Genomic DNA, 72,089 nt, shown 5'->3' with positions numbered 1-72,089 from the left:
TGAATCCTTTGAAGGATAGGTTTTCATTTGCTTGGGTGAAGGTCATTCCTATGTCGGAGAATTCTCAGCGAGCTTTCTTTGGAGAGGCTAGTGTTTGTTGAGGTATGATGGCACTCATATTTATAGGATTGGGTGCTTTGGTGGTGGTTGCTCCACCTCCATATATTTTCTTGGTTAGAGGCTTACTCTCACCTTTCTCCAAATGTCTCCCCCACACCTTGTTTAGTAGTCTCCAAATCCCTTAAAGGCACATCAATCATGGTATTGAAGATAAATGGGTCCACAAACAACTCCACTAGTTCATTTCACACCTTAGTTTTACTTGGATTAAGGCTATAGTACCACCTTGATGCACCTCACATGAGTGAGAGCGGAAATGCTTGCAAAGTTTGCTTCTCATCTAACCCTTTGATTTTAGCAATGCTTAGGTATCTTCTTATGTGTTGCTTCGGATCTCCAATTCCATCAAATTTTTCCACATTAGAGATCTTAAACTTAGGAGGCAATGCAATAGGAGCCCTTGAACTTGCTCCCCCCATGTTATAGAGGTAATCATCCATTCCTTGCGCCTTATGGAAGGCAAGTTACATTTTTTCCATCTTTTCCCTCATAGCTATGGTTTCCTCAATGAGCTTCTCAAATTGCTTGTTCCTTTCATATTCCACTTTGTCTTTTTCATCCCATTTTTCCACTTCCTCCTCATCATCATGGACTTCCACATGTGTGGATTTCTTGAGCTTAGATTCCTCCAACCTAGTGAGATGCCCTCCCATTTTCTTAAGGGCCTCCCCATGTTCATTCAAGGCCTTAAGGATCTTTTGTGCCATTGAGTCTACCATAGAAGTAGTCATTGTTTCTCAAAACATGGGCTTTTGATCCATTTACAATAAGGCTCTCATCTTACTCTCATAGGCTTTTATTAGAATGCACTTAGAAATTTTCAACCATTTGTCTCAAACATGGGCTTACAATATATTCATCACTTTTGGGCTTTTCCTTTTTATTTATCATTTCATTTCGTCATCATTTTTTTTTGAAAAAGCCTTTTAGCTAAAATATATTGTATCCTTCCTCTCAAAGTCCATAAAGTTCTCATCATTTTGGGCCTAAGCATGCAACAAAGAGGCCCAAGATTAGGGAGTTTCATTTTGGGTTTTAAAGGATGTTGGAAGCTAAGTCCATAGCATACTTGATAATTGCTTAATTTTGCATATTTATATCATTATTAGAAAGTATTATCATACTTATTTTGAGTTAATTCATGCATTTTATAGTTGGTTTTGGAATAATGCTGAATAATCAATTTTGTGCTTAATTGAATTTTAAATGCATGAATTTGTTTTTTGTAGGATAATGAAATTAAATAAGTGCGTTAGGACATATGTGAGATTGTTAGAGATATATGTAAAGTAAATTAGCTAATCATTTGACAAAATGCACTTTACTTGTAATTAGGTAGATTTAGGATGGGTTTAGTACTTCAAGAAACAAGTATTCAAGTTTAGTATTGAAGCCATGCAAATCTAACCAAGAAACAAGTGAAGAAGCGTTGTTCATTATAGCTCGATAGATGTCTCGACAGAAGCCTTTCTATCAAGGTTTAATGTTGAAGCTCGATAGAAGCTAAATCTGTCGAGAATTACGAAATTAGAATTTTCATATCTGATTTCACTCATATCCATGATTATTTGTGTAGAGTTTCTTTTCTCACAACCCTAAACATAGATAATGATTATTTTAAGGGCCGTCACATATGATGCAACTTGATGCAAAGTGATTATACATGCATATCGTGACCAGAGACAATTTGCCCTTGTTCATCATATTCTCTCTAGAAGCTACTGTGTCTTTGCGTCAAAGGTTTTGTAACCAATGAGATTCTTGATCTTCATTGTTGGATGAACTAACGAACTTTGCAGCCAACATCTTCCTCAAGTTAGTGTGTTAGTCACGTACTGGAATCCGTGCATTATTGGTTAGTCATGTACTAGGAGTCATGCATTGAACAGAGAGATTGCCGCTACATCACAAGTCTAATTGGGTATTGGGGTAAGGGTTCAATTATAGCTTGGTATTAGGTACTAAGATTCCTTTTACTTGTAACCGCCTGTTTTGATAATAGTGGATTCTTGGAAGTGGTGACCTTAAATTTACCTGACGGAGTTTCGCCTCAATGGTTTTCCCATTTGTAAACAAATCACTTGTGTCAAATTTATTTTCAGCTACATTTAACTTAGTTGGTGATTTGTTTGTGCTACCATGCTTATTGCATGTAATTGAATCTAATTAATTCACTTGGATAATTAATTGATTAATTTACCAAAGGGGTTAATACATTTTTGGCCTATCAAAGTGGATTTGTGCAAAGAATAAATCTAATGGACTTTAATTTTACAAGGGCCATGATGAACTCAAATAAGGCCAACCCAATTAAATTCAAGTCCAATTGGAGTAAGGAATCAAAGGAATTTTCACCAAATCCAAGTCTAATTCGGATTAGGATTCTAGCTTGCACATTAGTCAGTATTTGGAGCATAAATTTCAGCTCAGATGTCCAATCAAGATGATTCAAGTTGGGCTAGAAAGCTAACATAAAGGGATAAAACTTTGTAGCTTACTAAAAGTCCGAATTATGAAGTTAAATGAGCCAAAAATATCAGTTAAATGAAGCCTAAGAACCTTAGATTTTCTCCAAATAGGAATTCAACTTGTAATAAGATTCCTTGACCTATTTAAAGGCTCTTTAGGGAAAAGTTCAGAGGGGAGTTGCCGTAGAACATAATTTAGGTTTTCTTAAAGTTTCTTTAGAGTTTTATTTGTGTCATGGCTTGCTAGAATCCTTGCTAAGGTAAGGGGAGAAACTCAACCATTTATTAGTATGTTCTTAACAATTATTTATTGGTTTAATGCTTATTTTTTTGATTGTTTTACTCATCTAGAAAAGTGTTTAGTTCTGTATAATTTTTTAATTTATTGTAGACTCCGAGCACGTTAAATGCTTAGTATTTCCTGCAAACTAATTCACTAGTTTTGTTTTGCCTAAAATCAATCAATTTCATGAAACTACCTTAGACAATTAATTCTTGAGTACTCCAGGCACGTTAAATGCTTAGTATTCCCTGCAAACTAATTCACTAGTTTTGTTTTGCCTAAAATCAATCAATTTCATGAAACTACCTTAGACAATTAATTCTTGAGTTTTTATTGTTAAATCATCCGACTAAGATCATCCTTCGTATGAATTTTAGTTGAGTTTTAAAATATATATTGTTAAGATTACCAATAGATGTGTTGTGTGTGGATCCATAAACCTTAGTGCCTTTATATATTGTTATTTTCTCTCAATTTAAATTACCTTTACTAAACTATCAAAAATCTCTTCAATTAAACTTTATTATTTTAGTTTTATTCCCATGTGGTTTGCTAATCAATTCTCTTTTCCCTGTGGATTCGACCTCAGACTTTCCAAGTTATTATTTCGCAACAATCCTGCACTTGGGAACAACAATCCTGCACTTGGGAACATTATTTAAGTCTCAGTAAGTTTTTGGGGCCGTTGCCGGGGAATTAGGTGATTAGAGAAGCGTTCCACTTTGTTTGGAGAGGTTTTCAGCATTAAATTTCTTCACATATTTGGTAATATCTCTCCAGCTCTTTTCTCTTTAAGTATTTTATTTTTCTTTTATTTTTACTTCTTTTTATTGTTAAAGGTTTTTGTTTTCTTTTTTCTTTTTCTTTCTTGCTTTACTATTGCATGCATGTTTACATTCTCATACACTTGATATCATGGTGGACTTAGAGAGTAATCATGGTGATGAGAATAATTTAAATAATGAAAAACTTCCATGCTCACCAACCCATTAGAACTCTCAGGGATTATTTTCAACCTACTAGGAGTAGTGCACCATCATGCATCATTTTTCCAACTAATGCAAATAATTTTAATTTTAAACCCGGTATGATTTCATTACTTCCTAAATTTCATGGCTTAGATTTTGAAAATCCTTACCTACACTTTAAGGAATTTAGGAGGTATGTTCTACCTTCTATAACCAATCATGTAATGAAGAGACCATTAGGTTGAAGTTGTTTCCTTCTTCTCTTAAAGACAGGGCAAAAACTTGGCTTAATTCTTTGAGACCTAGGTCAATTGGTACTTGGCAAGAGATGCAAACTGAGTTTTTAAAGAAATTTTTTCCAATTCATAGGACTAATGCACTTAAAAGACAAATAATAAATTTTTCACAAAAAGATAATGAGACATTTTATCAATGTTGGGAAAGATTTAAAGATTTGCTTAACGCTTGTCTACATCATGGCTATGAAACTTGGCGTATAATTAGTTTTTTCTATGAAAGTTTAACTCCAAAGATGCACCAATTTGTAGAGATGATGTGCAATGGAGAGTTTTTGAATAAAAATCTTGATGAGGTTTTTGATTATTTTGATTTCTTAGCTGAGAATGCCCAATCTTGGGATACCACTAATACCTCAGATAGGTCTAGAGCATCCACCAACCCCTCTGGGGGTGGTAAGTACCAACTTGGGGAAGATGATGACGCTAGGTGGCTAGTCTAACTAGGAAGCTTGAAGCCATAGAATTAAGGAAGGTCAATGAAATCAATATTGTGCCTAACATTGATGAATTTTGTAGAATTTGTGAGACCATGGAACACCCTACCAATGAATGCCATTCAATTCCAACTTTTAAAGAGTTGTTGCATGATCAAGCAAATGCTATGAACATGGTGAAAAATCATACATGTCCCCCTATTCAGAGACATACAATTTAGGGTGGAGGAATCACCCAAATTTTAGTTGGAAGAATGATAATATGATTGCACCTCCTACACATGGTTCTTCAAATTTTGTTCCCTATTATCCCCCTCCAAAGAAAAGTCTTGAGGGCACTTTGCAACAATTCATGCAGACTCAATCCACCATTAATAATCAGACCTCACAAGCCATAAATGACATTAGGAGCACTCTAACTAAATTGACCATATCCATGAGCACAATAGAAAAGGGTAAGTTTCCATCTCAACCACAACCAAACCCCCAAGGTCAATTTTGTTTTGATAATTGTAGTTCCTCTTAAAATAAAGTGAGTCAAGCTAAATCTATAACTACTCTTCGTAGTAGAAAAATCATTGAAAAAGATATTCCTAAAAGCAATACACAAGATGAATCTTCCAAAATAAAGAGTAGTGATGAGGTCCATGAGCCTAAATCTAAAGAAATTGAAAGGTGTCCTATCCCTACTCCCTTTCCCCAAAGGTTGATTCCACCTCAAAAAATGAATCAAAATTTTGAAATCCTTGAAGTGCTTAAGCAAGTTAAAGTGAACATTCCTCTTTTGGATGCAATAAAGCAAATTCCATCATATGCTAAATTTTTGAAAAATTTGTGTACTGTTAAGCATAAGCTTAATGTACATAAGAAGGCATTTTTCACTGAACAAGTTAGTGCAATCATTTAAAACAATAGACCTCCAAAGTTTAAAGATCCAGGTTGTCCCACCATTTCATGTGTGATTAGTAATTCAAAAATAGAGAAAGCTTTGCTTGATCTTAGGGCAAGTGTGAATTTTTTGCCATATTTTGTGTACGAGCAATTAGGTCTAGGCGAGTTAAAACCCACTTCCATAATTTTACAACTTGCGATCGATCTGTGATTGTTCCTAAGGGTGTTGTTGAGGATGTTTTGGTTCAAGTGGAAAATTTTTATTTTCCTGTGGACTTTATTATTTTGGACATGCATCCTGTTTCTAATGCTAATTCTCAAATATCTATGATTTTAGGACACCCATTTCTTGCAACTTCTAATGCATTGTAAATTGTAGAAGTGGGGTCTTAAAATTATCTTTTGGCAATATGACCCTTAAGCTTAATATTTTTAATACTTGTAAGCAAACTAGGGAGGAGGAGGATGAAGTTAACTTGATTGAAACAACTGTTCAAGACCAAGCATTAGAAACTTGTTAGTCAATTCATGTGATTTTAACTTTGATGAGAATTTCGAAATTGCATGCATTCATTGTCTCTTGGAATCTGCACAAGAATTGGAAGTGAGCAATTTGAAATTAAAATATGAGGAGTTGCCACCTTGTGAGATAAAGTTGTTGCCATCTAGCAAGCAAGTACCTAAATGGGAGTTGAAGCTCTGGCTAAATGATCTCAAGTATGCTTTTCTAGGAACTGATGAGACTATTCCTATGGTAATATCTTATGAACTTGACTCCTTGCAAGAATGTAAGTTATTAAATGTTTTGAGTAAACATAAGGGTGTCATGGGAAGCAACATGGCTAACATAAACGGACTTAGTCCATTGATTTGTACTCATATGATTTATTTAAAGGACAATGACAAACCATCTAGGGAAACTAAACAAATTTTGGAAAAGATGGTTAACCCAAATCGTAAAAATTGGTCTTTGAGGTTGAATGATGCACTTTGGGCATACCGCAATGCCTATAAAAATATTCTTAATGTGTCTCCCTGTAGACTTGTTTATAGTAAAGCTTGTCACTTGCGTGTGAAATTGGAACATAAATCATATTGGGCAATAAATATGTTTAACTTTTACTTAGACAAGGCTAGTTCATTAAGAAGATTGCAGTTGCATGAGTTAGAGGAAATTTGGTGTGATGCATATAAGAATTCTAGGATTTCTAAAGAAAGAATGAAGGTTTTTTATGACAAACAAATTTTAAGGAAATCTTTTGAACCATCTCAAAAAGTTCTTTTGTATAATTTTAGGTTACATTTATTCCCCGGGAAAATTGAGATCTAGATGGATTGGACCTTTCATTGTTAAAAATGTTTCCCTCATGGTGCCATAGAAATTGAAAATCTTAAGAATGGTAACATATTTAAGGTGAATGGACAACGTCTTAAGCCATTTCTTGAGAATTTTTCACAAGAAGAGGAATCCATTAATTTGGAGAATCCCATTTATCAAAACTTTCCAAGCAATTAGTATTAGTATTTGTGTCGTAGTTTTGTATTATTTCTGTTGTTTTGTTTTCTAACCCCTTTTGCAGGTGTTAAAGTTTTTTTTTGGTTCATTTATGTTCATCTCTTCAAGGTACTCTCCGTAATCTCTACTCTTTATTGTTTTTCCTTGTTAACATTGAGGACAATGTAAGTTTTAGGTTCTGGGGAGGAACTTAAGATGATTTGCATTTGGTTTTATTTTACGTTAATTTTTTTTGGTGATTTTTTTTAGTCCAATTTTCAAAAAAAGAAAGAAAAAAGAAAAAAAAAGTGTTGTTTTAGCAAGAGTTTTAAATCAAAGTTCTTTATGCTACTTCTATCTAAAGAATTCTATTGTTTTTCATGCTCAAATATTATGCACATGCACTTTAGCCACATGAACATGTATCTTGGTTGAGAGATAGAGATGATTTTGAAAATCTTGAAAATAAAATGTAGAGACTATAACCAAAGTGAGTTCTTGAGCCATTCATTTTTTTAGAGGGTTATTTTCTTTTATCTCATTTTTTTTCATTTGGAAGCACATTACTATGTTGTTGCTTAGTCTCATTATTCTTTGATTTGGTCGAATGCTAAGAATTCATCAATTTATGCCCCACTTGAATATGTTAAAGTCATGGATTTTGAAGAACTATCCCAATCCTTAAGAGATGATTTTAGGCCATCTTTATTAATTTTGAGCCTTTATTATTTTCTTTCTTGATACATTACCGCTAGTTGCCCATTTGAGCCTATTATTTTAGTCATTATTTCTCAAACTCTTTCCTGAAGTGTTCCAAGAATGAATGCAATTAAATTGTCTTATTGCGGTAAATTTGAGGTGAAATAGTTGGAAGAAAAGGAGTCACTAAAAAAAAAAGAGTCATAAACAAAAAAAAAATTGTTGAAAAAAAAAAAAAAAAAAAAAGGAATGTGAAAGAGGAAGAAATAGAGAATGAATTTGTTGATGAAATTTTGCAGAAAAAAGAGAGAAAGTGAAAGTGCAATATTTAAGAAACTTGAAAGGATAAATCAATTGTCATATACTCAAAAGAAGTTGTCTCTCTAATTATTCTTGGGAACACTTTTTACTTTTACTTATACCCTTTGTTCTAAATTCATCCTAATGAAACCCCTATTTGATCCTAAGGAAGGTATGGTTTGGATCTTGACGTGACTAATCAATGTGTGTGGTATAATATTCTTAGTGTTTGGCATTCTTTCATGAGATTATGAATGTCCTTTATTTTGCTTCACCATTCTTCATCTTATTTATATGTGAGATATTAGTCTTTGTTCTACATTATTCTACTCACATATGTTTGAGAGTGTTACACCATTTTTGGAGTGATTTTATTTGTTGAGTGTTAACAACTGAGATTTGAGCTGAAGCATAACTTTGGATAGAAATTCAAGCCATATTTTATCTTAAGACTAAGGTTGTTTTGTGTTGGCTAAACTATTCACACATTGAGTATCGATGGCATGTGGAATATCTTTGGTGGTTGTTAGTGTTTTGACCTTTGATTAACTATTTCTACTCAAGTAATAATTTTTTGTCATTTTGTATTTTTGTCTCGAGTCGCTTAAATTGCTAGTGACTAGCAATGAGCTGGTTCCTTTGAGTAAATGACAATTGATAAGTAGGTCACTCACAACTAGATGGGTTATGATTCCAACCGAGGGCCTAAGTGGACCCCATAGTGGTTGGTAGCAAACCTTTAGCGTACTTAAAGCCCATTATAAGTGATGGTACCGATTATGAGTTGGTGGGATGAACTTCGGAAGATTTGGCCTAAATGGAGCCTTCCATCTTCCAACTCATCACCAACCAAGGTTAAGGGACAAAAGAGAATAAGTGATGTGTGTGCAAACAAGTATTGAAATAGTTTTTTTTTATTAAAGTTAAGAATCAAGACACATAGGAATTAAACTCATTATCCCCAGTAGAGTCGCCATTGTGGACAAAAGGGGGAGTCGCTACCTTGTTTTTGCAATAGTCTAGAAACCATATATATAACATCCTTTCGAGAAAAGACCTTTGATCTTACTACTAGAGTATGGGTTCGGAGTTTAGGTACGTTCTTGGGAAGGTGTTAGGCACTCAAAATCGCCTCCCATCATTGTGCCTTATGTCTTAACCTTATTAAAAACAAATTCAACACTTGTATTCTAACTCACACATATACTAGCATGTATCTAGCATACAACATGGCATCATTCATCCCAAAATACATATCTATCCATAAAGCAATAAAGAGCCAAACACATATGAGAAACCCTAGCATGTGAAACCCTATCATACATCTCAAGGCAAGATAGCAACCTAAACATGGCAACAAAGAAAGTCATATCATGAATAAAAAACAAGGCATCAACTTCATACACATATACCAAGAGAGGATTAAACAAACAACATGCATGTACATGTGAATGAATGACCTACCTTACTTACCTTGCAGCATCTCAGCACCTATAGCATTGTGCATGGACATGTGAATGAATGATCATGGTATTTAAATGAGACATAAACATGAAACCCTAATCTAAACACATTAGATATAAGCAAGCATACAAGACAGAGACTCAGGTGTGTATAAACATTTTAAAAAAAGGGCTTAAACGGAGACAAAACATATGGAACAAGCAAACCAAACAACATAAGAAATCTAAATTAGGGTTTTTGGTCAAGTACCTGCGTGCGCAACTAAAGGCGTGCGTACGCAGGGTTTAATCTACGTACGCATGCTTATGGCATGTGTGCATTGGACTTGTTCAAAACCCTAACCCAAAAAAACGAAACAAAAAAATAGAGCATAAAAGAAACCCTAATTCTAACCACCTATCATGCTTATAAACATCAAACAAGCATAAAACTAAACTAAATAGGCATAAATAAAAAAACATAAACTAAGCCAAGAAACGAGATTAAAACCGAAAGAAAAGGCAAAAAATAAAAAGGAAGAGTTGAAACTTGATACCTCAAAAAAGAGTCCCCCAACTTTGATTTTAAACGTTTTTCTTAGTCAAATCTATCACAAGTCATTAAACAAGCGATTAACAATGTTGAACTAAAAGGATTGGGGCTAGAAAAGGTCTCAATCAAATAAAATTGACTCAATGGTGTTTTTTGAAAGACTCCCTTTTGATTCAACTTTAGGTTTTTCTCGTGAGACTTCTGTGTGTTTTGAAAATGTACCATGTAAGGCTTTATATAGTGAAAAAAGGGGGTTTGGAACGGCTCCTAGACAGTGTGATATTCATTCCAAACCTCAGTCATTATTGTAAAAAACTTGTCTTTTCCATTCTTCTGAAATCCTAGCTGTGTATGCAAAAGTGTGCTTGTGTACATGCTTTGGCCCACGTATGCAGGCTACTGCCCACATACGTGGGTCGAAGACCACTTTGGTCTTTTATTTTTTAAAAATGTTTTTGCTCATTTAAAAAGTTATATTTTCCATTTTAACACTCTTCAAGTCAATTTGATATCTAATTGGGCTCTAAATTGGCCTTAGGCCTTAGAGTTCGAGCATCATTGGGGAGCGGGGGCCCTAGTCATAAGGGGCACAAAATGCGGTGTCTACTACTACACCCCTTCCATAAGAAAAACCTAGGGAGTCTTGTATTTATGCCCAACAAACCACTTCTCTTCACAGTAAAAACACAACCCTTTCTTCCTTCTTTCTTCAATCTGAGCAACTGGAATCTTCTGAGATGGTGGCTTGGAAGGTCCATATTCATTCTTGGTAGGTAGTGGACCAAGAATTGAAGGCTTTGGCACCTGTGCTTCACCCCATGGCTTAGTGCCTCTCTTGCTAGCACTGAGGTATTCCTCTTGAATCTTGGCTAATCCAAATGCAACATTGAGATTTTGAGGGTTAAACATCTTCACAGGAAACCTAATCTCCTCCTTCAAGCCACTTAAGAAACAAGAAAGCTTATGCTTATTTGAAAATCCCTTGATGCAATTGGATAAAGCCTTAAACTACCCTTTATACTGAGCCACTGAACTAACTTGCCTTAACTTTGTCAAGTTTTCCATAGGATCATCATAGGCAGAAGTGCCAAATCTGACATGCAATGACCTAATAAAGGCTTCCCAGCTAGTGAACTGCCCTACATCTTCAGCATCCTGAAACCAAACCAAAACTTCATCTTCCATGTGGTAAGAAGACAACAATATCCTCTGATTGAAAGGTATTCTATACAATTGAAAAAATTGTAGAGCTTTATACACCCATCCTGAGGGATTCTCAGCCCTAAACTTAGGAAATTCTAGCTTCACAATTTTAGTTGTGAAAATTGATTCTTGGTGACCATGTACCCATAGAGATGAAGACCTTGCTAGAGAATTGGGCCTAGTTTACCATCTCTTACCAGCTTCAGTAAGTTCTTGAACTGTTTCAGAAAAGGTCTGCAACACTGATGTCATGGCAACCATCTTCTGATGCAAAATCTAAAATTTAGTGTCATGTTGCTTTGTAGTCCTCAAAAGAGCATTCTATTTCTCTGTGAGAGCAGCTACGAATCGAGTTTTTGTCATGGTTACAAAAATGAGCTCTGATAGCCATTGATAGGAACCAACAATTTCAATAGGAATTGGAAGAAGAATCCAAGAAAATTAAGAAGAAGGAAAGGAGCAAAGGATAAGAAGATAATGAGGGAGAGAGAGTAACAAGAATGGAGTTGTCTTATTCCTTATATGAATTGTACAATTGATATTCCCCTCAATATAAGCAGCCATGCACTAGTTAACTAACTGACAGCCTGGCATAATTAACTGAACTGGCAGCTAGCCAATCCAACTCAGCGCTAACTGTTAACTACTACTATAACTCCCTCAGCTAGTAACTAACAACTAACTAACTCACTCACCATCTCACTCTCAGCAACACCACAACACACTTCTCAACAATCACTCACTCACTACAAGCACAAGCACTCTCAACAGCAGCAATTGCCTTCCAAGCAATAGCAATGCCTATCACAATTTGCCATATAGTTTCTCTGCGAAACAATAATGCTAGTATTACAAATTTTCACACACTTTACCACAATTGTCTTATGTGGCAATCTATAATTAGCTGTCTATTACTATCACATAAATCTATCATTTTTTTGTCATTATTCATAATTTACTACATAGGACAATTGTGACAAAGTGTTTGATATTAGCATTATTGGTATCAAAAATATTGTAAAGGTAGCTTTATTCTCTAATCATCCAATAATCTAAGATATCCACATGGAGCATTGAGATTGGACTTTCAAAATCTCTCTGGACCCTGAGGTCTTCCTAACAGTTTCCCTCCTAAAAAGCACCTTAAATGATTGCCTTAATTGATGTCGACGCATCTTTTGTAGTTGAGAGACAAAAATGGATGCTCGAAGGGTAATGCTTCCCCCACTCAGCCAGGCATGAACGTCCACTCTACTTTGGCTTAGATTATAAAGTGCAATAGAGCCAAGTGAAAGTGAAAGGAAAAGGGAGACATCGATTCTTATTCTCCTTTCAAATAATAATTAAGCAAAAAAAGATAAATGAAGATCCAGAAAAAGTTCCTTTTGTGTGGATTTATGGCCACAAATCGTGTTACATATAGTATCTGTTATAAAGATATGTCACTGAAAACAAGAGTAGTGGAGAAAGTATCTCCAGTGTCCATCTACGGAGAAAGCATCTCTTGCCTATAACATAATTCTCAAGTGCCTGCTGGTAAAGACCCACCAAAATGTGAGATATCAAAAGATTGGTAATATCTCATTTCAAAAGTATCAGCAGATTGGCATGTATCATGAGTATAATCAAAATGGGGAATAAAAACTGGGATATTTACAAGCATGGGTTGTATTTTTAGAGGTTGAATTCTGATTCTTTACAAGCTTAGGTTGTAAACAGTCAACTGTGACATTTACAGACATATATAGTTATTTTTCAAACCAATCCAATTGTACATAGACATATTACATCCACTCCATCCATTCTTTAACAACAAATCTAATCCACCTTTTCAAATTACATCCACATCATTCAATTATAAACCATATAATATCAACCCAAATTTATTTATAATTTTTTAAGAAAAAAGACGACAAAAATGTTGGGTTATAAATTGACCCTAGTTAATTAAATTAATTATCCAAGTTGATTAATTATTCAAATTTTATGCAAACAATATAAAGGCACCAACAAATCACAAATCTAATTTAGAATGCAAGGAAAATTAAATTTGACATAGTAATTTGTTGACTAAGGGGGGAAACCTTTACAGGCAAATATCTCACCGGGTAAATTTTAGGTCACCACTCCAAAAAATCCACTAATCAAAAACAAGTAGTTAAAAGTATAAGGAATCTTACCACTATCCTTCCTATCCCAAAATGCCAACCTATAGTTGAATCTTTACACTAATCTCCAATTAGACTTGATCTTGTTGAGACTTCTTCAATGCATAAATCTCCAATCTGTAACTAACTCCGAACAACTTGAAGTTTGTTGTTGGATGCAAAGTTCTTCACTACACACTTGTAGACTTGAAGGTAACTTGGTTACAAAACTTAAGATGCTTAAGTACACAGTAGCTCCACAAAAAGTATGTAGATTTTTTGTATGTCTTTGTGTATGATGACGACTATAAAATAAAGCTTTTATACCATCTAGTAGGTTAGAGAACGAAACCCTAGAAAAGCCTTGTCATCATGGATCTTAAATCAGATTTGCAATTTTAGAATCTGTGAATCTCAATAGATCGAGAGGTGTAGAGATTCATTAATTCTCAATAGATCGAAGGTATTGACCTAGGTGTCGAGATCCCAATTTTTCAACTTGTCACCACTTGTTTCTTTGTACAGCCTTCATGTCTTCTATACTACTACTTGTTATACTTCTTCAAAGTACTTCATGATACTCTTGAATCCACCTAGATCTACCTAAATACAATTAAAGTGCATTTTGTCATAGAATATGTAAATTACATTACATAAAAATATGACCCTAACAAAAACGAAAAGAAAAAATATTAAGGATTCACAAATAAAATATCCAATTTAAACAATGTAATTAACAACATAAGACGGTACGAGATGAGCATTGTGATCTTTTTTGGGTGGTGGTAATTAATAATAGGGTTTTTGGTGGATTTTATTTTGTAAGTGTAATTACCTAGGTTAAGGAATAGTTATTAACACACCTCTTGGCAAGAAATATTTATTCCCCATTAAAAAAAAAAGAAGAAGAAGTTATTACTAAAGAATAGCTATACACCGTAATAAAAATACAACAAAACACCCTATGAGCACACCAAACCGTCATGTGGCCCTTGGATACCATTAAGTGCTCACCATGTGATTGACCTAGCTTGGGTGTTGCATGGTGTGGCTCCATCCTAGACATGGAATTGGAAATATATCACTGACCTTCATTAGGCCAGAGAATGGGAGCCACCACTTGGTTTAAGTCTATAATTCACTTTGGACCCTTATACAAGGTTTAACGAACCAGACTGATTTAAGGTACGGGCTTGGAAAGATAGGCATCCAAGCTTGTTTAATTAAATGGATCAACCTACAACTAGAGTTCATATACATCATAGCCCATTTTTAAATAAAGAAAATGAAAGTTCAATTATGTGTATAAAAGACCCTTGAACGTTTAGACCCCCAATAACAAAATTACCAATTCAAGCTTTATGACAAACAATAAGTGTGCGGAAAATGAACACAAGCTATAAACAGAATTGGTAAACAATCTAAGCCAATTAAAATCACATCCACAGCAGAAAATAAAAGGCAAAGATTAAGGGAAGAGAAATGCAAACACAAGGACAACACAATGATGTGTTATCGAAGAGAAAACCGAAGCTCTCGGCATAAAACCTCTCTGCCGCCCTCCAAGCGGTAAGTAATCCACTAGAAAATGTAGTTGGGATACATGAACAGCAATAGACCCTTCAAGCCTAATCTATCCAATATACCTAAGCCATCCAAGCTTCTTGCTCCAACGAGTTTGCGCCGAACCTATTTTTTTTCTAACTTCCCGGATTCCGCTACTTGACCATAGTATCAACCAATATGAAATTAGTTCCTTCCTAACTGCTTCTCAAAAACACCAAACAGCCCTTTCACAGTAATGGATATGGTGAGAAAAGATTTCAGTAAAAAGCCTCTCAAGGATTTAACAATGGAGAGAAAAAGAGTCGAGGAATTTGAAGAGTTTCTTATGTGAAGATTGTGGATGAATTAATCTTGTCTTTCTCTAGGGTTTCTCTCTCAAAATTCTCTCTGGAAGCTCTCTTTCTTTCATGGGTATAAGGGGTATTTATACTGGGGTGAGAATGGAATGTGAAGAGTCAGGTTTTTCAAAACAGGGCTAGCTTGCAGCTTGACTGAGTCGCAAGTTCTAACTGCAAGGTAACTGAACGACCAGTTGTCCTATTTTGTCCTGTAGTGCTCTAGCTAGCATGACGCTTCAACTTCTGGCATGCCTGGAACGTGTGCAGCTTCTAGCGGCTCGCAGCCGTGTGTCACCTGCAAGATCCAGTCGCAAGTCCCTATTTTTCTTGCACACTCTTGAGCATTTATTCACATTATCTCACTCACTACCCTTACAAGAATCCCACCTAAATATAGGGTTACTAATTGCTAAAATACAAGCAAATTTGGTACGGAATAAAGCCAACAAGATGATTGATTAAATTCAGCCTTACAATCTCCCATTTTGGCTACTTCGTGACAAAACCCTAAAACAGACTTTAGACTTAACATGTGAGTTGGGAACAATTGAACATAACTCACTCACACCTAACTCTAGAAACTGTGAAAATCTTGAATCATATGAATATGAATCTCTTGAAACACAACAATACACTATGATCATTGTATGCAGAAAAGCATGAAATGCATATGAAGCAGGCATGATGTGATCAAGCAAAGATGGAGTTAAGAAACAAATCATGGCTTGATCAAACAAGCAATCACTACAAGGTAGTGACCACAATGTTTATTCACACTTGGAATGAATACTTGGACATACAATCTAATAAGATTAATGCAAATCACTTGCATGCCCAACACTCAACCAATGCATAATACACTAAGTATATGCATCTAGGAACAATCCTACAAGGGCACAAGAGTGACAGTACTCAAAAGAAAATGCATGACATTTAGTTAGAAGTACTGATTTGACAAAGCATAAAGGCTGCATAAAGCATGATACAAACCGTAAAGCCTACAAACTATGAAAACAAACCCTAAAAGCTTACAAAAGCAACATAGGTACAAACCACATTATATACTGAAAAACATCATCAATATATAAAAAGTATCAAAGTTTCAAAACCATCCATGAGTTATGAGTTTAAACCAAACATTAACCATAACCACAGTGTATCAAACCCATAATAACAACAATTATCCAAAACATAATACTATAAGTTAATAAGTAAGGCACAAATCAAAAGTATGTGTGGTGTAACTCCCCCTATTACTATGGACACTTCTCTTTGAGCTTCCTCCCCCTTACTGTATGCTCTCCCTCTTTTTGGCACGAATAGCTAAAAGCTGTCTTCTAACTTTCGTTGAATAGCATGTAGCTGATTCTCCATGGTCTCGAGACGCATTTGAACTTGGTTGTTGGTGGAGTAGAGAAGTGTCACCATTCCCTCAATGCGCTTATGAAGACTTTCAAGCAAACTACCAAACCTATCGGTTTGAGGATCAGACTGTACTTGTAGAGTGCTAGTTTGTTATAATTCAGGGATGACATGCGAAGTGGGTGTGGTATGTACATGTGTCTCTGACTAAGGAGCAAACAGAGTAGCAGGAGAGATGTGTGCACTCTTTGGTGTTTTAAAGGAATGACTTTTGCTGGCTTGTAGATTGAACATGGAAATTGGACGCGGACGGGTCAACATTTTTCATTTGAGGGAGGATTAATGCCTTCTTGAAGAATGAATTTCATGATGAGACTACAAAATGGAATACATCCTCGTGTTGCTGATCGAGCCGCTGTCTTCCTTATGGTTTGAAAGATGTGGGCACAGATATCAATGGGGGCTCCTGTAATAAGATCACATAGGAATTGAGCTCTTCCGAGATTGATGAAAGTCGTGTTGGACAGCGGGTAAAGATTGGAGAACATGATCAGCTTTAGTGTGGTCAACTCAGGTGCAAACTTGGTAGTGCTTATGGATGTGCCTTTACCAGAGACTTCATGGTCAGGTCCAAGAACTCGTAGAATGTCTTAAGTCTCTGGAGTTCGATCATCATAAGGAGTTAGATCCACATTCTTAGGTCTAGTGATGTGGAGAATTTCTGCTATGGAGTTCGGGTTAATGATAAATTCCTTTCCTCTTACCCAGCAAATTAACTCAACTCCAAGGTCACTTGTATTAAAGTAGCATTCCTTAATCAGTTCATCCATTGGGTTTTCAAAGTTCTCGAATAAGTCTGCCCAATCTCTTGACTTAAAGATCCGAGGGACAAAAGTGGTCCCCAAGGTGTCAAACTCAACCACACGTTCCACTATAGGAGATGCCAAGTCAAAGATGCTTAAGTAGATGTGTGAGTTAAAAGGAGTTCTAAACTTCTCACAATTGGAGTCTTTAGATGACTGAGATGAGAATCGAATCCGTTTAGCAACCGGAGTTAATGGATCATTAGTCACCATGTCTTTGCCTTTAGAGGATCGACGAGACATCTGTAAGAAAACAGGTACACAGCAAAGAACCAAAAGCAACACCACAAAGTACAAATATCAACTTGATTAGATACAGAGAAAAATGTGAACCAAAATGGTGATTGTTCAGTAACAATCCAATGTCAAGTGAACACAGAATAACACAAAGTTTCAAATAACTGTCATTGTGACAATCTACCATGAGCATGATATGCACAGATCAAGCACAGTTGAGAACTAAGGAAGGAAAGCTCAAATTAGACCATAGTAAGACAGGAACAAGTATAAAGCAGCAATATGTATAAACAGTGGAAACCACATACATGCAAAATAAAGCATATGTCAATGAGGCATGTCTTACTGAAAATGGAATGTTTAAAAAAATACCCTCAAGACAGAAGCACACACACGATATGGTAACATAAAAACATAGTATTATAAGATAAACAATCCAAAGCCTCAGACATTCTTAAACACTCAAACTCACATACGGAGTAAAACACAGAAAACTCCAAACCCATATACCAAATAAGTATGTAAACCAACAAAAGCCAAAGCTTAGAACAAAGATTAGCACAATAAGACTAAAATATGATAGCAAATAAAATCAGCAACAAAAACACCCAACCTTAAACAACCAAACCTAGTAATCTAAGTAAAAACGTGTTCGAACATAGTACATATCAAATCACAGTGACAACTCATAAAGAAAGAAAATAATACTCAAAACATGAAATATGAAGTGAGGAAGAGAAGACCCATACCTTTTTCTTGAAGATTTGAGAAGAAATGAATCAAAAATGGAGTTTGTAGAGAGTGACACGGAGTGTTTGGGGTAGTTTCAGTTGAGAGAGAAAGTGAATAGTCATAAAAAGTTCGAGGGAAAACTGAAAAAGGTTTTAAAAACTGCCCTTACAGTGCAAAACACGCGTTTTTCGCGACTGAGGTAAGTCGCCAGAAAGTCGCCAGTTTCACCTGCCAAAACACTTCAATCCAAAAGTTTTGAAAAAAATTTGCTAAGTGTTTTTCGCTACTGGAAGTTCACTCACGAGGGAGTTGCAAGCTGAGCAGCGAAAATCTCTGTGTACCCCTTGCGACTAGACCTTCCACTCGCACACAAGTCGCCAAAACCGACCCACAAGCTCGCGATTGAGGCATGCGACTTGTCTGACCCGCGACTGAGTCGCCAAAATAGAACAACACTGTTTTTGAAATTTTCAGTTTTTGTAAGAACAAAATACTTTCCAAAAACAACTAAAACACTCAAAAATCTTTTTGTGTTTGAATCAACAAAGATTGAGCATGTGAAAACACATTTTATCAAGTACAATCACACAAATGAATATGGCATTCATTGAACATAAACATGTGTGTTGTGTGTGGATATCAACAATGAGATAGCCCTTAGTATAATGTGAAGTTTCAATGATTAATTCAATCAAGGCATACACAGTTTGCACTAGATCATGTGACCAATCTCAATTATAGAAGTATGCATATATGACCTCCCATAAGACTTGATTACATAACTTGGAGCTTTACATTTGGCTCTACTTTCAATCATAACATTTGATCTTTTTTATCCTTTTGAAACAATCACATCTCATTGTAAGAATGATGTTTGATATTTCACCTTGATGAGATAGTCTTTGGCTTTTTGAAAGATTATACATTTTATTTTTGATCGCTTTCCCTTTTTTCTAGTCGAATACTAGTATGTGCAACAGGCTTTTGCAACTCAACATCTCTTTACATTTGGTGAGCTCTTTTTAGCAAAAAAAATAAAGAGTAGAAAGATATATAGGCACAAGTCTATGCATATCTCAAAATCAACATAACCACTCACTAATCATTCATGACAAGTTTGAAAATCTATTTACAACAGTCACATAGATTTCAAGATTTCTTCCACAGTGATAAGAATGCAAAGGAACAAGCTACGCTCATAAATGCACAAAGCCATTAGCATAAAGGTACAAGGCAAAACAAGTTTTGAGACAAAACTCAACAATGTCGATCAAACTTTTTAATTTTCTACTTTTTATGTGGTTTTTGGATTTTTGACACATAAGAAGGAAAAGATTGATCAAAAGCAACATTAAAAAATTTTGAATCAAAGAATGCAAAAACAAACAAACAAATTTCAACCTACACAATCAATAAGCAAACAACCAAACAAAGTCACAAAGCATAGGAAGTATTGATGCATGGACATGTTGTAATGCTTATGCATGAGTACCCTTTTTCACCCACACATCACTTGCGTTTAGGGTGATTTCCTTATAAGATTGGGTACGAGAGTCAGGGCTTTCAAACCTTCATGTGAAGCTTTCCAAGCAGTTGGTGAAAGCACCAATCATCTTCATCACGTCCATCATTCCGGGATCACCACTTTGATCTCTTGATGGTTCACCAACCCAATTTCTCTTATCATTTCTAGGTTTTCGTGACCTTGGAGCAGTTGCACTATTCATCGCTCTCAGTTTTTAACAATTTGGTCAAGTATGCCTTTGAAGTCTGTAGTGATGACACACATAGTCCAATCTAGGACCTCTTTGTGGTCGTAGACGAGACTTGGCTCAGGATTTAGACCTGCTCACAGATTGATTACGAGGGTTGTTCAATAGTTGTTGGTTCTCCACATTCCTCTTCTCCTCCATCTTGGGCTTCTCAACAGTATGGCCAACTTCAAATGGCTCTTTGGCCTTTATAAACTTCATTTCTTTGGTGATATTACTCGATGAGCTACTCCCTCCGGTATATCCCAACCCAGATTTGTCTGAAAAATACTTTTGAGATGAAATAACATCATCTAGCTCGGAGACCCTCTCTATCTTGGCATTTGCTTGCACAACCTCTTGCCCAAGAAATCTCACTTTTGTGTAGGCTTTTGATAGCTCACCATTCAGTGTCTCTATCTCACATTTGGCCTCCTTATAGCGAATTAGGAGACTTTTATAGTCCTCCTCTACCTTTTTCATTTTTCTCATAGCTGCCTTGGCCACCCTTATGTACTCATCCGACTTCTCTAGGAGTGAGTTATAATTCTCTTGAAGATTGGCTGTGCTTTCATCTCCTTCTGTATATGATTCTTCAACAATTTCTAATGATTCTTCATCACTATGTTCTCCAAGCTCTTGTACAAGCAAATTCAACTCATCTGAAGACTTAACATGGGCAATAGTCATAAAAGCAGAGTAATTCGCTTCGTCGTCACAACTTTCCTCAGAGTCTGAGTTGGATGAATCCGAGTCACTCAGTGTTGTGGCATACACCTTGTCTTTCGATTTCAAATAATTCGGACATTCTTTCTTAAAGTGTCTATGCCCGTTGTATTTAAAACAAGTGACACCTTGTGTAGATTGGGATTTTTTTCATCTTTCTTTTTGAATTCCCTTTTCTCCCTTTCTGAACTTTGGAATTTCCCTTTATCACCAAATTTACCATTATTCTTGAATTTCAAGAATTTCCAGAAATTTTTCACAATGTATGCAACATCTTTATCAACCACATCCTCATCTGATGAGTCATGGACTTCCACCCTTTCATTAATGGTCTTAAGAGCAAGAGATTTGCTCTTCCGTTGAGTAGGCAGTGACATTTCATAAGTCTGAAGAGAACCAATCAGCTCTTGGACTTTGATGTCATCAAGGTCCTTACTCTCTTCAATCGCTGTCACTTTGGCACAAAAGTTTTGCGGCAATGACCGAAGGATCTTCCTTACTATTTTAGAATCCTCCGTTTTCTCCCCCAAATTGAACTTGTTGACAACCACCTTATTTAGCTTGCTATAGAAAGAGTCAAAGGACTCATCCTCACTCATTTTTAGCTCCTCAAACCGAGTGGTTAGCATCTGCAACTTGGTGTCTTTCACTTTCTTCGTGCCTTCGTAGGTGGTCTCCAATATTTCACATGCTTCTTTGGCAACGGTAATGTGAGAAATCCTATGAAACTCATCTAGAGACACACCACAGAAAATCGCGTTAAGTGCTTTACTGTTAGTATTAGATGCGGTGAATGCTGCCTTATCCCATGTGAATTTGGCTACCTCAAGCCTAGTCCAACCTATATCAATAGCATCCCAAACAGATTCATTAATGGAACATAAAAAAGCTCTCATGCGAACCTTCTAAATTGCATAATTATTACCATCAAATTATAGAGCTGCATTTAGGAATTGAGACCGGTTCATCTCAAAATGGGGTCAAGGATCACACTATGGTAATGAAACCAATAAAAGTGTACCCGCTCTGATACCAATTGAAAGTTCAATTATGTGTATAAAACACCCTTGAACATTTAGACCCCCAATAACAAAATTACCAATTCAAGCTTTATGACAAACAATAAGTGTGCGAAAAATGAACACAAGCTATAAACAGAATTGGTAAACAATCTAAGCCAATTAAAATCACATCCACAGTAGAAAATAAAAAGCAAAGATTAAGGGAAGAGAGATGCAAATATAAGGACAACACAACAATGTGTTATCGAAGAGAAAACCGAAGCCCTCGACGTAAAACCTCTCCACCGCCCTCCAAGCGGTAAGTAATCCACTAGAAAATGTAGTTGGGATACATGAACAGTAATAGATCCTTCAAGCCTAATCTACCCAGTATACCTAAGCCCTCCAAGCTTCTTACTCCGGCGTAATCTACTCCAACGAGATTACGCCGAACCTATTTCTTTTCTAACTTCCCAGATTCTGCTACTTAACCATAGCATCAACCAATGTGAAATTAGTTCCTTCCTAACTGCTTCCCAAAAACACCAAACAGCCATCTTACAGTAATGGATATGGTGAGAAAAGGTTTTGGTAAAAAGCCTCTCAAGAATTTAAAAATGGAGAGTAGAGGAATTTGAAGAGTCTCTTATGTGAAGATTGTGGATGAATCAATCTTGTTTTTCTCTAGGGTTTCTCTCTCAAAATTCTCTCTAGAAACTCTCTTTCTTTCGTGGGTATAAGGGATATTTATACTGGGGTGAGCATAGAATGTGAAGAGTCAGGTTTTTCAAAATAAGGCTAGTTCGCGGCTTGACTTAGTCGCGAGTTCCAACCGCGAGGTAACTGAACGGCCAACTGTCCTATTTTGTCCTGTAGTGCTCCAACTAGCATGACGCTTCAACTTCTGGCATGCCTGGCACGTGTGTAGCTTCTGGCGGCTTGCAGCAGCGAGTCACCCGCGAAATCCAGTCGCGAGTCCCTATTTTTCTTGCACACTCTTGAGCATTTCTTCACACTATCTCACTCACTACCCTTACAAGAATCCCACCTAAATATAGGATTACTAATTGCTGAAATACAAGCAAATTTGGCACGGAATAAAGCCAACAAGATGGTTGATTAAATTCAACCTTACAGAAAATATTAAGGTGGATCCCTATCCTAAAAAGAAAAACTCCTTAACTTTGCAAAAATTCAAAGTAAAAGAGATATCAACAAAAACACATTCCAATATATTAATAAAAAAATTAACATTAAGAAGCAAAGCAAAGACAAATGTGGTTTTTTTTTTTTCCATGGTTTATTAGTAACCAAACATTTGAAATTAAGAGAAAGAAACGCTAAACTTAAAAAACATCATCAACTGGTGGATGAAACTGTATAAACAAAAAGAAAATTCAAAATGCAAAAAACATAATCCATAAATCAAACCCACCAATAAATAATGCAACAAAACAACTAATGAACAAAAGAGCATGTACCTTTTGGATTGGGCAAGTGAAGAAAAAATCGATAATACCCAATTAAGAGATTAACATTCAAACATATAGTACTTACTAAATGAATCTGTTGAAAACAAAAAGGTTAAATCTAAGTGGAATCAAACCAAAGACTGCTATGCAACCCTAGATCTTCCCTGATGAGATTTCATGGTTGTTGATATCCATTTTTGCAACACATTTTCTACAAACCCGATTCAACCAAGCTTGACTTTCTTGTGGGCTTAATTCATGTATTACATTATATTTTATTTTTTTAAGCATGACCCAAACCTGTGCAGCATATTGGAGGAAATTGAGGAAGTGTGGTTTGGAGGGTATGGGTTGGTTTCTTTTGGACCTTTTGCATGAGCTAGCCCATGCGTACTACCAAGTGGGCAAGGGACACTGGTAGCACCTCAAGCTCATGGAGAAGGTCTTGTATCTAAAATTTCCACCTCAAAACAGCTTTTATGCTCTAGCTGACTGTGACCCAAAGTTTCTGTCCGAACCCTTTTTACCTTTAAAAATGGTTGGCTCTCATTGGCTAACTTTAGCTGCTAGCCCTCATTCAGGTGAGCCTCCCAATGGTCTGAAACAACTGAAAAGGGGGATCCAATGAGGGTTTAGTCAAGCATTTCCCTTAATGATGATAAAAGTAAGCCAAACCTTTTATCCAAACTAAACCAAACATCAATTTAGCAACTTAGAGGCCAATAGCCTTATCTTTTAGCCTAAAAACCAATCAGAACACACAAAACTCAATATAAAAGCCAACAATCAGATTCAAAACAAAGAAACCATCTTTTACTCTGGGAGTAACACTCCAAACTCAATACAACAATCTCTCTTCAGCTAAAAAACCAATGAACCACGTTTTACTCACATAGCTAAAACTTTAGAGTAAGAGCCCATTCAGCCAATCTACATTTTCACAATTCTGAAGTTTAGGGGTGAAAATATGGGTACAAGGAAACCTTCCCTCTCTTCCTCACTCCCTCTCTTCCTTATAACCTCTCTCAATTTTCTCTTCACGTTGATTGTGGGTCGAAGTTTCGGATCTGTCTACCTTTTCTGCATTTTCTTGTATTTCAATTATGACATTTTAATTTCTCTCTTATTAAAGCACCATTAGCCTTTTGTTTATTATACATTTGGAAGTTTGGACTTGATTCTTCACAAATAAACATTTCTAAAGAACCCAAGAGGAGATTTGGGCTAATCTTGCATTTTTGGCCATTGTCACAAAAACGTCCCTAACAATGGTAACCCCACTATTTGATTTTTTACTTCATTTGCAACATTTAATCTTTAAAAAAAAAATTGGAAAATTTAATTGAATAATATGTAGTAGTAATAATTATCTCCTTTTGCAAGTTTTTTTTAATAAAAATTATATTATATTGCACACTGCTAAAAAAATAATTTTGACATTTTTTTTTTATAGAAATTATTAGCCATTTTGAATTTAATAATAATTATAGTGTTGGATTATTAATAATGCTAAAGCGTTGTGATGCCACTAAATAATTTTTGTTTTTTTTTTTTTAATTATTGGTTTAATTAGCCATTCTCCTTTTGGAAGATTTTGTTTTTTTTTTTTTTTTTTGGTAACTATCAGGTTGGTCATTGTCAAGAATTTTAGTATTTATTTTTTGATTCTACTGATGTTATTATCAAATGCTAAGGTTATTATTATTTTAATTATTTTTATATTGAAAAAACGTTGGATGATCACCATTTTTCCTAAGAAAGAAGGAAAAAAATCATTGTAATCCGCTTTCAAGAGAGAGCCACGTGGTGCAGAAGCTCAAAATCTAAAAGTGAGGGAATATCATATATCATTAAACTTTGTATTATATTAGTAATAATGCATTAATGCTCACAAATAATAATATATATCAATGAATTTATTTCTCTACGTATTAATTTCTCTAGCTATGTCATTGCCATATGTATCGACAAATGTCAAATGTGTTAAGTTATGCACAAATTGCTATTTTTCATGTGGCACTATTTGTCCTTATCACTCTAAATAGATAGAATATTGCGCCATTTGTCATAATTGTGTGCATCCACTAATTTTTAAATCCAACTTTTATAATATACTAAACAATGTCCTGCACAATGCGTGAACTACTTTACAATTTCATTTGAAATCATTTTTATGTATATTAAGACCTACATATAATACTTATTTTGTTGTATAATATTTATATTTTACCACAATATTAATACTTTGAAACTTGTATATTTATTTTTTAAACTAATTAAATGATTTTGAAATCTTTAAATAAGAATTTTAAGCATAAAATACTTTTATATCTTAAATTTACATAAATTTAAGGAACCTCTCAAACACTTCCTTAACCACTCTATTTTCACTACCAAATATGGAAACCTAAATTGCAAATACCCAATTCATTATCTCAATGAAATCATTTGTAAGTATCAACATAAAGAAAACATGATTAAACAAAAAGAAATTGTCTAAAAACACATCCAATTTTAAAATTTAATTGTCTTTAGTTAGGCTTTCATATCCTTTTAAAAGAAAAAAAAAATAGAGAGAAAAAACAAAGAGAGGAAATTACTTTGAAATCATCATTGATTCTTATTTTTTATCACTATGGCTCATATCACACAAAATAGCTATAAAAAAAAAACCTGCAAAGAAACCTACAAATTATGAGTTCTAACAACAAAAAAGCTAACTTCATAAATAATCAATTAGAATGTTTCTTTTTCTTTTTATTTAGTTCTAAAACAAAATACATTTATGACTTTCCCAAACCAAAATCCCAAACACCCAAAGACTCAAAGCAAATCACAACTTTCACAAAATCCACAACGTCCGACTTCAACATCAAAACTGTGAGCTACCATCATTGAATAAAAAATGCAAGCCCTCTTCCTTAGTCATAGCCTACTCATACAGGTTGATCAAATGGTACTGCAATGTTGGAGTTATGTAGGTATTGTTAAAATGTTTAAAGCAAATGACATCGTTTTTTTCAATCTGAGTGTATTTGAAATGGGATGGCATGAAAAACTGTGGACATGCATATATAAAAGAGTAGAAGTTAAAAAGGTGAATGGATATGCAATGATTTTTTTGTGTGAGAGAGGAAAAGTCTTGAAATATTGAACTAAATGAAACAAATAGTAGTCTTAAAACATTACACAAAAAATGTAACAAAAAATAGTCTTGAAACATTGAACCAAAGGAAATCAAGAGTCTCTATTTTTAAATTTGTTTTTAATTCTGATGTGGCTTAAGAGTATTTCAATTCTATCCATAGAATGAGCCACATGGTAGAACCTCATACTCTCCTGCATGAGGTCTCTGCTTATATATATATATATATATATATATATATTGAATATTGATGATTAGTAAGTAAGGCCGGCTCAATAGGTGATGCAATTGATGCAATCGACTAAGGCCCCCAAATAAAAGAAAGCCCCACTTGTATATATAAAATATATTTATCTATAAATTCTAATTAAAAAAATTAAGTACTTTTATTGGTCAATAAAATGCATTAAAAATGCCCCATAGTATCCTAAAATGTAGAAGATTAAAAAGAGAAAAAAAAAATAGTCAAACTTCAGCTAACAAAATTAAATTTTAGGAGACAAATTTATTAACTCATTCTTGAAATATGCTAAAATCAAAATTAATACCAAACAAATTCATTAATAATACAACGTAATTGTCTTGAAATATGCTAAAATAAAGATTATAAATTTCAAAAACAAAAGAAAAATCTCTCATCTCTCTATCTCTCTGCTCATCTATATTCTTACCTTTCTTTTCTTCATCTTCATCTTGATTCTTGATCTTTTTCCATAAACTCAGTCTAGGTTAAAAATTTTCTTTGTTGATTCCCTTCAATTCACAACGAATTCAAAATTGGAAAGGGGAAGTGTACCAAAGGTAATCTTCTTCCCTTCTCTATCTTTTCGAAAATAAAGATGATGAGTCTACTATTTATTTAACTTAAATTATATATATTTTTTAGTTTATTTTACTGCACAATTGATTGATGAGACACATTTTTAGTCACAGGACAGGCTGGGAAAATATTGATGCAAAATTCTACTATGATAGGACCCTTTTTTGCCCCTCTCTTAATTGGACCCTTTTTCACTACGATAGGACACATTTTTTGCTTTCACCCTTAGCCATAGGAGTATAGGCTGGACATCTCACATCTGCACTGCACAAGCGCACAATAGCACAGGCTACACTGCACAGTGCAGCCCATAGTTATAAGACAACACGTTTTCTCACTTAATCAATTGGTATAAACTATTATACCAATTAATAATTTGATATGTATCATATCAAAAACTTAATTAGTAATTTTGCATCTCAAAAAGTAAGAAAAATAAATTTTAAATTAAAAAAATTCAATATATATTATTTGATTAATATCTAAATATAAAAAGGTCTCGCTTAAAATTTTCGCCTAAGGCCCCCAAAGTTGTTGAGCTGACCCTGTTAGTAAGCTGCCTGTGCGATGCACAAATAATGTTGTAATATTTTATGTAAGATGGTTTTGGATAATGTTGTTATAGAACTTTGTTATGGTTTTGGATAATGTTGTTATAGAACTTTGTTAGTAATGAGCTTATCTTAAGAAGTGACAATTATAAATTGCACATACACATCCATTATAATTCTTTAGTTCAAGTAACGAGGAAAAAAAAAAACTTTGGATGAATATTGTAGAATAAAATTTGATATAGAATGTGTCTTTCTCCTTAATTCTAAAACAAAATAGACATCTCAAACATCTACAATCAATTACATCATTTACAAAACCCACAAGTTCATAACGATCGACCTTAATATCAAAATCGTAATTGCGCTGTAACTCAATATAAAATGCAAGCACCCTTCCTTGGTTTTAGCTAACTCATACGTCTTAAGATTAGATGGAACAACAATATTTGATCACCTTGAAATTTTGCAAGCATGGAGAATATACGAAGATAATGTAATCGGTAGATTTGTCAAAATTTGCATCCAATTAAAAAATATTGAATGGTGTAATATTGCTTAAAGTTACACTATGTACAACTTGAACCCAACCCATATATATATATATATATATATATACAAGTACTTTTGTCAGAAGGAGCAAGAGAGAAAGGAAAAAAAAAAAAAAAAAACAATCAATTGAAATATGGATTGCTAATGGCCTTATAACTGAATTGACACCTCTCCATGCACAAAGTGCTTGAGGGTTTAGGGGAAGAAAGAATTCGAGCAGCGGAATTTGCAGCATATTGTAATTTATCTCTATAAAAAAATGAAATATGGATCATACATAGATCATATGTGAGATTGAATGTGGTAAGACAAGCAATAATTTGAAGAAATCATGAAAGTGTTAAGCAACTATGGTAGTTGCTAGGGTTTTGAGGTGGGAAGAGAGGAGTCCTAACTCCTAAAGTGACTCTCCCTCTCTCTCTCTCTCACGCACAATTCTTTCTCGAGTCTCTTTAATATCGCAATCTAATTAAAGAAATTATTTTTTTGAATCCTAATCCTAACATGAGTCTCTCTAATAAATCCTACTACTAATGCAAGTCTTTCTAATATTTTAGTCTAATTAAAGAAATAAAAAAATAAAAAAAATTATAATGAGGTATAAATTTGTGAGGCTTGTAAAGTTAATATGTCAATTTTTAAAAAGTTAACAAAAAGTCAAGGATTTTGGTTTTATACCATATATAGATTATAGATAGATAAACATAGAAGCAAAAAGAAGACGTCCAAACTGGTGGTCTTTCAAATGGAGTCAGTTAATTATTGGACCCAAATACCTACTAAGTCCAACCATTTAATAATTAGTGTTTATTTTTGTGTTTTGTTATTTTTTTATTTAAGCACAATTTGAAGTTTTAATGTTTCAAGAATGATTATAAAACTTTCTTTAATTTTACAATTGATGCAGACTTTGATCACGCTTGGTGTTGACTTTAAGCAACCCTAGGTTCTGATACTTATTTTTGCATACTAAGTCCAACCATTTAATAATTAGTGTTTATTTTTGTGTTTTGTTATTTTTTTATTTAAGCACAATTTAAAGTTTTACCGTTTCAAGAATGATTATAAAACTTTCTTTAATTTTACAATTGATGTAGACTTTGATCACGTTTGGTGTTGACTTTAAGCAACCTTAGGTTCTGACGCCTATTTTCGCATTCTTTTTGTCCTGTCTCAATTTATCTTGGGTATGTTTGAATCTTTCCTTAGCTTGAGAGTAGCATGGCTGCATTCTTACAAAAGTAAGGATTGGATCCAATGTGTAATTGTACTAAATTCATATCGATGATAATATGTCCAATGTGTAGTTGATTAGATTTATCCTGATGATAACACATGTCTAACAGTATACATTGTTTGAATAAGTCCAATACATCATGATACGGACCCAATCAGAGTTTTTGTATTTGTACGACAATTAACAATATCGTATTACTTAGCAACCACCTCCCTCCATCTTTTCATGCTGCTAGAAAGTGACGTAGATACATTCAACAAAAAAAAAATTCCCTCCTTCAAGTAGATTTTTTATTAATATTTTTAGAGTAGTGCCGTGCACATAGGTGGAGGAAGTATTTTAAAACAGTATATATCAATATAACAAGTTGCGTTGTCGGTGGCTCGTCAAATATTTTTATGGCGTTATGGTGAGCACACAAATCAGAATGGGGGATTTTTGTCTTAAGACGGGTTTTCCAAACCGATCTCACATATAAAAAAAGGAAGTCGATGTAGGACATAGCCAAAGTTCGCACTTTAAAAAAGAGTTTCATCATTTCAAGTCACTTTCGCATGATTTCCCAATCGAACAAACGCGACAAAAGCAAGCATGCTTCATATCGCTTCTAATTGTACTACAACTGTCGAATAAAAAACACACCAAATCCCCACCAAAAAAAATCAAAAAAACCCCACCACCTTAATAAACCAACCATCAAACCCGACACATGAATCAAATTGGTTTTACTTTCAGCCTTTCCAGCCATTGTTCATCTCACAACCTCACATCACATCCAATCACCAAAAAAAAATTTAGAGCTCAAAAAAAAAAAAAAAAAAGAAGAAGAAAGAAAATGAATGCCATTGATAAAACTTCCTAAATAAATTGGTAACGCCAAACCCCTAAAAACTCGCTTCTTCTTCTTAGTTCTTATTGTTCTTATTGTTGTGTCTGACACACTTTGTTGTTTCTCGTCTGACAAAAATGGTAGAGACTGTTTGGAAAGCGACATCAAAGCCTTCACCCTTATGTACCTTCCTGCTACTCATTATTCTCTGCATTCTTGGTTTCTATAGTTTGCACTACCCAGACTCTACGGTAATAAATCCGAATGCCCAAAATGCCCTCCGCTTCCGCCAGATATTCCTCTCCTCTGCCTCCAACCACACCATAGCTTCCTACCTCCGCGCCCTCACGCAGCGCCCTCACCTCGCCGGAACCGCGCCCTCTTTAGCCACCGTAAACTACGTCGTTTCCCACTTCAAAAACCTCAACCTCCAAACCCACACCACTCAATACAAAACCCTACTCTCCTATCCTACGCACTCCTCTCTCTCCGCGCATTTTAGCAACGGGACGGTCCACGACCTGTCGTTATCGGATTCCTCGGACGACGACGCTGTAGTGCGACCTTATCACGCGTACTCGCCGTCGGGGACGGCGTTCGCTAAGGCGGTGTTCGTGAATTACGGGAGGGACGTGGACTTTCAGGCGATTAAGGCGTTGAATGTGAGTGTCAAAGGGTGCGTAGTGGTTGCGAGAAGAGGAGATTTGCCTAGAGGGATTGTGGTTCAGAAGGCGGAGGAGAATGGAGCCGTGGCGGTGCTGTTGTACACCGAGGGCGAGGAGGTGAAAGGGTTCGAGAGAGGGACTGTGATGAGTGGCGTTGGGGACCCACTGAGTCCTGGCTGGGCTGCAGTCGATGATGGTGAGAGTTTGGAGATGGAAGACGCTCGAGTCTTGAAAAGATTTCCCAAAATTCCATCCATGCCCTTGTCGGTTCGGGCAGCTCGGCTCATATTGGACTCACTCGGTGGCGCTCCGCCGCCGGAAAAATGGCGGGTTGACCTCCGGGGGGTCGGACCGGGCCCGACAACCTTGAACTTCACTTACCAGGTTGGTGATGTGTTTCAGCTTTGCTTTTATTTGACGCATGAATAGTGGATGGTTTTATCCATCGCTACTGGTTGGAGGGACTTGAGACTTTTTTGTTTGCTTTATGTTTAAAGTCAAATGTTGTTAAGAAAGAAAAGAGTTTTGTGGTGGGATAGAACAGTGTTTGACTTTTATGCTATGTTTTCTGTTATTTTTTGTTTTGTTAGTTAGACTGGTGGTTGAGTAAAGTTTGGTCAAACTTTGGATGTGGGCAATCGTCTTGCTTTGGTTAATTTGATTGTGCATTTGGAAGTTGGGAAAGTTGGCCTTTTTGGGGTTCTTTATTTATTGAGCTAACATTTTATTCAAATATGGATGGGGGGGGTTCAGTTTTTGGAAATTTTGGAAGCCTTGTGCTCTGGCTCATGATTGCTAGTTTTTGGAAAAGTTTGGACTCACCCGCAAAATAAATTGTCATACATGAATTTAAATTGAGTTTCTTGGACTTTACTTGGGGGAGGTAACGTTATGACAATACAAAGGAAATAGTTCAAGTTGTATGGAGGTAGGTAGGTTTATCTTGGCCTGGTGCGAGCATGCATATTGGCTGCATGCTTTTTGTGTGCAGCCTCATAATGGGATTTGAGGGGGTTGACTTCTTTGCACTTGTGTTCTTCAATTGAAAGCTGAACATCTTCACATGTCAGTTTATTGCTAAAGGGTTGAGACCACTGATATAATGTACTTATGAATCTTCTTTTTTCCTCACATTTTTTAGGGGGAGAAAAAGGTAGCGACTATTCATAATGTTTTTGCTGTCATAAGGGGTTCGGAAGAGCCTGATCGCTATGTGCTGCTTGGAAATCATAGAGATGCATGGACGTATGGTGCTGTTGACCCCAACAGTGGAACTGCAGCGCTGCTTGACATTGCTCGCCGATATGCTCTTATGATTCGCTTGGGGTGGCAGCCTCGAAGGACAATAATTCTCTGCAGTTGGGATGCGGAAGAGTTTGGGATGGTAGGTAATGTTTAATTTTCTCTTGGACTATGTTCATGTATAAGACTTAAATTTAGTATGTATTGGTTTGTCCTTTCAGATAGGATCAACTGAGTGGGTTGAACAGAACCTTGTGAATCTGGGCTCCAAAGCAGTAGCCTACCTTAATGTAGATTGTGCGGTTCAAGGTCCGGGTTTCTTTGTTGGTGCTACACCTCAGTTGGACAGTCTACTTCTTGAGGTCACAAAGAAGGTAAAGTGTTTAATAAATAAACAATAACCCATGATCATCTTATTAGAATTATGATTAAATGATTAAATTCACAATTTCCTAATAACTTAAGCATTTGGGATAATCAGTACTTTAACACATCTCATTGGATATGACTTGGTCTTAACTCTGTATTTGAGAAATGTGACTTAACTAATATTCAAGCTGATTTCAGGTAAAGGATCCTGATTCAGAGGGTTTGACAGTCTATGAGAAGTGGGCTGCCACAAATGCAGGCACGAATGTAAGTTTGCCTATTTTTTTAGCTTTCCGATGTTTCATTTGGAATGTGTCTAGGATACAAAGGGGCAATCCTGTTACCCTTTTATTATGATTGCATCATTTTCATACTTGTGCCAATAAAAGATAACATCATAGGAAATGAAAAACACTTACATGGCTTAAATTGTTCTCATCCTTGCTGTCTCTATAGTGTAAATAAGATTTTCTTCAACTGGTTTATTTTGGTGTATTTTCTAGGATGCACATTGCTGCTGAACTGATTCATTTCGGTGGACTTTCAAAGATATGATGTAGCTATAGAAACACAACTGACTCATGCCTGATGCTGCTCATGATTTTTTATCTGTTCCAGGCTTCCAGCTTGGGTTTGGCCTCATTAGATTTCTAAATGAGATTAAATGGAGCTTGGTAAAGTATACCCAGCTCCGGTGGTTCTCAAGTTTATTGTCAGATTATTGCCCCTACAAATTAGAGAACTTGAGTTGGTTTGACTGAGGTTTATCTGAGATTCCCTAAACATGGTAGATGGCCACCAATATTAAATCCTAGGCATATATGAAGAATCAGCTAGGGTAATCTACTTTTTCGTGGTTATGTGCTTGGCCTAAATGACTATTAGACAATTCTACTAGGCCTTGTTTAAGCAACTTTTGAAATATTTGTTTGAGTGTTTCATGAAAAAGCTTGAAGAATGTTCTAGAAGTTAAAAATCATAACCAGATAGTATTTTACTATTTTACGCATTTATAACCTTATATCCAAGCCCCCCCCCCCCCAGGCGATGCAGATTGGTTAAGAAAGAATAAAATATTTTAATATTTTATGTTGTTTTCTTTTTTCTAATTGAATTAGGATTTTAATTGTTTTTATTTTCCTAGTTAAATTGTTTTTCCTTTTTCAAGTAGAAGTAGGTTTATTATTTTTTTTCCTAAAAGAAGTAGGAGAAATTTTATTTCTATAAATACTCTTTATAGAGAGGTTGATTATTATTATTATGCGTTGATTAATAAAAGTTTGTTAGAAATGTTTTCTCTATTATTTTGCCTACTAGCCTAGTGTTCTTATAGAACTTAGGTTTCGTGGAAGAGTTGTAGTAATTGTGTGTTACAGATTCTGCTTCTACACGCCCATGCTGCATCAGTTGGTATCAGAGCCAGGCTAGGTTCCTACGATGGCACAAAAAAGAGTACGTGGGGGAAAACCTGTTGCCATAAATGACGTGTATGAATGCGATGAGGTTGCACGCGATGCGCAATTAGAGGTGTTCTTTCAACGAATAGAGGAGTGGTTTGATGTGCTTTCAAAGCAGCTCACCGCCTTAGCCGTTGGAAGTCAACCTCAAAACTACCATCCAAATCCATGTTTTGTGGAGGAGGAGGAGGATCTTGATATTGAGCAGGAGGGCTGTGATATCAAAGAGGATGATGAATACATTGAAAGAGTTTGTCTAGTAGATTGGGATTCTCCACCAATTTATGATGACTATCCTGAAGATTTTAGTCAAGGAGAAAAGATTGAGCTTGATAAAAATAAAGTCATATACATACGAGATGAGCCCATAACTCACATCGTTGATGAGACTTTCGACATTAAAAAAAAAAAGGTTATTGATCCCTTTTGGGAGGATTTTATTGAACAAGAATTAATAGAGGTCAACAAAAGGCGTGAACGAGTGATTTTAAGTAATCTTTGTCGAAGAGGAAATATGAAGTTTTTGGATGTGTGCATGGATTTTTTTTTAGTACTTGCTTCATATATCCCACCGTGGCAAAAGAAATCAAGAATAAAAATCCGTACATCAAGATTTATTATAAGTGAAAAAAGATTGATAAGTAGCATACTGATTCGTCTTGTCTTGCACAGAAGAATAGGATGGAGAGGATTATTCGGGGTTCCAATTGATCGTGGAAGATTGCCACAAAACTCGAGGACGAGTTTTCCCCAACCCCAAGAGAATGATGCAAATTGGTTAAGGAATAAAATATTTTAATATTTTATGTTGTTTTCTTTTTTCTAGTTGAATTAGGATTTTAACTGTTTTTCCTTTCTCAAGTAGAAGTAAGTTCATTATTTATTTTCCTAAAAGGAGTAAGAGAAATTATATTTCTATAAATACTCTTTATAGAGGGGTTGATTATTATTATTATACATTGATTAATAAAAGTTTGTTAGAGATGTTTTCTCTATTATTTTGCCTACTAGTCTAGTGTTATTGTGGAACTTAGGTTTCGTGGAAGAGTTGTAGTAATTGTGTGTTACAGATTCTGCTTCTACACGCCTACGCTGCATCACCCCCCCTCTCTTTTTTCGGTCCTATTATATGCTTGCTACCAAATTATGTTGCTGTAGTATTTCTGAAAGATAAAAGTGGCCAAGGCACTGTGATTCGCTTCTTGATAGTAGTTTCTTGTTTGGGATGCAAAGGAATTGAAATTAAATTGCTTTTCTTGGTTGGCGCGTTCATTTTTAACAATGCAAGGCTTATGCTAGTTTTTTAACCACAATTGTCTTGGCTGGCTGTAGATCCAAAGACTTGGTGGAGTGGATTCTGATTTTGCTCCATTTGTGCAACATGCAGGGGTTCCTTCTATTGATATATACTATGGAAGAGGTAAATCTCTCATACGTGTACATAAAAAGTTTTACATGAAGAAATTGAAAGTTTTGCAAATAATGCATATCACATCTAGTTGTAGGTGCAGGTACACTCGTGTATGTCTGTGTGCAACACTATGAGTTCCATATTTCTTTTCTTTTTCTTCTTTGACTCTTATACTATTTTTGGGAGTTTTTAAAAAGAATGAATGGCTTAGAGTTTATGAAATGTTAAATCAGATTCTTGCTCCTATATATACTGAAGCCATTACAAAGGTTGTGTCTGTGTTTTCTGTGGGAATCAGAATTGCATTTATCAACTTCTGTAGGCTGTTTAAACAATAACCTTACTATCTGGAGAAAATGAATTTTATTATTTCTTGAAATTGCTTATCCCTAATGAGTTATAATGTAAACATACTTGTTGTAATAATCTGAACCTCAGTTAAATATAATATTAGCAAATTGAATTTTGATGCTAAACAGTTTGGTGAAGTAATAAATCTTCATTCCTATTCAGGTTTTCCAGTCTATCACACTGCTTTTGACTCCTATGTGTGGATGACAAATAATGGAGATCCATTGTTTCATCGGCATGTGGCTGGTTAGCTCTCTTTTTTATTAGCATTTGTCCATAAATGGATTGGCACTTCAATTTGTCTTAACAAATATTAAGCCTCTTCAAGATGATGCCATTTCTGTTTTGTGTTGTTTCAGTTGCAGGAATTTGGGGTCTTCTAGCCCTTCACCTGGCTGATGATTCCATTCTACCATTCAATTACCTATCTTATGCTGAACAATTGCAGGTACTCATCTAATCTTTTTTTGGTTATTTTAGGAATTCTTTGCTGCTTGTGTATCTCTAGTGTGTGTGGTTTGGGAAATACTGATTAATTAATCTTGTAGTTGGAATTACTTGTGAAAAAAAAAAAAAACATGTTTTGTTTAGGATTAGGGCTATGCTGTGTTGTGTTGTGTTGAGAAATTGCCATTTGATCAAGGTGGCTGCAATCTAGCTTCTAGCTGGTTGATGTGACCATGTGATGTTAATTTAATCTTTTCCATGACCTGCTTTAAGGTTAATAATGCAATGCTTGGCGTCAAACCTCCCAGACAGTTCCCTTCTATACACATGGAATCAATGGGAAAAGAGTTTGTATGTATGGACAACCAAATTAATATTATATGGTTGAACAAGAGTAGTTGTAACTTTTTTCTATACTAAATATGGAGAAAACTAATATGAAGATATTAAAAAATCCCAATGAACTTTGAGGAAGATGCTTATCAGACATTGATGTTGCATCAACATTACTAACAAAGCTTCTTCTTCTTCTTTTTTTTTTTTTTTTTTTTAAGTAAAAAATCATTGTTAATAATTAAAATTGTTTGAACCTTCAAATATAGCATTGGTGTTCTTATTTTTGTTGATACTACATATTGAAATTGTATTTTTCCCCCTATGGCCAGAGGTATAAAGGTATCTTGAGCAACTTGTTGCATGAGAATGTATCCCTGCATCCTCTAACAACATCAATTCAAGAACTTGTCTCTGCAGCTAAAGAAGCTGAGGATGAAGCAAAGGTAATTTCAATACACAATTTTTGGCATGCATGTATTAGCGACGATAAATAAATCCCCTACGTAAATTTCCTTCTTTCTTTATCTTTTGAATTTTTTTCCTTTTTAATTTTGGTGTTTTTAATTAACCGTGGGCCATTTCTTGTTCTGAAGAGCAGATACTGAGACAGCAAGAAACTACTGGTGATTCTGTAGTGTTGAAAAAGCGAGCACTGAATGATCGGTTGATGCTTGCTGAAAGAGGGTTTTTGGATGTGGATGGGCTTCAAGGAAGGCAGTGGTTTAAGCATCTCGTAAGTTCTTTCCTTTAATTCATTGAAAATTTTGAGTGATAACTGTGTAAATGAGAAAAAAAGTTAGGTTCTGTTTCGAAATAAGCGTGAAGAAAATTTCCAATTATACTATTATTTTGAATTTAGGAGACTTATTATTCTTCTTTTCTTAAAAACTTGTTATGGAGAAGAGCAGGCTAAGCACCAATGTGCCACTTCTGTTCTGACCCATAAAAATGACCTTTTTAGAGATTTTTGCAAAGCCGATGGTCCTCCATGGCAGGAAAAATGAGGAAGGAAAAAGACCATTGTATAATGCTTATAAAATCAGATTAAGCAATTTACTGATTATTCATCTCTTTCCCTGATTCAATCTCACTTTTGAGATTCCTAAAGAAGGGTTCATAATTTGTACCTTTTACCAACTTGAATCCATATTTTGCAGTTACTACTGGCTAAAATAGACTAATAAGTTATATTTGAAAATTAATTTTGACATATACCGACTTTGTTTGTGTTGTATTGTGGGAAGCAATTATACCAAAATGTGATGAAGACATAATGAGTACATTTATGTACACATTGAATATAGAGCTCCTGGCCCTTTTGCCTGATGCCTATCTATTAAGAAAACAATCAATGGGTCTATCCTTAGTAAGATTACTGTATTGAAGAACTAAATATTTCCCATACAACTCATTCTGATTTTGTTTTTTGGGGTAGATTTATGGGCCCCCGGGTGACCATGAAAGCAAGTTGGATTTCTTCCCTGGGGTAGCAGATGCTATTTCCCAATCTGCAAGAATGAGTCGAAAAGAAATCCAAGCGGCAATTCAGCATGAGATCTGGAGGGTTTCCAGAGCAATTCAAAGAGCTGCCAGAGCTCTTAAAGGGGAACTTACCTGAACAAGTTGCAGGAAAACTCACAAAAACTCATATACATGGAGAGAGCGACTGCGATATCTGCTAACTTGTATATATGAGTACTAATCTCTCCTTTCCTGTTTCTATACATCTGGTTTTTGTTAGTTGTAATTAAATTCTGTGAAATGGACAGTTCGTTTTATGCCTCTTGTAAATATGGTTTGCAGAGCGTAAAGCCTAGTACAAATGTAGTTTATGTTTTCTTTCTCTTTTTCTTTTGGGTTCACTAGGGAACCATCTGAATGATGCAGGCACAGGCTGGGAGGAAAAAGAAAAAGAATAGTGAGTATACAATCAATGACTTAATAAGTGAGCTAAGTGGACTTTAATATGTTACTCTTTGCGCATAACCCGCAGCCACGATATAACTATATAAGCAATGGCCTTGGATGAGTTGGGCCAGCCAGAGTTGTTTCTTATGAACCTTTAGAAGAAAACCATTTGGTAAACTTCTTGCCTGAACAGGCAGAAGATAAGAAGGAAAAATGACACACGAACACAAAGATATGAATATGCCTATCCTCTGGACTACCAGGATTTCTTCATAGAAGGCCCTGAGAATTAGAACATTTTTGGGATGTTTTTGCGACAAATGCTGAAATGCTAGAACAAGCCCAAAACTCTCCCCTGGGTTCTTTAAAGTGTGATTAGATGGAGATATTCAAGCCCAAAATTCCAATATTCAATAAATAAGGCTAGTGGTGCATTGCGAGAACAAAATCAAAGTGCAAAACAACAAAGAGATAGAAAATGTGTATAATACACTAGGTTTGAAATTTTTTTCACGTATAGCAGGAAGAAGAATTTGAGAGGTAGTGAGGGAGAGAGAAAACTCATTAGTACCACTATTTTCACCCGGGCATCAAAATCGTGTAACTCCTTGATGGCTATATGGGATTTTGTTTTGAAATTTCAACTTTAAGGGTATGTTTGGTTGGGGGTGGAATATAGTGGGTGGAAAATAATGGAGAGAAAATGGGGTTATGTTGTTTGGTAAGGAGAGGGGGAAAGAAAATTTTTGTGTGGAGCTCGGGCATTTTCCACCCGGGCCCACACAAAACTTGTCTCTTCGAAATGGAGAGAAACTAGGAGTGAAAACGCCTGTTGATAAAGAAAGACAAAAATAATCGTCCTTTTTTGCTCTCACCTATCCCACCTAATTCCCACTTTTCCAAGAGCTCTCATCATCAATCTTCAGGCTTCAGCCTCTTCATAGCTCAACAGTAATAATCTCAACTTCTCTCGTTTCCTTTTTTCCTTCTTGTCCCTCCATCGTTGGTAATCTCAACTTAATCTTCTTCTTTTTTCTTTTTTTTTAATTCTCCAACCAAAATCAAGTATGACCCTTCTCTCTCTCTCTCTCGTCATTATCTTCTTTTGTTATTAATTTATTCTTTTCTTTTTTTTTTTTTTGTTGTCTTCTCCAACCGAGAACCAAGTATGACATTACTTTTTTCTTTTTTTCCCCCTCCTCCTTATCGGCATTCTCTCTTTTTTTTTCTTTTCCAACCGAGACAGGTATGACCTTCTCCACTTTTTTTGCTTTTCTTTTTCTTCCTAGAGTTTTTTTTTTCCCCCAAAATTTTCCCCCTTTTATATCTAAACTTTGTGTTTTTTTTTATTTTCTATTGAAAATGCAAATAGAAAACTCAGAAGATAACGTAATATTTTAACTTGCACTGTGCTATGAATGAGTGTAATTAATATCATTTCATGTTCAACATGATTGCTTTGGTCACCTAGTGGAAGAATGTGTATATATATATATATATATATAGTTTGTTGATAAATTTATTTTGAAACAGGTGAAGAATGTGTAAATATTTGTTGAATAGTGTGTTTTGATGCCCTGGTGAAGAATGTATTAAAATATAGTTAAATAGTGTAAATTTGTTGCCCATGTTTTTGTTGCCTAGTTTTTGTTTTTTTTTTTTCCCTAGCAATATATATATATATAATAATAAAGAAAATAATGTAAATGTATATGTATGATGTGTTCATTTTTATATTATTTAATGAATACAAATAAATCTATTTCTTACATATTATGTAACAAAGGTATAATAGTCAATTTATATAAACCACAAATTCTATCCACCCACTTTTATCTTCAACCAAACAAGAGTTTTCCCCCCTCCCACTTTTCCACCCCTATAACCAAATACACACAAGGGAAAACTAAATATTTTCTATCGTCCTACTTTTCTGCTCCTCAAACCAAACAGACCCTAAAGGCTAAAATGGGCTAGGTTAGAATGTTCAACCACATACAACAGGAGTTAGAAACCTCCAATTGGGTGAAAATTTTGGGTACTAGACCCTTTCCATGAGCCTTAAGTATTGTAAGTGTCCCCGGCTCACTTTACAACATGTACCTTTCAAACCACACTCCCTCACATTCTCCTTATATTACATGGGCTTGGGCATATTTAAAAGAATAAAATAAATTATGATACATGAATTAGGCCCACAAGAAAGTCAGATTTGGCCTAATCAGGCTTGTAGAAAATGCTTATCAACAAATAGTTGATATTTTTCTTAGACTATTATGGTTGGAATTATAGATGAAGCTAAACACAGTGAATGGGGCCATTGGTGTATTGAATGACCCGTTTTCTCCTAATTCTAATTGTGCTTGTAGACATTTCTTTGCCTTAAGGAAATTAGGTCACTGAGGAGTATAGGTGCTCACAAAACCACACAAACCGCAAAAAACTGCACCAAAATGGCATAATCGCATTGCACATTCTCTATATATTAATATTTTTATTTATTTTTAATATTAAATATATTATTAATAGTTTAATAATCCTAGTTTTCAAAAAAATAAAAGTTTGATAACCCTAACAAGTGTTGGCTAGGAAAGCTAGTCCAAAATAAAGAAAAACTAGCTCAATATTTTAAAACTTGGCTCAAAATAAAGGGAAAAATTAGTTTTGAGCTAAATAGGAAAAGCCCAAAATTTGAAAAATATACCAACTTTAATCTATTCAAACCGCATCTTATACATAGTACTACAAATGTAATTGCAAAAATGAGGTGCGGTGCGGTTATGGTTTTGGCTAAACTCTAAATCGCACCACACTACACTGCACTATACCGTACATGTGATCATAAAAATAAGGTGCAATGCAATTATAATTTTAGTTAAACCACATCGCAAAGTGTGGTGTTAAAAAGGCCCAAAACCGCACCTTGAACACCCCTACTTAGGAGCAGCTAAAGTATTATCAATCTAACTCTTCAACACTTGAATATTAGTCGTCCTCACTTTTTTTTTTCTTTTCAAGTTAAATACAAATAAAATAAAATAAAAAGCACTTGGTCACTTGCTTTACTTCAATTTGATTTACAGGAAATTAGAAACACCTTTGGGTTAGGAAATGCTTCCTTCCTTCCTGCCCAAAAAAATTAGTAAGATAGAAAAATGAAGGTTCTTTAGTTTTTTATCTTCACTAACAATCTATCAAAAAAAGAAGTGATCTTCACTAGCAAAAAGAAAAAAATATATATATGGAGGGAACCAAAACATAGAGAATGCGCGTCAGGTAGGGGTCGAACCTACGACTTTCTGCTTAGGAAACAGACGCTCTATCCACTGAGCTACAGACGCCTTCTTGAAATTATAAGTATACAAAAACCCAGTTAAAAGTGGATTTGGCTAGAAGTCGATCGAAAAGTTCACAATATGATACTGCAAGTCCCGCTCATAATCATAGCGTAGCATTTCAAACTGCCAAAAAAAAAAAGAAGCTTCCCATTCCCATACAAATCGATACTAGTCTACTCCGAATTCTGAATTCCAAAGATTTGACTCGAGAGAGAGAATGGAGGAGTCGATCCGAAGCTTCTGCGGAAGCTTAAGTTCATTCTGCAACCACGTCGAGTCCAGTTGCGACGCTCTCAAGCAATCCATCGATCGCCGTCCCATTCCTCTCGGTCTCTCCTCTCCTCTCTCTATTCTTTCATCTTTCTTCGTTTTTGTTTTCTCTGCTATTCTTTTTATATAATATACTATATATTTTGTGTGACAGATTCGGCTTCGTCGACCTTCATTCAATCCCTCAATCGCCGCGTATCGATCGCAACCGACGATCTCAACCTCCTCGACTCCATGACTTTCGGCACCGTCTCTTTCGAAGAGCTCTTAGGTCACTGCAATGAGGTCTACAAGAAGAACCAGTCCGATCTCGCCGAACTCGAACTTCGCCTCAAGGACTTTGGATACAATCCCGGTACAATTTCAATTCAATTCACGCTCAATTCCTGTTTGATTTTTTTTGTTTCTGACAAATAATCTATACAAAGCGTTTGCCAATGTTGATTTTGTTACTTTCTTTTGCCATAGAAGTTGAGGTTGATGATGAAGATGAGGTTCGTAGTCTATCAACACCGCATGGTTTGGAAATGAAGGTTTCGGATTCGAAGGATGGATTGGATTCATTGTATTCTTATTGTAAACCGGACTCTATGACCAGTTCTATAGTGAAGAGTTTGGAAGAAGATGCATTGTATCCTTTTGCTTATGCTTCAATTTTTCTGTTACAAGTCTTAATAGGTCTTGAATTTCTCAATAATTTCGATGAATTGCTTAATTCTACATTTGATTGACTTTTTTTTTTTTTTTGAGGAAGAACAATGGTTTATGAAAGTGAAACTCAACTAGGCCGAGCATGTACTCGGCTTAATTGGTAGATTTGTGTTGTTTCTTAATATTCTTTAGATTGGATGACTCACTCAGTTTGAAAAGGCTTGGGCTTTCTGACGCTTGCCTTGCCACTTTAGCATCTGAAGGTTAGTCAACAACAATTGCTAACTGTTGCTTTGTTTGAATTGATTGCAGTTTTGTTTGGTCGTATTTGGCTCTGTGCGTTTATTATGGTTAACTTAAATTATAGGAAGTAGATGCTGCTTTTCTAACTGTTCCGTATATTAATACTGCATTCTCTCTCGTGCAGCTACTGGTCAGATTGATGATGTATCTGAACATAGAAAACACTTAGATTTTGGTAATTGAGGTTGCCTTTCTTTGTTGGTAATTAAAAGGCATATGACTATAGAAATACCAAAATCTGATTTCTTGATTTGAAATGTAGGGCAACATGAGGAAAAATTTAAGTCGATTGAAGTTCAAAAGCCTTTAATAAAGGTATCTAATGATGATTATGAGAGTCTTCCTTCCTATCTGAAAGGTCTAGCGCCGTGGGAGGTATAAATTTCTCCTTATGCTTATTGATTTTACCTTTTCTTATATATGCGTATTTGATTTAAAATGGATGTGTTGTGATTAAGGGATTATAAGATATTAATTAAAGGCAGATGTGTAGTTCTTATATTTGGTAGTGCGTGTAAGTTGAAACAACTTAATAAGAAAACAAAAAAGACCTCAGGGGCTGTTAGCTGAACTTAATGCTTATTATGTTCATAGATTTCGTATTCCCTTAGCATCTTGTGGTCACCGGTTTGGTTCCCCCCCACCCAATTAAACAAGACAGTTCTTGTTTTTACCTAGTTGGGAGGTTTTTGACCAGCCAAACAAAGTTGGGAAGCTCTTTGACTCATCATACTCATAGATTTAGACAAATTGCAAATCACTAAGGCCTAATTACTGTGGTAGTAATACATTTCCTTTAGTGTATGGTATGTTACATTGCATTGTTTTGGCTTATATTGCTGCTATGAATAATCATTCTTAATGGACTTACATTTGACTTTTAAGAACTTCTAGGCTACCCATTTAAATTTGTGAGTTGTAATTCCTTTGATGCCCACTTAAACTTGATTCCTCAAGACCTGAACCCAGTTAAGATGACTATCAGATTCTTAGATGTCTTTCTGTCGTTTAAGCATTGAACCTCCTTTCTCTAATTGTTATGGTGATGATTCTACAGTTTAATGCAAATTGCTAGAGCAGTTACTCAGCCGGATGAAGCATGGATTCATTGTTTTCTTTCATGTTTTGTTATATACCTATACTTCAAGATGTATTCTACTATTTTAACCCATGAGTCAACCCCAAAGTTTTGGGACTAGACTTAGTTGTTTTTAGGCCATCAATGCTAGTGAATTTTTTTAAAAGAACTTTGCAGCAAATATGCATAGTTATGAGAACTGCATTAGGCATTCACCCAAACAATGATTTGGTGAATCAATTCACCCACTGGGTCAGTAGTTGAACTGCTGGTTTAAGCAAGAGGCTATGTATAAAAATCATGCATCTGAGTTAATTCTTGGTTTCACTTAATTTATCTTCTATAAGAGTTCTTAGAATGACGAAATAAATAAACCAGAAATGGAAATATCATTATAAAAGTCGTAAGTATGAAACAAAAGAAAAGTAACTGAAAATCTTAACACAGTCTAGTGGGTTGCAATCACACCTGTGGTAATAGGTGAGAGAGTGAATCACAAAGCGAGAATAATGGCTGGCTATTTAATTTTTTCCTCAAGACATGTAGCAAATGTTGTTACACCTGTAGTTGATTCAATTTACTTGCTTCATGGTTTAGCTGGTCGGACCATGGGCCTGCTGAAATTCTGATTACTGATAAATAGACCCAAAATGTGAGACTCCATTTAAAGAATATCATTTATACAATGTGCGGATGACTAGGTCTTTTCTGAAGTTGATCAGCTCTCTCCCACCTTGCCCTCATAATTTCATTAACAAGCTAGTGAGTGGCAGTTGTAGTGCCTAAATGGGTCTTTCGAAGCATAAATATGCGTGCTACTTTTTATGCATATTTCAATGGAATTCTGTTCTTTAATTGCTCCATTTGTGAGTTAGTGGAGTTCGTGGCTTCCAGTGAATAACCTTGTTAGGGAAGAACAATGATGCAATGGGATTGTCATGGGAAATAGAGCACTTAAAAAAAAAAAAAAAAAAAACAAACAAACAAACAAAACAAAACCAAACCCAAGGGAGGTAAGTCCCTGATAAAACAAACTAGAAGGGAGGTAAGTGTCACAAAATAAAACACAAGGTAGCTCCATGTTTTAAGGGTATACCACATGGATGATATCTGTAATTTGTGCTAATTTTGTTGGGGAGGCTGACTGTCTCGTAATTATATGCTGTTTGGTAGCCAGTTTGGTTAGAACTTTTATAAGTAGATTTGGTCGATGGTGTTTTGCTGAATTTCACCTTGCAGGAGCTGCTTGATGCTATTGAGAAGATCAATTCAAGCCTGATCAAGAAAGAGAAAACAAATGAATGCAACTATTTCCACCAAGATGAAATTTCATCATTGGGATTGGGTAATGTCCCTTCTTTCAATTTCTTTCTGCTCCATAGATCCCTCTGGTTTTGTAAGAAAAACTGCAATGTTAATGCATTCTGGAGTCACATTCAAAATGATGCTAGTTTATAAATGCCTCTGCCTTTTTGTATAGACAAAGGAGAACTCCATTTGCTATCTTTTAGTTACCTAAATGACGTGGCCAGGGATTACTGCTGGTCACAGGCAGCTGAGTCTGATTCAGCTTTCATTGCCATTCTGCAAAATTCCTGAATAAGAATGCATCCTTCCATGTGGGAAAGCATTGTGAATACACTTCTTAAGGCCTTGAATACTAAGTAAAGTGCTGTTATGAATAATTCTACGTAGAGCTCTACTTTTTTATGAAAGATTAATGACACGCTTCTGCACTGTTTCAGGTCATAAAGCAAGATCTTATTTGCTGCTACTTGTACGCTTGAATCGGTTAGTTGTTGAGACTATTGATGGATCAATATCCTATCGAGTTTTATAGACAAAATATAATGCAGTAGACAAATTGTACTCACACATCTTATTGCTTTACTGGTTATTGATATGGCCATTAGGTGGGCATTACATAGTATATTGAAGCACATTTTCAATTTTTAACTTGAAAGATCAATGACTTCAAAGAAATATGTTTTCATTTTTTCTTTCTTTCACCCTTGCTGTTAATTTTCAATCAATTGTTCATTGTCCACTCGTGTTTTAAGGCTTGAGGGGGTCTCATGAACGGGACAAAATTCCTCTCTTTAGAGGGAGGCTTGTGCATGTGAAAAAAAAAACTGATATCATTGCTTAAGCGTCAATTTGTATTAGATTACAATACTAATACATGGATCACCACTAGTATTCATTGAAAAAGCTAATTTAAGTACACCAATCACAAGATGACACTTAAACATGTAAATTTGGGTACATATTTGGGTCTCTCTCTAGAGTTTCTTTCGAGATGATTAGAGAGCATCAACTTTCTTTTTTTTTCCCCAATATTGCCGAAGTGATATTTCAAATTTGAGACAATTTCTTAAAGAGATTCGGGCCCATTTGATGGTAGCCCACTGTGAAGTCAATGGAAGAATGGAAGAATTGGAGGGTAGATGGATTTTAATGTGGTTTCTCTTTTTATCAACTTTTTTTTCTTTTCTTTTCTAAAACGGAAGAAACCTCTTTTTTTTTTCTTTTTAGAAACAAACACAAACACAAACACGCAAACACAAAAGAGTGTGATTTCAAAGTGGCTTCCCTCTCTCTTGTGTGTGTGTTTGTTTTTTTAAAAAAAGAATGGATAATTGTCTCATATTACTTAAAAGAGTGTTGTGTGTGGTATAACTTGTCACACATTCCCTTAAAAGTTACCATGGCTTTTGTATTAGAACCCTTAAAACAGAAAAAACTTGAATTAATTAAAAAAGGCAAAATAATGTTGTTTGAGTGTTTTTTATATACGTGTGAAAAAATATGTGAAAAAATATGTGAAAATGTGTGTAAGTGTGTTTAAAATGTGAAAAATGTTGCTCAAGTAAGGCTACCAAACGGGCCCTAAGTCATGGTGAATCTGTGTTACAAACGTTCCTAGCAAACCACTGTCAACATGAATTGCTCAATCTCCATCAAATCCCTCCTTAACGTCCTCAACACGTCAATTGATTTCATCAACTGATTCAGACCACTAGCTCAGGGGTTTGAATTCTGCCTACAGAAAAAACTAGTTAATGTGAACAATTAAGTTAAAATTCCATTGTAGCTTATAAAACCAGAAGAAGTTTCTCTGCAGACAGAAAGGCTTTGGACAAAGACCTTAACATTGTCCAAATTTTTAGAACGTGGGAGTTTAATTTGTCTCGCATTTTTTTTTAACTCTGATAATCCCTGGTTTTTCGTTTTTAGAAGAGGCTGAGTTGTATGCAGAGTTGTGGAGACGTATTTTTAAGAGAAAAGAAAAGAGAAAACTAAGAGAGTTGTATTCTCTTAATAGTAATTATAGTCTAATGGATTAAAAGAAGTGGACACAATATGTGTTCGAAAATAAAAGGGATTCGAGAATTTATAGATCAAATGGAGGACGATTGATTATCAGTATATTTATTTTACACATTCCTACGGCCATACTGGAGGATTTAACCAACGATTTTACAAACCCATCCCCAACAAAAAAAGCGGTAAAATAAAAAACCAGTAAGGGAAGAAGAAAAACGGCTAATGAAAAAAAAAATCAAATAAAGCCAACTGTACGCAATATACATATCCCCCTTTGTCAAAATCTTCTTATGTACTGCTAAGTTACACTGGAGCTGTATGTGGAAAAGCCACCAACCTCAAACCAAAGAGGTTAACTTAATTAATTAAGAAAAAGAGAGAAGGGCAGAGCAAAAGCAGGGTGCGTTTAACATTATAAATACACTAAATCAAGGGAAAACCTCTCCCCTTCGCCACCCACATCGGAGAAAGAATAATACAGCCTAAAAATCAATAATCAAATCTTACGGAACTCAATGTGAGCTTCACTTGTATCCTTCAACCGAAGAACTTGTTCTGATCCCTCCATTTCCACGTAACCAAGGTGAGACATTGAAGGACACTCAGTATAGCTAATGTGCTGGTGAAGGATCATCAGCTCTAACCTAGTTGTATATTTTAACTGGCTTCTCAAACGTGTGACGGTTCTGCAAAATTTTGAGGCAAATTAGTGATGAGATATAGAGATCTCCATGTGAACCCGACCATAGTCTAGCATAAGCACAAGGCTCTAAGCTTTTCAGTAAAAGATGCAATGGTAAGTGAACCAAATGGCTTGCAACACATAAGTGGACCATATCAAAAGCAGTTTTTACTAAATAGTTCAGCATTGACTTTTGTTAGTGGTGCAAATTCTACAAAGGTGACACCATGTACGAACTTCAGTACAGAGGCATCTTACCTGGTGTACTGCATAAGCCCTCTTTGGGGTATTATCAGAATGCTCCAATCCAAGGTACTGCTCCCAAGCACCATAAACATCTCTTCTCTGAGGAAAACATATTAACACATTCACTTGTTAAAATAAATAAATAAATCAAAACAATCAATTTAAATGCTGAGCCAAAACAAGACCAATAAAAAACAGTTGCACTGGTGCTCATCACCTAGTGTTTACAAGTAAACATAGACGCACCTGAAAACGGTTAGATACAATGTCAGAGTCTTGCAGGTACTCTGGGCGACCCATTGACAAAAAGGCAAACTTCCACTGAACAACCAAAAGGATCAAAAGCAAATAATAATAACAAAGGATCAGTTTTCAGCTAGATATGTAACTATGGTATAGAAAGAAAGCAATACCAAGTTTCAATGATATTAATATGCTATACAAATTTGCAAGCTTCCAAGCAGCATAAAATCAGTACCTTTGAAAACTCCTCATCTGGAACCTGCAATTTCTTCTGGACACGCACTTTAACTTCCTCTAAAGTCTCACCTTCATGTATGACCAAGAAAAAGGGTTCCCCAAAATTTTGTACTTGCTGTTGCAAGAAACATAAAATAAGATCCTTGAAATTTTCCATGCAACCAATTGCCATTTTTTACTTAAATAATAAAACAGCTTGAAAAATGTAATAGGGATCTGAACCAATTATCTGAATTGCAATACCATTTGGTTTTGTGCAGTCTCTTTCGTGAAGTGATAAACGTGAATCAAACGATCATGGGGCCCAAGGTTTTTCTCCTCTTCTGGAATCTGAAATTCAATAAGTAAACATGATCAGCCTCAATTCTAAACCACTGGCAACTATGTATGCTGAATATTAAGAACCAAAACCCTAACTGTTCAACTAGCAGAGAATCTATCAACTGTTCCCCCAAATAAGAGGGAATAGGTAAAACATAATAAATAGATAAAAACTAATGAGTACATTCCAAAAATAGAACTTAGATAAAACTTGCCTCCTCTGCACGCAATGTCCAGTATTGGTCATTTATATTCTCAATTTTTTCATGGGGTGGAAAGATCTGCAAGCAGCAGAGAGAAAAGTAATGGGCACATACAGTGTACAACATAACTGACATTAATATTTTAGTGAATGAAGACGTTTCAGATACGGCAACACATGCTGCCTAATTCAACAATGAAATGATGATAGTCATTACCTTATAGATCTTGTGATAGAAAACCTCAAGTAGTCTAAGTTCAGCATTTGGATGAGACAACTCTACCTGTTTCAAGTGACAATTGAGGAGAAGATTAATCATATTGGAACTAGAAAAGATTTGACATAGGAACATGAAGACATAAATTGCAATATATAATTGAAGGGTGCAAATTGCAAATCTGCCACTTATGAATAATACTTTCCTTGAGACTCTTTTTACTAAAATAGAAAGAGGGAAAAGAACCTTAAAAGAATAAACACAAAGCATGAATTCATCAGTTATGGCAAAAACTTACCTTCGTTTTTAATACATTAATCACATCTCCAACAGTGCTCTGTTTAGGCAATCTGATGTTGTGTATTACCACCTGAAAACAATTTAAAAAAGATTACAAGGAGAATCAGATATATAAGCATGATCCATGAACACACACACACATATACAACAAAGTGGTGATAGTTATAGATTTCAGACGCACTTCATCCTTTGTAGCATGATGAAAAGCAACTTTCAGATTTTTAAGACCTTGCAATTCAGGCAGGGGGATGTCCAAGACTTCATAGTACAATATATCTGAGGTCTGCAAAATGGAAAAACAAGAATAATTTACACCCACCAATAAGAGTAAAAGAACATTTCAAGAACTCAAGCCACGTGACAGACACCACACCTGATTGTAATGGACTAGCATATCTGATAAATGATCATATCCCCGATATTTAATAGGTTGGGGCTTAGGTTGCTGAGAGTAGCAGTTGTGAGATGTGAGTCTTATTTTTGATGGATCATCCAAACCAATTCGCCGAGCCACTCTCTCCACAACATCATCATAACTGTGTACCTTCGACCTAGAAAAAAAGAAAAAAGAAAAAAAAAAAGGGTAATAAAATCAAATAACACCAGTGATGATGCTCCTACTGCACAGAATAATTGTATCAGATGGAAATACTTACAACTCTAGACAAAAATCATCCTCCTTCGGTCTCTCCAAAGATCGAAAACGAACAACCTATTAAGCATCACATCATAAAGACGTAAAATTGATGCCTTGGCATAATTACAAAATATTTCAAAATTTACATTTGACAGGACCACTTAAATATCTAAGTGGACAAGGGGGTCACAACCATGCCTAGCAAACAATTACAAATATTTCAATAAACGACCATAGCATGTTTACTGATTTGAGATCTACAAAAACCAGAGGACTGGAAAGAAGATGCATATTAATTGCACTGTACAGTGACAAAAGATTAATGGTCACAAGTGCTTTCTTCTCTTTCCTTTTTTTTTCTTTTTCTTTTTTTTTTTTGGTTTATAAAGTGATGACTAAGACTTGAAATGATTGCATGCTGGAAAGGGGGGTCCAGTAATCAAAACTGTAGTAAGGTTTAAGTACTGCTATGCTTTGCCTTATGCATAATCCAGAAACTATCATCTTCCTTTCAGATTTTCTTGTTCTTTTGAACTTTACATTAATTCGATACAACCCTGTATACCTATTTTCCTTCAACAAAGTCCTTATTTCTCAAAAAAAAAAAATTATAGCAGAATTGCTACTCTTACAACAAATCTTCTAGCCCATTAAGGATATATGGATCTTTAACAATATGGGATCCACAATAAAAATACAAAATCTAGTTCATCCAGACTACCATTTCTAACATTTATCTGCTAGATTCCAGCAAGGATGACCATGGCAGGGAGGCCAAACAGTAATGCTTCATCCAGTTCCACCTAAACTGCATGATAGTTGAATAAACTTCTATTCTCACTAAATAGTATTAACAACATTTTTTTCCCCTAAAAGAGTAACTACATCCTTATAGACCAGCTGAAATTCCCTTGTCAATGGCTCTAAAAGACAAAATACCTAACAGCAATTGAATCATTGATACTTTTAAGGAATTATATTGATTTTATCATATACTTTTGTTTTAACATATAACAAATGACATACATAGGCAAATTCAAATTGGATCGATAATTCTCTGCACATCAACAAGGACAGCTTATTTTTACAACAAGCATGTTATTGGATGTAATTTAGGTTATTTACTTTTGGATATAAAAAGTCGGGACTACAGCATGGCTACTGTATTTATATTATCCTACCTTTACTTTCTTTTATTTAGCTGGTTTATTGTTATCCCTAGATGGAGCCATGGAGGGGTGGTCCAGATCAATTAAGCAGTAAGATTTGCCTTCTATTCATAGACCTCATATTTTGATCAAATATTTCTTGTTTGAAAGCCTGGTGTTCCTAGGGAGAATTTTGGTATATTTGGATGGAGGGAGAGTATAGGGGAAGGTGGCTGGAAATTCTAGCCAACTCTCCTCTACTCTCCCTCAATCCAAACATAGGGTTTAAGGATTAGAGTAAGAGAGCCTTGCTTGTATCATACCAAATTGTCATGGGACAAATTAGGAAAACTGCCTACAATTGCTCCTATGATGGATGCATATGATTCCATAAGAAGGGATTTATGATTGAAAGATTATTTATATTTAGAAATGCACATGATTTTGATGGTTAAAATTTGCAACATTCTATAAATTATGTTTGTTGGAAGTCTTGACAACAGCAGGAATAGATTTTATGATTTGAAAGGCTAATGACAATTAATAGTTAGGAATAATATGTAGGGTTTTAAAGTTTAAGGGATAGGGATTTAATTGGTTATAGGCTTGTGAAGAGTTGCAAAGAAGATAATAATCTGACAGAGGGCAGTGAACAATGAACATGAACAGTAACAGAGGAAGAGAGCCAAAGAAAAAAAGGGAAAAAGAGAAGAATAAAACAAGGGAACACATGCCTTCAATAACCAAAATACTCGATATCTATTAATCAAAATATGAAGATTACAAAGGTACTTATAGCCATTGACTCTTGTTCAACTAGAGGTAGGACCCAAGAAATAACACATATGACTACTAGAAAGCCCTAGAAAACTCTAAACTTGACAAGAAAAACAAAATAAATCCCGATTCTACCCCTGCACATAAAAAAAATCATAACTCTTAAACTAATGACTAATATTAATAAATGTACATGTTTTAACCCTAAGACACTGGTGATATGACCTCCAAAAGTCAAACCCATGTACATCTTCCTTCATTTGGACATCGCATGAAAGCTCCACAAATGAAAGCTCTAAGTTGCCAAAACTGACAACAACTTGACCTTTCTTCCATTGCTGCATCACAATGTCCTAGAAACTACAAGAAGCTAACAAACTTTATAAATATCAGTAATCAAGTTTTAAAATTTTTGGCAGATTGACCTGGCGATTATGCACATATTCCAAAAATGATGGAACATCTGGGTATCGGCATTCTTCTTCACTTTCAAGTGGAGCAGATTTCTGGAAGCAAATAATGTCCCCATCTTCAATCTAGAAAAAAAGTAACAAAAGGTAAATTACTACTCCAAATGCCATTTTACAATATATATATCCAGACATGCGGTCTACCTGACTTAATCGAAATGAGGTCCTCTTATCAAGGTGCTCGCACATGACACAAGGGTCAAACTTTATTTCCTGAACCACAATTTATAAAATATATTGACTAATAATTTTAATTTGAACAACATGATTAGCCATAGAGCACAAAAAAAAGGGATGAAACATGCTGAACAAATAATTTTTTTGGGACACAAACCTCGTAAAGCTCTATCTCCTCATCAGGGGCAAAGCCAGCCATTTGGTTAAGTTTTTCTAGAATTTCTATGGGCTTACCAGAACTCTTCACAAAGAACCTACCAACATATCTGGCACCATGAAAGAAATTTGGTGTTACAAAGCATAAAAAGAATAAACTCCCAAACAATAAAAAAACACAGTAAAAAGGAAGAAATCACTATATACCGTAGTTCTCCTTTCTCAGGGTCATAAAACTTGAAGAAAAGAAGAATGTCTTCTTTAGTTTTTTCAGGAGGAGGAATAGGACGTAGATCCTGAAATACCATATTTGAATTAGTAAAAGTGTAGAAGAATTATTTGTAATATTTACCCTAGCATTGTAATTTCAATGGCTGTTCAAATACACAGGTAAACAATTACAGAGTAATCTGCCTGTATCATAAAAACAGCATTACCAGACCAAGCTCCACTTCCAAAAACAACTTTAGTTCCGCATTATGTGTCTTATTTGAAACCTCCCTCAATTGTCCAACCTACAACCAGCAAATGGTTATCATTAGCATCACAATACAAATTTACCCAGTTATGCAGACATAAAAACATGCACTTTTTACATAGTATTGAGCATATGATGAGTCATGACAGAATACAAGAATCCAGCATAACCCTTGACCAGAACACTGAGGACATGGTGGTTAATTGAGAGAGGATTAATCTAAACATAAACTAGAAGTGTCAGATGTATGTGTGTGTTTATGTGCCACCCATAATTAAATCAAATTTAGATGCATTTATAATATATTAACTGAACAAAATTCAGACATACTCACAGAAAAAAGAAATTTTTTTTAAAAAAAACTTATTTATTAATCACAAATATTAAGAGTTTTTATAGCGTTCGAACATATAAATTAAAAAATTTAAGAAAAGAAAGAAAGAAAGGAAAAAACAAAAACAAAAAAAACTTCCGGACAGAGAGAGGATAAACACAACCAAGGAATTAACCAAAAATTGATAAAACCCCACCAAGAGTTAACATAATTACTGCACACAATGAATCTTTTCATGGATACACATGATAGATACAATCCCCCTCAAAACATCAAAAAATAAAATGGCAGTCTGAGAAAGTTGTTTTGCACACTTGAGATGGTTTTACAGAATGATTTCACCTCTACCATTGTTGATCTTCCAGCATCCAACTTTTTTCAAATGACATTAAGAAATATGCAGAAAGGGGCACAACCTTTTTTTATATATATAAAAAGGGGCACAACCCTAAAACGTGGGAGGTATACAAAAAAACACACCTAAAATGAATCTAACCTCTAAAATCTAAGAGGTCAAAAACTCCAACAAATTAGGAAAAAAAAAAACTAGTAGCAGCCATCCAATCATGCGACAAAAAATTGAAGCTTCAGTTCCACAACAGAATCTTCACGTCCCACACAATTCATAGCATTTTGGTCCTTCCAAATACACCACATAACTTAATAGTAGAAATATCTTATTAGATTTAGATCCCATGTCAATATGGAACAGCCATAGGTACTAAATAACTAACAAGAATGGCAAGCCATATTAAGTACCTATGCCCTTATAAGTTATAACTATTAGAAAGGAAAACACAGCACAAGAAGCAAAGCAAGATGCACTTACAGATTGTGATTCCTCCTGAGGTAACAATGGTCTATTGGGACGATAAGTATGGTTTTGTCTCTTTGCCCAAATCCAAAATCGCTGAAATTGCACTGGTATGCCAAGCTCTTTGGCAACGTCCTCCTGGAAATCACCTCAAAATTAGAAAATGAGAAAATAAACACTAAGTTTCGTGACAAAAGTACAGCACAGTGGCAAATAAGCAACAACAAAATGCAGAATTCACTAAATTTAAAAATACCAATTCCCCCTGTAAAAAACGCAATTGTCAAATAATTAAGAACAAAGAGAATGCACAAAAGCTTGGAGAAAGATGAACAGAATAATTGCCTTAAACAATAAATTTCAACCATTTTCTAATCAGATTCAAAGTAGAAACATCTATAGTACCTTGAAAACATTAAAGGGTGTCTGTTTCTGAATACGGAAATTACGAACTTTTTCATGATCCACAAGGTCAAAATATATATCCCTTCCAATCTGTTCTGCAAGGTCCTCATCTCGTGCAACCTGGATTCATTAATTAATAGCATAAGTCATGAGATTCAGAAAGAGACACCTAAGCTAGTCATTGTAAAACAATTAGCTTAAAACAAGAACAGAAAGGTAAGAAAACCTTTATGATAGTATACAAGTGGGCCTGTGCTTTATATTTTTTCTTGTTCTCCTTCTCTTCTTGTTCTTTCTTCAACCTAATCTGAAATGAGACATTGTAAGCCAGTTTAGATCCACACATGCAGTTGGATGCTCTCGGAATGGAGTGATATCATTTAAATCATGAACAAATAAAACTAAGCATTTACCCTTAGATGTTCGGCTATATCCTTCTCATCAACATTACATATTATTTTGTCCTTATCACTATCACGTATGTATACAAGCATGTAAGCGTTTGAGTATTTTGTAAATTTGAAGGGAGTGTTATTGAAGCCAGGATTGGTCGGTGGCAACTGATCAACATGATAAAAGACAATGTCAGTTGAAAAAAAGATGAGAATATTATAAAAAAAATTAAAAAAAAAAAAAAACAGAGCATTTAGAAATATTTATAGAGGGGAAAAAAAGGAATACCTCTTCCTCACCGCCATACTGCTCTTCCAATGCCCTCTTCACATCCTCCTTTGTCACCCGCTCATCATCAAATTTGAACCTAAAAGGACAAAATATTGTCACCACAAATTTAAGGCTCTTACTATTGTACATTAAAATCACGTACAAACAAAACAAATGAACATGCACTAACATTTTGCATGCAAATTGTTTAGGCAAAAACTGAAAATTCAATGAAATTTTTTACAAATACTTATGCATGCACGGTAATCCATTACATTACAATTTGACTGCAAGAAAATGGATTCCTTAAAGAATGCATACCACTGATCTGAGAGGGTTGGCCTGATAAAAGCATAATAATGTCCACCATGCACCCCACCACTATGGACCAAAACACTGCAATAGAAGAATTGAACACATGAAGATGCAAGCAAATCAAAAGAGTATATAATCCATACCAGTTAAATTATCAGATGCAAAAGCAGACATGAGCAATAGCTTCTAATTAACAATCAATATAGGGAAAATTTGAGATTGATTATTGACACTCAGTTATGTATCACTCAACAAGAAAATGGAATCAGGCTTTGCCTTAATAATTTCAACAAAGGAGATTCAAAGCCTCACACAAATAATGAATATGTCCTGTGAAAGTATAGCATAGCACGGTCATGTGCAAATGAATTGATTAATGCATGGTAGGAGAGAATGAATCCAAGTTGATGGAGCAAAATAGGTAAAAGGAGGCTAAAACTAATATGGATACAAATAGTGAAGAAGGATAATGCTAAACTGGGAAGTTACAGACATTAGTTGATAAGGATCCATAAAGCCAACCCAATTTAATATTAGAATAGAACATAATTGAATTGAGTTGAATTAACAGTACGGTATAACTAAGCACGACCATCACTTGGATGCTTTAGACCTGTGGTTAACCCAATTAGCTCATTGACGCTTTAGACATGAAATGTTATAAAAAAAAAAAAAAAAATTTAATAAAAGGGAAATAAAAATTTAAAAGAAGCAAGCCTTATCCAAATCACAAGAAGTCAACAGAATGCAGACATGCCAGAAAACATTCATCTAGCCAACACCGATCAAATGAAAAAACAACATTTCAGCAAGTTGGTCAATGAAGTCATTGGCATACATCATACAAACTTCTTGAAAACAACAAATTTGTAAGTCAAAAGAAATGACTAAAACCTGTGAAGTGTGTAAAGGTTGCGGACACTCCTATCTGCTTCAGGTGACAGATATTTTCCATTCTCCCTATCAAGGTCAAGTTCAAGAGGAAATTCATAGCGGTCATTTATCTGCAAAACCAAAAGCATCCAGTAAATAAAAAAGGAAATATTAACCACCAAAAAAGGTTGAATGCTATATAAGACTAATTATTTAACCACTGAAAGACAGACTACCAGCATTGAGCATACCTAAACAAGTTCAACCCATTAGGGAAAGAAAGCACACGGTGAGTGCTTCTTATTTAAATTAAAAACTAACAATACTACTGACCATAAGGGACCTATCTTTAATGCAGACCCATAATGAAGATTTATACACAGGGCAAAGTTGATAGCTGCAATTTGTGAATAGATGGACAGGAGTGCAAGCACAAACCAAGAAGAAGCAGTAAAATCAGTTTCTGAAACTGACCTTAACCATAGTGTCCCGCATGAAATCATATTCAAATCGCTTTAGCTGAAGTTGAAGAACTGGGGGAAAGTCAATAAACAAGACACCCTTCTTTGCATCCTGAAATCAGCATTAATCAGAAATCCTAGAGAAAAATATTTAAAAAGTTCATTACTAAACAAGAAAAAACTCTACATAAATGATGGCTTGGGAAACTATTCTATGGGAATTATGCTGACTAAGTACCACAACAAGTGAGGAAGTACAAAATTATATCCACCCAAACTCCATTTGTTCAATTAAACCCCATGCAATTTCTATGTATATATTACTCTTGGAGAGAATTTATATTGCCTTTCTTTGTGCTTCCAAAAGTACTCTCTCAACACCATAAACAAACTCATTTGCCTCTAGGTCAATTTTAAATTATATAGATTTCATGTGAACCCTGATAAGTCCTTGGAGTGTCCAAAGTAAACCCCAAATTTTGGGACTAAGGCTTGGTTGTTGTTGTTGTAGTAGTATATATTTCATGTGAAATGAAAGAGAGCATCAGTCCAGGTGCATGCAGCCTGAGCACGAATACAAATCACTTCACTTAAACTTAGAATTATCTATGATAATAGGAATCTGTTTACAATCATAACAATTGCTTTAATTTTACCACTTTAACCTAGATTCAAATGGTTTGCTTCAAAGTGCCAGCACAATATAAGAATGGTTTTGCTGGCCTATCATGATCCTCCCAAAAGAGCTCCTATATGTGCCTTAGAAATTGAAAGTATGAATCATCTCAACATATTTAGGTTGTGGTTACCCAAATTTCATACATTTGGTTCCCCATCAAATAACAGTAACTCACCTGCAGACCATGTTCTTCAGCATGGTATTTATTATCGCCCTCAAGTCGTTCAACTTCCACATATTTGTCAAAAGAAGCATAAACATCCCGACAGCCTTTGACATCAAGTTGGAGGTCTGCAAAGTAAATATAAGTTTTGATATCATGCACTGCAACTAAAAATGATTTCTCAAAACCCCAGACAATTCAAACTTGCACCAAGAGTAAATACCATAAAATGATTCTTTTCTTGTAGATTTGTAGTCCACATTGATGCATTCAATGTAATTCATGTGGTGTCCTTCAAATAATTGCTGTATTGTCCCCTCCACAACAGTCCCCTGGACCAACAGGGCAAGGATTAAAAGAGCGAAACAAACATAAATGTTTATGGCAGAATTTGCTAAACCTCATATACCTTCATTTTGTCTTCAAGCTTTTCACACAGAACTCTATTAAGTTCTTGCACATCATGTTGCATGAAAGAATCATATGTATCCCATCCAAAAGACTTGGTCAATTCTTTAGTTGCAACACTGCTGTCATTATATTGAAGCTTATAGAATAAGCTCTGTAACGCCAAAGGAATGCTTCCTGAGGGCATGTCATTTTCAGTTGTTGGCATATGGTACACAGCCTGATGTCAACATTCCAAAAATAAGGTATTTCCATCTATATAATATCGACATAATTCACAGTGACTTAGGGAAACATGAAACACATTTTGACCTTTCTAAAGTAAGGAATATGGTAGAGAGTTTGAAGAAGAGAGTTCATGTAACATGTTGCTCCTTGGTTCTTAAGTCCAACATAACCAGTCTCCTTCTTTGAGTCATAAGACCAGTAATCCAAAACCTTGCGAACAGCAACCTCAGCTTCAATGACACATGCATCATTGACAAGGTACCCTCTAGCAGGGTCATAAAGATCACTGAGAGGCATGAATGATGTGAAACCCCAATCACTCTCTCTTGCATTGAACTGATGTTGTGTGTCTGCAAAATACAAACATGAAGGTCTAAAATTATGGCCATTTTTTTTTGTAGATAGGTATGAAGGTCTAAATTATGGCCATTATATATATATATATATATATATATATAGGTATGAAGGTCTAAAACTATGGCCATGTTTTAATATTATAAAAATTAAAAAATTAAAACCTTAATATTCAATCTACCAGGCAATTGGATTAATTTTGAGGAAGAGCTTTTCTTGGTTACACTAACTCACTTAAGCTTGAAAAATGAAAAAGTGCACAGAAAAAGAAAAGGACACAAATGTATTAACTAGCTAAAAGCTTAAGCTGATAGAGAGCAAAATCATTTAGTTATTTATATGTTCCTATAACACCCCCCCCCCTCCCTAAATAAATAAATCATGTGCAGCTCCTGTAGCATGAGCCATCCATGTGAGCGCACACGTATATAGCTGCTCATTTCATAGACTGTACACGTGGATGTATTTCCGGATTATCAGAAAACATGGGTCTTGAACCCAATATGGTTAGTTTTAATACCATATTAATATTTTTGCAAGTTTCTCTAAAAGCTTAAGCTGAAAGAAAAACAGCATAATTTTTACTGTTATATGTTCCAACAATAAATTGCAGGAACTATTAATATCAACAACATGGCATACTAACAAAATTATAGAACAAGAAATTGTACATTAAATACATTCATAATGATCGATAATTATTTGACAACGCAACATGACACTGATAAGAGAGATCACAAATTCCATCAGACAAAAAACCCTTTGCCTTAAATGACAAAATGACAAAACACACAAGCCTGAACAGAAGGAAAGGACAATAACAACAGTAAAGAACACACCCTTTCGTATCGAGTACTTGCTGTGAACCTGATTAACCACAGCCAGGCTGAATTGCGCGTATCTACTCCAGCCATAAGGCAATGTGGACGAATCAGCGACATCCAAATACATTGACAAATGATCCACATTGTTCCCTTTGGGAAAAACAAGTATCCTCCTGATAAAAACACAACAATAGCACGTCCAATACAGATCATAACACGTGAATTAAAAGCACGCTACCAATGTGTACATAACTTTAACAACAACAAAAATTCAAATTCAAATACCATTTATAGCTACCAACGACAAAAACCTCGGAATAGTGCTTCTTGGTATTCAACCTAGTGAAATTATCAATTGTCCACGTGAATTTCATAGACGGTGGATCCTCCACTTGCTGATTCTCCACCGTACTAGCTGGCTCCGCTTGCGCCACTACTATCAAATCAATACAAATAAAAATTCAAATCCACCAAAAAAAGAAAAAAAAAATCCAAAACCCTAACTTCATAACCGATCAAATTAGAAACTCTGCCACACTGAATTAATGAAACTCATAGAGAAACCACAAATTCTGGATCAAATCAGATTTTGATGGAAATTTAGGGTTTGAATGAATGTGAGAGTGAGAGAAAAAACCTTCCATTGGCTGAGGGCCTTCGACTACTACATCTGAATGCGGCACGAGCATCTCGTCTTCCTCTTGCTACATACACAAAAATACGCAAATCAGAGCTCTGATCAGCCAAAAACCTAACCTAACCTAAAACCTAACTCCCAACTCTAGCGAATCAATCAAAACCCTAGCAAACCAAACTTCAACGAAGTGAAATTCCAAAAAAAATAAAAATCGAAGCCATTTCGATGCCTCTGAATCGAACCAGAAACCCTAGGATATCAAAATTGAGCCAAAAACCAGTGACTCCGATAAATGCTAAATATATATAGGGGAAAGAGATACAGAGACAGAGACAGAGAAAGAGAGTTGGTATGTACATCTAACGGCGGCGGAGTCATCATGGTCATTGGTGGAGAAACCTGGACCGTTGGATCGATGAATCTGAGATAGTGAGTGAGTGATTGAGTGATGAGAAGAGAGAAAAATATAAAAGCCAAGCAGGCTTAGCGAAGAGAAGAGGGACTGTGCCGAGAGAGAGAGAGAGGGAGAGAGAGAAAAGGCCTTGGGAGTTTTGGAAAGGGTAGAGTTGTGGTTTTTCAGGGAAACCCGAGGGTGTTTTTGGGTGTTCGAAATTTTTGGCGTGTGGTTAGTCTGTGTCCGGGACGATGGTCAATGACCAGTGAAATTATGACACGTAGTCAGATTTCGTGACGTGGTAGCCTTTCAGGGTCACGTGCGTGTACACTATTTTTTTATTTTTTTGGTTGATGGGACACTATTTATTGACTGTATAATCCATATGCTGCTAGACTGCTAGTCTTCTATTACTACCAAAATTTGTTCTTTTTTGTGGTTTTACTTTTTCTTTTTGTTTTTAGATATTTTTTTGTTTTGTTATGCAAATGATTTTCCTTGTAGTACAAACACCTTTTTTTGTGTATTTTTAATGTTAATGATCTCTTCCTATCAACCGACACTATAAAACTACGTATCAATAACCATAATTTGTATAAATCTCTTAAGGAGGATTTTGTGGGATTCTATGTTGTATTATCATTGATTAAGATGGTTTTTACAAGGGGGAGTTTTCTGAATTTTAAAAATCAATAAAAAGAAGACTTCTTTTAGGGGAAAAAAAATTAGTAGTTTAGTAGAAAACAAGTTTTTTGGGCTCGGTTAGTGACTGTGCTTTGAGTTTGAATATGGTCGGTTTTGGTATAAATATAAATAAAATAAGAGAGGAATATGGACTTTAATAATTGCTTTTTATTAAGCCAAAAATACTAGTACTACTTCCTCAAAAAAAAAAAAAATTCTAGTACTAATTTTTTTTATGAGATATCATATGTTGGTCTTTGTGCCAAACTATAAAACAAATTAAGATTCTTTTTATGATATATATCTATCATAAAATTTTATTTTAAAATAAATGGATAAAATTGTAAAAACACCATAATAGATTCACTCTCAATCCAAAAAAACCCCTCAAAAATCTCATGTAACGATAGAATGATGCATGAAGCTTAGAATTTTTCCAAAGAGACTTCTTTTTTTTTTTTTTTTTCCCCAAAGAGACTTGTCTCTAGGGTCATTGTTTCTTAAAATTCCTTGTCTTTAGCAAACAAATAAATTTATTTATCCCAATGGAATTTTAAGAGAAGGTGTTGGAGGGGGGGTTGGTGATGGCTAGAAAATGATATAGTATGTATGTTAAAGGGGTGGGGAATAGTGGGAGTGGTATGATGTGGTAGTATGACCAAAGAAAAAGAAAGATATACACTAGCCCAGAACAGGACGATGGTGATGGTGCAATATTCGTAGTAGTCTTCTCAATGATGACTCTATTGAAGTGGATTTGATTGAGGTAGCAGCATTGATAAACTGATAATGGGAATTGGCATTGGTTGGGGTACCTGTGGATTGGGCCAATAAAGTGCGTAAAATAATTTGTTGTAAGCAAACTTCAGCTCAATCCAAGTTTGGGCCTCGTTTACGCAGCTCAGTCCTAGCCTTGGAGATATACGGATGGGCCCATGCATGGGTTCTACTCTATAATCTATATATTGTGAATGTTACTGCATATGTATACATAAACATCATAATAACTAGAACGTAACTTAATGATGAATTATAGTGGTGCTATTGATATTGATTTGAGTTATTAAATATATAGGACATTAGTTCAACCAAAACATTTGAAAGTACCAAAAATAGTTTTTCTTTGCAATTTTCATTATATTAGTTATGTTCTCATTACGTTGCTATTACGTATATAATTTTAAAAATTATTATTAAAATACTACATATACAATATCAATTCACAGTCATTGTCAGTGAAATACTACTAAATACAACACAAAATAAAAGAATAAATTGGTCAAATAGTATCTCCTAACTTGAATGGGGATACATGCATGGGATCATGCATCTCAATTACATTTTGTTACGTACTTACGTTCAAGATTTTCGCATACAAAATATTTGAATAGAAAACAATATAAAAAAATATGCTCATTAGTCCAGGGAAAAATATAACAGCAAAAATCTAAACAATTTAATTTGTATCGAAAACTAATGAAAGCAAAATCTAATTTTGATTACCTAGTTAGTAACAGACTGTACATAGTTATGGTATATTACATAAATGATTTATAAATTTGATTTATTTTTTGTTACACAAAAAATGACTCATAAATATAAAATTATTCAAACTCTCTCGATCTCTAATTTTATATAGAGTTAGATATATGATTATGTTTTTTTTTATGGTTTATTTATATTGGATTCCTCGTTTTCTATATTAAATTTAACTCACTTGGTACAAAAATTAAAAAATATAGATTAGATAGGACATGTGACACAATTAAACTCCAATTGAAATCTAATTTTTACACTAAATTAACTCACTTGACACAAAAATTCAAAAACTTAGATTAGATGGGACATGTGGTGCAAAATTGAATTTTAATTGAATTTCAGTTTGAAATCTAATTGGATTTTCTCTCAGTTCTATATATTAATATATATATATATATATATATATATATATGCAGACTATTAACTAGTGCTCACATTATACTTTGTAGTAATTGAGTAAGGCGGAAATACATTTTTCATCCCTACATTTTGACCCTATTCTCATTTTAGTCCATACTTTTTTATTTTATCATTTTTAGTCCCCAAAAATGAAAAAAGTGTTCCTTTTCGGTCCCTACCGTCATCTTGCTAACGAAAATATCCTACGTAGCAGACGAAATGCACTATTAGCACACTAAATACTAACGTGGCCATTTTCTTTGAATGATAATAGACAGCTAGTAATGAAACAAGTTTTTCTTTATTTCTTCTTTCTCAGAATGGTTGAGGAGCCTTTACACTTAATAAAATACCAGATCTCACTCTTGTTTACTATGTTCTTTCTTTTCTCTCTCTTCTCGAGATTTGATCATTGTACATGAACGACCTCTTCCTTTTTATAATTCCATTGCTTCAATCTTGGCCCTCCACCTAGATGGAGGGTATTCTTTCCCTTGGATACTTGTCACATCCTTCTCCTTCCCTTCTTTCGAGGCTGTGTTAGGCAAGTAACAGGTTGTGGGACACTATTCACGTGTCATTCGGTCATTAATGTGACATGCCCAGTTGGTGTAGTGCATTTAATGAGGACGTTTTTTTTTTTTTTGATAGATAATGCAGAGGTATGGGTAGCTTCTATAACACCCGCCTCACTTATATTTAATTTAATTGCTTTTAGAGTGAAATTGATGAATTATTTAACTTATTTTGAAGGTGATATTATTTTATATTATAATCAATACAAAGAAAATAAATAAAAGAATATGTAACATGGAGAATTATTTTGTAAATTATTTATATTAAACTTTTAGTTTCCTTATCAGTTAAGGAAAAAGATAAGAGATTAAAACCTATTTGAATTAGGAGTTTAAGTGTTATTGGAATCCTTTAGAGTTCTAGCCTATCTAAACAACCTTTACATGAAGGACCTCTCTCCTTTTATAATTCCATTGCTTCAATCTTGGCCCTCCACCTAGATGGAGGATATTCTTTCCCTTTGATACTTGTCCCATCCTTTTCCTCCTCTTCTTTTAAGGCTGTGTTGGGTAGGTAACAGACTGTGAGACACTGTTCATGTGTCATTTGACCATTAATGCGGCATGTTTAGTTGGTGTAGTGCATTTAATGCAAAGGTGTTGGTAGTTTCACTAGGAAGCTTCCTTTGACACCTGTCTAGGACAATTACTATCACCTTTCTTGGACTAGACGTGCAACCCAACCCCAAACCCTTCACCCTCCTCGACTCGTCCATCTCCAAAATCTTTCCTCGAACTTATTTCCTCTTCGGGCAGTCTTTCTCCTTAGTAAGGCCCACACAACCCTCTAGAACATTTAGTTGGGCCCATTTTAGATTTTGGCTAAAGCCCAAGTTTGTTATGAGCCTTTTTGGTCCTCACACCTAGTTTTTCTTGCATTTTCTTAGCAACCAAACACAAAAACACAAAAATCAAAATCACCAATATAATTTACATAAACTCATATTTGAAAGCAACATATAATTTCTCCAGCTTTGTCCTTTGCCTTGAAAATCTTACGGTTGTGGTCTTAAACTCTAAATTCTCTTCCCACTAACCAAATGTCATGGCTCTATCTCTCTCTCCTTATGACTTCTTATTCTAGAGCCTCTCTCTCTCTCTCTCTCTCTCTCTCTCTCTTTTGTACATGAAGGTCAATTTGAAAGTGGGTATGGTGAATATTTGTTCTAGTTGAAGGCGATTTCATGATGTCCAGCTTTGTTCTTAGTTTCTGGCTTGGACTTAGTGGCCAGAGCAATTTGATCAACCATGGTAGAGCAACCCCTTGTTCATTGCTGTCACTCGTCACCACCACAACTCTAGGTGGTGGTTCTCGTTTCTCATGGCCAAACTCCACCTTCTCCAAACCCAATCTATATCCTCTTTCTCTCTCTTCAATCTAAACAAGGAAAAGTCTCCTTGCTCTACTGTGACACTTAGACGTCCATAAATCTCTACTAAGTCATTCCGTTGTCAAACCTTTGCCGTTGATTCCGTGTTAGAGAGAGATCAATAAGTCAAACCCTAGCCATATTAAATTGGTTTCTTGTTGGATTTGTTGCCTTTTCATGGGTTATGGGTATATGATAGCTTTGTAATGAATTAGTTTTTTGCTAGGTAAAGATTCTTTAGAATGATAACGAAATATTAGTTTTTCTTTCGTGGAAGGTCATTTTTGTTTCAGGGAATTTTCAAAATCTAAAATTCAATCAAGCATATTACCTGGAAATGTGATCATTAAAACATAAATTTTCAAGTGGAATATCTTTGATTTTGGAAGAAGAATTTGGGGTAATAATTCAAAAAATATCTCGTAAAAATTTTAGCAACCGATTTAATTCTTTTATATCTCTTTGATTTCGCATTTCTGCTTTGATTTTTTTAATTAGATCCACATTTTGAATTCTTTACATTATTTTGTTTCTCTTGTGTTTGGTTGCCAAGAAAATGTAAGAAAAACTGGAAATCTTCTTTCATTTTTTTTACTATCTTTAAAATTGAGAAATTAATTTTATTTTTCCATTTAAGGGATAGTGTGGCATTTTCAAAAATCTATTAAATATATATATATATATATATTTTCCACATAAGCGTCAAGTGTGCCAATTGTGCAATCCATTAGTCACGTAAACATTTTCTATTAGTGAGTTAACGGTGAGGACTAAATTGACTACAAGTTAAAAATAATATGGACCAAATTGACTTCTACCAAAATGCAAAGACCAAATTAACTATGACTCTAAAATGTAGGGACCAAAATGGTGTTTTCGTCAAAATAGAATGATGTCCTTACTTCACATATTTCTTCTAAAGCCACTAAAACTCTCTCTCTCTCTCTCTCTCTCTCTCTCTCTCTCTCTCTCTCTCTCTCTCTCTCTCTCTCTCTCTCTCTCTCTCTCTCTCTCTCTCACCAAAACAACACTAATGCCTACATTGATCATTAGTGATTACTACTTTAACAACATTCTTCGCTACTATATATCAAAACCTCATCACTACAATCAAAATCCAATTTGGCTTCCCGTATTGGAAAAAATATATATATACATGTGTGCGCGCACACACACACATATATCCAATTTGGCCGCTATCAAGGCTTTTCAAATTTATTTTAAAGTCGTGTAATTCAATGGATTAGCATCTCATGGTATGTCCATAAGAACAATAATTTTTATTATTTTCTCATAAATTAGTTAATTAATTATCTTTTAATTATAATCAATAATATAAGTAGCAGAGAACTCGAATGATGGCTATAACTACGTATTACACACGGTCAAAAAATCCACCCCCCTTATGGAGGTTTGGTTAAAAAGATAGATTGCAGGATTACATGAGCAATTTGATTCAGCATAGGCTCATATAATCCCCTTCTCCATTATAAAAAAGAATATAAGGGACTGTTCACATCAAGAGGATGAAAGATGCATAATTATGCGATTTCTTTCTTGAACTTCTAGCTAATGGTTTTTTTTTTCTTTTTCTTTTTCTTTTTTTCTTTTTTTCTTAAAATACAAATAATTTTGACTACCGGCAACGTTTCGATGTAAAATATATCTATCAAATTAAGTTTATCTAAAGAGGTCGTAAAAAAAACTACATTCAAATTCACATAAACTAAGTATTGCTTTAGTATAAAGGCATAAAATTCATTGTGGAAAATAACTGTGTATTTCAAGTTAGTTATTATGATGATCTCTGAAAGATGATCGCAAAAACTCACTTTTAATTATCATTATCATCATTTTTATTCTTATTATTATATTCATATTTATTTTTATTGTTATTGTTATAAGGATATACCTATCAAATTATTGGAGAAAAACAAAACAAAAATTTTGATTTAAAAAAAAAAAAGGCTTGTATGTTATATCTATATTAAAACAATACATAATATAGTATTTCTCTAGTTAAAAAAATCTTAGCACTTCATTTTGCAATAACAGATATAAGTCAATCGAAGAAAATAACATTTTCAATAATTATATAGGTATAATTAACATCAAGCTTGTCTTTTAAAAATTAGAATCATGTTCTCACTACACATATTCTCTCTGTATGTGTGTGTGTGTGCAGGCGCACACATTGTTCTTTAAAACCCCATTAACATTATTTTTCAACATAATTACTTCTAAAGCCCATTGCTACACGGTACCTCTAAAGCTCAGTACGATCCGGCACCTCTAAAGCCCGCTACGATGCGGCATCTTTAAAACCCGTTGCTACACAGCATCTCCAAAAACCCGCTATGATGCAGCATCTCTAAAGCCCGCTACGATCCAGTACCTCTAAAGCCCGTTGCTATACGACACCTCTAAAGCCTGATACGATGTGGCATCTCTAAAGCTCGTTGCTACACAACACCATTTACAAAACCTGCTACAATGCGGCATCTCTAAAACCCGTTACGATACAACAATATTTTTACAAAATCCTATAAAGCCTAAATGCTAATTTGACATCTATTTTCGTAAAGCCTAAATGCTAATTTGACATCTATTTTCGTAAAGCCTAAATGCTAATTTGGCATCTATTTTCGTAAAGCCCAAATCTATTTTGACAACTATTTTACAAAGCCTAAAATAATATTTTGGCAAAAACAATTACTTTATGTTCAAAGCCCAACTACTAATTTGACACTTATTTTACAAAGCCCAAATCTATTTTGGCAACTATTTTACAAAGCCCAAAATAATATTTTGGCAAAAACAATTACTTTATACTCAAAACCCAAATACTAATTTGGCACTTATTTTGCAAAGCCCGAATATTCTTTTGGCAACTATTTCATAAAACCCAAATGCATATTTACTAAATTCAAATATTATTTTGACACTTGTTAAATCCCTCACTCATGGGAAATATAATTGTTCATCCCTCAAGAAATACCTCTCTTACAAGATTTATAAAAGCCCATGAATATCACCCATGGCAAATCTATTCATTTTGTAGGGGTAACCAAGCCCAAGGAAGCTTAACTATAAAGCCTAGCTGAGTCAGGCCAGCCCACACACAAATCCTAGCAGCTGGAGGTCACGTGAACTGACTAGCCAAATTTCAGCAACAACTGAACAGTTGGAGCCCCTTCCCATCAGGGCCCAACTTGTCCAACCAGACCAGAAGAGGACACTTGTCCATCAGGGGTTGAACCCATCCTTCACAAGCTGAAATTCCATCAGCCTGCTGTCCCTTCTTTCTTCTCTAATCCAGTCGGTCAAAAATCAAGAGCAGCCATGATCAAACCACTAAAGCTCCTAAAACAACGTGAAATCAGCTCATTTTCATACTAAAAATGTGTATTCTCTGGTTCATGGACCAAGCACATGAACCCCAAATGGGGAAATTTAGGGAAATGTGGTTTGAAGGGCACCAAGGGGATCCCAGCAGAGTTCCTAACAAGGGCTCCAAGGTTGACACCTGGCTTGGGATGGTTCCAATCTGCCCTAGGGAGCTTTAATTCTAGTTGTAGCACAACCAAGGTCATTAGCCTAAAGCATGCTCTAATCCCATCAGCCAAGGCCAATCAGTATTCAATATTAAGTCAGAATCCCAGCTGTTATTACCCAAAATAGCAAGAACCTTCTAAAGTTGAGCTTACTACTCTTAGCTAAAATCCTAAGAATGATTCTCTAAAGATTTTCTGAAGATTAAGGAAGATTTAGCAAAGATTATTTGCTAATTACCCCCTAAAACCCAACTATAAATGGAATTCTCCATTAATGCTTCAGGGCACACTAAGCTACACACCAAGACTTTTCCTTAACCTCTCTGTAAAAGGGCCTTCTCTAAGCTCTGAAAAAGACTGAATTGTTAGTTTTTCAAGCTTAGAAACTAAGTTCCTCAGCTCATAGCTCTATTCATAAACACTCGGCTACCCCTAGTAGAAAGTCCCAGCAGTCTTACTATACACTCCCACTCACTACTCATACTACTTACAAATGACTCTCACTACTCATACTATCTGAAATATCTCTCACTACTCACTATATTCATGAGCATGTCTTGGCACTATAACGATCTTGCTGCGCTAGCTAGGATCTCTCTCTCTCCCTTCATCCCACACTAAGCTTTTCTCATTATTTGTCATAATGGAACCCATGATATTTACTTATTCATTTACTATTAATGGTTATAATGTAACTATTACTATAGCATTTTTCCCTTATGTTATTGTATTGGAAGACTCTTCTCCAGAAATAACTGATGATGAGTCTGAAAATGTAGACATTTTCCTTAATCTGTGAAATAGCTAACAACTGGAGATTTTCACTATTTTATCTTACTTTATCGCTGGGACATTTTACCGCTGGGCTGTCTTTTGCATAAATATTTTACCGCTGGGCTGTTTTCTGCAGAAATATTTTACCACTAGATTGTTTTCTGCAGAAACATTTTACCGCTGGGCTATTTTCTGCAGAAACACTTTACTGCTGGGTTATTTCTTATAGTATGTTTTTAAACCGTGCTGACGTGTCTGCTATAGGAATTGTCTATGGGCTACTCTTGTCAGTCCCAATCTAAGCCCAAGGCATAAAATATAATAGATTCCTTAGATCTTCACCGATAGCCTTTGGGTCGTGCATCAAGCCCATTGTCAAGTTTCGGTTTAGACCCTCCAACCCAACATAAATCTCATTTGTCGGAAAGGAAACTTTTTTGCCCCCGACAATCACTAAATCAGAAACCTTAAATCAGTAAATTAGTACATCAGAAATCACTAAAGCTAAAGGAAACCTAAAAGCAGAGCAACGCTTCTTGGCCCTCCCCTTAGAAGTTAGATCGGTCCAGTCGCAGTCCAGACTCCAAAGCACATCGTCGCCCCTCATTGGAGATCGGTCCAATCGCAGTCCAGAGCACATCGTCACTCATCGGAGATCACTCGCACATCGTCGGAAATTGGTCTAGTCCAAAGCACATCGTCGCTGGGTCGCTCGTCGTCGTTGCTCACCCCTAATCGCAGATCGCTCTTGTGCTCGATGCTCCCTCCCTCAAGGTATTTCTCTCTCTCTCAATCTCTCACTGAAATGAAAAGTGAAAACTATGAAAATATGAAATGAAATTAATGAATGAGAGTCTAACTCTCTTTATTCTTTAAGAGTCTAACTCTCTCTCTTTTGAACTGTGAGTCTGTGACTGGCTCATTGGCTGGCCAAATCTTTAGCTTTATTCATTTTTTTTTTTTTTTGCCTGTTTTTTGACTTTTTGAATTTGGCTTTATCTTATCGTTGGTGTGTGTTGGTGAGATATTAATTGTCTATTAGTGTAATGTGTATTGTGATTTGTGATTATGAAATTTTCTGATTGGCAGCTGGCTCTTGTGATTGGGGGCATCAGGCATGAGGCTTGTAATAAATCACTCTTTTCTAGACTTATACTTAAGCTATAGAGCCTATATATTTTTGTACTGCACAATTTATTGACTTTTTTTTTTGGTTAAGTAATAGTGTGATATTTCAAGTATCAAACAACCATAGTAATTAGTTGAACTAATTAATTTTGTTTGTTTGGGATATTAATTAACCAATAATTAATTAAGGAAATCAACTAATAAACAATAAACAATATACAATAATTAATAATTTAATTAACCAATACATTATAAAAGACAAACAAATTAAATTATGTTAGGCTAAACAACAATTAATAATTTTGTAATTAATCAAACAACAATATAACAAATTATAGTTTATAAAAGACAAATAAATTAATGAAACAACTAAACAACAATATATTTGAGAAAAATTATTTCTAGAGCCGCCACTGAGAAAAATTATGCTTCTTAAATAACACCATGGGAAAAATTCATGGAGTCACCGCTTAGAAGCCACTTAGAAGAGTTACTTAATCTGATCTTGAGAAGAAGCAACTGAATAGCTCCAACGGTCAAGAACAGAGCTTAAAACGGTGGCGTTTTATTAAATAAGAAACGGCAC

At 35.0% G+C, this 72,089-nt stretch overlaps 3 protein-coding genes and 2 non-coding genes across 8 annotated transcripts; 2 read left to right on the top strand and 3 right to left on the bottom strand.

Moving 5' to 3' along the window:
* Nucleotides 1-4,215: 4,215 nt before the first annotated feature.
* Nucleotides 4,216-4,322, bottom strand: LOC115954347. The gene has a single exon (XR_004083887.1). It is a non-coding gene; the product is annotated as a small nucleolar RNA R71 (small nucleolar RNA).
* Nucleotides 4,323-30,245: 25,923 nt separating this feature from the next.
* LOC115951385 (probable glutamate carboxypeptidase AMP1) lies at nt 30,246-38,596 on the top strand. Of its 2 annotated transcripts, XM_031068601.1 has the most exons (10): nt 30,250-31,533; nt 32,291-32,533; nt 32,613-32,765; nt 32,959-33,027; nt 35,550-35,637; nt 36,142-36,225; nt 36,339-36,427; nt 37,092-37,205; nt 37,361-37,495; nt 38,198-38,596. In XM_031068601.1, the coding sequence occupies exons 1-10, from the start codon at nt 30,622-30,624 to the stop codon at nt 38,378-38,380; spliced, it is 2,070 nt and encodes a 689-aa protein (XP_030924461.1). In that variant the 5' UTR covers nt 30,250-30,621; the 3' UTR covers nt 38,381-38,596. The 2 variants fall into 2 exon arrangements, with proteins under 2 accessions (XP_030924462.1, XP_030924461.1); XM_031068602.1 differs by lacking the exon at nt 38,198-38,596 and having other exon boundaries at nt 30,246-31,533; nt 37,356-37,446.
* A 3,342-nt stretch (nt 38,597-41,938) lies between these two features.
* Nucleotides 41,939-42,011, bottom strand: TRNAR-CCU. Its single transcript has one exon. It is a non-coding gene; the product is annotated as a tRNA-Arg (tRNA).
* Nucleotides 42,012-42,096: 85 nt separating this feature from the next.
* LOC115953534 lies at nt 42,097-46,293 on the top strand. Of its 2 annotated transcripts, none has more exons than XM_031071251.1 (8): nt 42,097-42,337; nt 42,433-42,633; nt 42,750-42,909; nt 43,122-43,192; nt 43,357-43,407; nt 43,495-43,607; nt 45,550-45,655; nt 46,056-46,293. In XM_031071251.1, the coding sequence occupies exons 1-8, from the start codon at nt 42,226-42,228 to the stop codon at nt 46,148-46,150; spliced, it is 909 nt and encodes a 302-aa protein (XP_030927111.1). In that variant the 5' UTR covers nt 42,097-42,225; the 3' UTR covers nt 46,151-46,293. The 2 variants fall into 2 exon arrangements, with proteins under 2 accessions (XP_030927111.1, XP_030927110.1); XM_031071250.1 differs by having other exon boundaries at nt 42,099-42,337; nt 42,747-42,909.
* Nucleotides 46,294-47,857: 1,564 nt separating this feature from the next.
* On the bottom strand, nt 47,858-61,641 carry LOC115954211 (ubiquitin carboxyl-terminal hydrolase 12). Of its 2 annotated transcripts, none has more exons than XM_031072122.1 (32): nt 61,444-61,641; nt 61,087-61,153; nt 60,735-60,885; nt 60,465-60,622; nt 59,356-59,621; nt 59,045-59,263; nt 58,859-58,967; nt 58,648-58,763; nt 57,807-57,905; nt 57,354-57,463; nt 56,466-56,540; nt 56,163-56,241; nt 55,895-56,041; nt 55,708-55,788; nt 55,482-55,601; nt 55,092-55,214; nt 53,888-53,965; nt 53,658-53,746; nt 53,452-53,560; nt 53,262-53,330; nt 53,073-53,183; nt 50,742-50,797; nt 50,459-50,636; nt 50,267-50,368; nt 50,084-50,155; nt 49,786-49,851; nt 49,582-49,647; nt 49,289-49,375; nt 49,044-49,160; nt 48,812-48,886; nt 48,578-48,664; nt 47,858-48,323 (listed from the first exon to the last, which is right to left on the bottom strand). In XM_031072122.1, exons 1-32 carry the CDS (start codon nt 61,471-61,473, stop codon nt 48,282-48,284), a joined length of 3,354 nt encoding a protein of 1,117 aa, XP_030927982.1. In that variant the 5' UTR covers nt 61,474-61,641; the 3' UTR covers nt 47,858-48,281. The 2 variants fall into 2 exon arrangements, with proteins under 2 accessions (XP_030927982.1, XP_030927983.1); XM_031072123.1 differs by having other exon boundaries at nt 60,735-60,882.
* Between the last annotated feature and the right edge of the window lie 10,448 nt (nt 61,642-72,089).

The sequence above is a fragment of the Quercus lobata genome, chromosome 7 (assembly GCF_001633185.2).
Source record: "Quercus lobata isolate SW786 chromosome 7, ValleyOak3.0 Primary Assembly, whole genome shotgun sequence".
Taxonomy (NCBI): Eukaryota; Viridiplantae; Streptophyta; class Magnoliopsida; order Fagales; family Fagaceae; genus Quercus; species Quercus lobata.
This window is presented reverse-complemented; position numbering and strand designations above follow the sequence as displayed.

Coding starts and splice junctions, on each gene's coding strand:
- LOC115951385 (XM_031068601.1), top strand. CDS start 30,622: ATGGTAGAGACTGTTTGGAAAGCGACATCAAAGCCTTCACCCTTATGT. Junction 35,638..36,141: donor TGATATATACTATGGAAGAG/GTAAATCTCTCA, acceptor ATTCCTATTCAG/GTTTTCCAGTCTATCACACT. Junction 37,206..37,360: donor AAGCTGAGGATGAAGCAAAG/GTAATTTCAATA, acceptor TCTGAAGAGCAG/ATACTGAGACAGCAAGAAAC.
- LOC115953534 (XM_031071250.1), top strand. CDS start 42,226: ATGGAGGAGTCGATCCGAAGCTTCTGCGGAAGCTTAAGTTCATTCTGC. Junction 43,193..43,356: donor TGCCACTTTAGCATCTGAAG/GTTAGTCAACAA, acceptor TCTCTCGTGCAG/CTACTGGTCAGATTGATGAT. Junction 45,656..46,055: donor AATTTCATCATTGGGATTGG/GTAATGTCCCTT, acceptor GCACTGTTTCAG/GTCATAAAGCAAGATCTTAT.
- LOC115954211 (XM_031072122.1), bottom strand. CDS start 61,473: ATGACCATGATGACTCCGCCGCCGTTAGAT. Junction 60,886..61,086: donor AGGCCCTCAGCCAATGGAAG/GTTTTTTCTCTC, acceptor TTGATTTGATAG/TAGTGGCGCAAGCGGAGCCA. Junction 59,622..60,464: donor CAAGTACTCGATACGAAAGG/GTGTGTTCTTTA, acceptor TGTATTTTGCAG/ACACACAACATCAGTTCAAT.